At 39.1% G+C, this 72,089-nt stretch overlaps 1 protein-coding gene and 2 non-coding genes across 3 annotated transcripts; all 3 read left to right on the forward strand.

Annotated features, from left to right (window-relative positions):
• Positions 1-34,020: 34,020 nt before the first annotated feature.
• Positions 34,021-34,128, forward strand: LOC112780270 (small nucleolar RNA R71). Its single transcript, XR_003191118.1, has one exon. It is a non-coding gene; the product is annotated as a small nucleolar RNA R71 (small nucleolar RNA).
• Positions 34,129-39,478: 5,350 nt separating this feature from the next.
• On the forward strand, positions 39,479-42,543 carry LOC112778490 (receptor-like protein kinase ANXUR2). Its single transcript, XM_025822801.3, has one exon. It carries the CDS (start codon positions 39,857-39,859, stop codon positions 42,383-42,385), a length of 2,529 nt encoding a protein of 842 aa, XP_025678586.1. The 5' UTR covers positions 39,479-39,856; the 3' UTR covers positions 42,386-42,543.
• Positions 42,544-59,239: 16,696 nt separating this feature from the next.
• LOC112780282 (small nucleolar RNA R71) lies at positions 59,240-59,347 on the forward strand. Its single transcript, XR_003191129.1, has one exon. It is a non-coding gene; the product is annotated as a small nucleolar RNA R71 (small nucleolar RNA).
• The last annotated feature ends 12,742 nt before the right edge of the window (positions 59,348-72,089 follow it).

Below are 72,089 nucleotides of genomic sequence, written 5' to 3' on the forward strand. Positions count from 1 at the left end.
ATCCTCACCCTTACCTTAGCCCCATTACAACCTTGAAAAGACCTCATGATATTTGTATTGGTACATTAAATACTTGTTGATTGGTTTACTTTTACCTAAGTAGACAGAAACATCTTAGCATATAGCTGCATTCAAAGGTTGCATCTCATGAGTCTTACTTTCCCTTATTTAGTCTTTTGATCTCCTTGAGCTAAGCATGAGGACATGCTAATGTTTAAGTGTGAGGAGTTTGATAAACCACTATTTTATGGTTTATCTTGTGCTCATTTGAGTGGTTTTTATCAATCTTTTGCCCACTTATTCATATGATTTGCATGATTTTACAATCCCTTCCTAGTTCTATTCTATGGTTGAAAACTTGCTTCCTAGAGTCCTTAATTTGTATATTTTAAATCCCTCTCTACCATTCGATGCCGTAATCTGTGTGTTCAGTGTTTCAGGCATGATAGGGCAGGAATGGCTTAGAGGATGGAGAGGAAGCTTGCAAAAATGGAAGGAGCACAAGAAATAAAGGAGACAACTAGCGAGCATCGACGCGCACGCATGGCTCACGCGTGCGCGTGATCTGGAGATTTTCACAGTGACGCGAGCGCGTACCTGACGCGTACGCGTGGGTTGAAGTTCTGCAAGACGACGTGTGTGCATGCCTGACGCGTACGCGTGACACGCGAATATGACCAGCGACGCGTACGCATTACTGACGCGTACTGATAAACCACTATTTTATGGTTTATCTTGTGCTCAATTGAGTGGATTTCATCAACTCTTTACCCATTTATTCATAATATTTGCATGGTTTTATATTTCCTTCCTGATTTTGTGCTATGATTGAAAACATGCTTCTTTGATCTTATATTTACTTATTATTAATCCTCTCCTATTACCATTAGATGCCTTGATATGTGTGTTAAGTGTTTTCAGAGATTACACGGCAAGAATGGTTCAGAGGATGGAAAGGAAGCATGCAAAAGTGGAAGGAATACAATAAGTTGGAGAAATTGCTAAGCTGTCCAGCCTAACCTCTTCGCACTCAAACGGCTATAACTTTAGCTACAGAGGTCCAAATGACGCGGTTTCAATTGCATTGGAAAACTAATGTCTGGGGCTTCGATTTGATATATAATATGCCATAGTTGCCCTGACGCTAGGTGATGCGAACGCGTGATCCACGCGGACGCATCGCATCTGCTCCCTTATTAATGTTATTTGAGGTATTTCAATTCATGATTGCTTTCTTTAATTTATGTTATTGTTGCTTTACATCTGAAGGCATTTTTATTCCAGCAAATTTACTTTTTCTTCTTTTGGTCTTGGTTAAGAAAGCAGTAACTCAGGAGTTATCTTATCTCAACATAATTGATAACTGTTATCTTTGCTAATTGAACTGAGCTTCAATAATTCTAACCTTTTCTCAGGAAATAAATAGGATTCAAAGATCAAACTAATTAGTCCCTTGACTTTCCTTTACTTTAGTAAAGGTTGACTAAGTGGAATTAAGATTCAACTTTCATTGTTATCGATAAGAATAACTAAGTCTGGACTTCCAATTTCCCATACCTTGCCAAAAGTTTGCCTTGCAACTATTTATTTATTTTAATTGCCATTTAATTTACCTGCCATTAAGTTACTTATTCCTTATTCTTGAAACCCCAATTTACAATCTTCATAACCAATAATAAGAACATACTTCCCTGCAGTTCCTTGAGAAGACGACCCGAGGTTTAAATACTCGGTTATCAATTTTAAGGGGTTTGTTAATTGTGACAACCAAAACGTTTGTAAGAAAGGTTGATTGCTTGGTTTAGTAACTATACTTGCAACGAGTATTTACCATAACTTCTAAACCATCAATCTTCCGCTCTTTCACGTACGCATGACATGCGCAATCTGCAGAAATAACAGAAGATGCTTGGGGCTATTTTGGGCCGAGTTTTGACCCAATTTCAGGCCCAAAAACACAGACTAGAGCCAGGGAACAGCAGAGACTCAACACATATTCTCATTAGCATAGTTTTTAGTTTTTAGATTGAAATCTTAGAGAGAAATTACTCCTCCTCTAGGTTTCTACACATTCATAGTTTATTAGTTTTATGCTTTTGCTTTGGATATTGAGAGAGTCATCACCTCCGTTGAAGTTATTATTCTAGTTTGTTTTCTTATTCCCTTACTCTTCCATATCCTTAATCTTTACTCAGAGTTATAATTGGATTGTTTTTAGAATTTATTAATGCAAAGGATTACTTTTACTTTTAATTAATTCTCAGTTATTGTTTATCATGTCTTCCTTTTATTCCCTTTTTAATTCTATACAAGTAATTTTCATGTCAAACAGAGTAGATTCCCAACTTGACATGGGGGTTGATTAAAAGGAGACACTTGAGTTGGAATGCTCAAGCGATTAGTTAAATTGGAAGTTGTTGGCTAATTCTCTATTTACTAACGCTAGTCCTTCTCAAGGGAGAGGACTAGGATTTGCGAATAAGAGTTAGCTCAATCACTTGACTTTCCTTTATTTAGTAAGGGTTAACTAAGTGAAAATAACAACCTCTTTATACTACACTTCAGAGAATTCCAACAAGGATAGAACTTCCGATTAATCATACCCCCGGTCAAGGCTTCTTATTTAATTATATAAATCTCTTTTAATTTTCATTGCACTAATTCACAACTATTTATTTTCTGTCACTCAACTCTCAAAATTTCTCGGAAAACTCCTAATTAATAAGATAGCACCCTTTTGTCAACTCGTTGGGAGACGACCTGTGATTCATACTCCCAGTATTTTTATTCTAATTTTGTGACAACCTTTCTAAATTGATAAGTGGATTTTTTGCTGATTAAGGACTATACTCGCAACGTATTTCTTAAATTAATTCCTTAATTGGCTTATTTCCGCATCCATCAATCACCCCCCCAAAACCGTGATCATAGACTCTTTTAGGTCACCCTTTTTTGAAAAACCATGATCATAGACCCTTTTTGGTCATCCCCAAAAGCTGTAACCATAGACCTCTTTAGGTCACCCCCAAAATCGTGATCATAGACCATTTTAGACCATCCTTTTTTAAAAACCGTAACTATAGATACTTTATGGTCACTCTTTTTTTAATACCGTGATCATAGCTTTTTTGGTCACAGTAAAAAACCGTGACCTTAAACCCTCTATAGTTACGATTTTTTACCATGATTAAAAAATCATGGATATAGACCCAAAATGTTGTAGTGTTATCAGTTGCAACTATAGTTCTAAAAACCGAACTGGACCAGCAGGTTAAACTGGGTTAACTGGAAAACCGGTCATCTGGTCGGTTCGGTTGTACTATAAAACTGTTCAGCAAAAAACCGAGCTAAGAACTGGCCGAACTGGCTGTTAATTGATGAACCGTCGAAACCGGCCGAGTTTTTCAGGGTTATTGGTTTTTTATAATATATATATATATATATATATATATATATATATATATATATATATATATATATATAGATATATAAACCCAACCCAATAGATACCCAACCCACCCACCTCTACCCCCACCCCTACCCCCACCCTTCCCCCTTCTCTCCCTCCCTGACTCTGAGAAACCCTAAACCTAGCCACCATCACTCTTCCACCATCGCACTCTTCTCACCCCACCCCACCCCTCCCCTCCCCTTTCTCTCCGTCTCTGAGAAACCTGATGAGCGGATAATTTATATGCTTTTTGGCATTGTTTTTAGGTAGTTTTTAATATGTTTTAAGTCACTTTTTATTATATTTTTATTAGTTTTTAAATAAAAATCACATTTCTGGACTTTACTATGAGTTTGTATATTTTTCTTTGATTTCAGGTAATTTCTGGATGAAATTAAGGGACCTGAGCAAAAATCTAATTCAGAGGCTGAAAAAGGACTGCAGATGCTGTTGGATTCTGACCTCCCTGCACTCGAAATAGATTTTCTGGAGCAACAGAACCCCAATTGGCACGCTCTCAATTGTGTTGGAAAGTAGACATCCAGAGCTTTCCCGCAATATATAATAGTCCATACTTTTCTCAAAGATAAATGACGTAAAGTGGCATTTAACGCCAGTTCCATGTTCCATTCTGGCGTTAAATGCCAGAAACAGGTTACAAGTTGGAGTTAAACGCCCAAAACAGGTTACAACCTGGCGTTTAATTCCAAAAACAGCCTAGGCACGTGTAAAACTCAAGTCTCAGCCCCAGCACACACCAAGGGGGCCCCGGAAGTGGATTTCTGCACTATCTATCATAGTTTACTCATTTTCTATAAACCTAGGTTACTAGTTTAGTATTTAAACAACTTTTAGAGATTTATTTTGCATCTCATGAAATTTTACACATTTCATATTGTATTTCTGATGGCATGAGTCTCTAAACCCCATGGTTGGGGGTGAGGAGCTCTGCTGTGTCTCGATGAATTAATGCAATTACTTCTGTTTTCTATTCAATCACGCTTGTTTCTGTTCTAAGATACTCGCTTGTACTTAACCGTGATGAATGTAGTGATCCGTGACACTCATCACCATTCTCAACCTATGAACGCATGCCTGACAACCACTTCTGTTCTACCTTAGATTGAGTGTGTATCTCTTAGCCTCTTGGTTTATGATCAGAGTCTTCGTGGTATAGGCTAGGATTATTGGCGGCCATTCCTGAGATCCAAAAAGTCTAAACCTTGTCTGTGGTATTTCGAGTAGGATCTGGGATGGGATGACTGTGACAAGCTTCAAACTCAGGAGTGTTGGGCGTAGTGACAGACGCAAAAGGATCAATGGATCCTATTCCAACATGAGTGAGAACCGACAGATGATTAGCTGTGCGGTGACAGTGCATTTGGACCATTTTCACTGAGAGGACAGATGGTAGCCATTGACAACGGTGATCCACCAACATACAGCTTGCCATGGACGGAGCCTCACATGCATGAAGAAGAAGACAGTAGGAAAGCAGAGATTCAAAAGACAGAGGATCTTCAAATCCTCAATTTGTTCTCCATTACTGCACAATAAGTATTATTTATTTTATGTTATTTACTATTCATAAATATAATCACTCTTATCATTGATTTCCTAACTAAGAATTACAAAATAGCCATAGCTTGCTTCAAGCCGACAATCTCTGTGGGATCGACCCTTACTCACGTAAGGTATTACTTGGATGACCTAGTGCACTTGCTGGTTAGTGGTACGAGTTGTGAAAAGTGTGATTTACAACTCGTGCACCAAGTTTTTGGCGCCGTTGCCAGGGATTGTTCGAGTTTGAACAACTGACGGTTCATCTTATTGCTTAGATTAGGAAAATTTTGTCTTTTGGGTCAGAGTCTTTTCTGTTCTTTTCAAAAATTTTCCAAAAATTTATTATTTTTCTTTATTAATCTTTAGAGTTCTCTGTTTAATCCTTGCATTTGTTGAATGTGTCTATGTTCTTGTGAATAGTTGCTTCTTTGAGTCTTTCTTTCTAAAATCTTTTCAAAAATAATTTTTCTTTGATTAAATCTTGTGTCAAGTTTTAAGTTTGGTGTTTTCTTGTTAGTTTTTATTTTCGAAAATTTATTTTTGGTTTTATAAAAATTTTAAGTTTGGTGTTCTTTGTGTTTTTATTTTCTTAAAAATTTCCAAAAATTATTCTTGGTGTTCATCTTGATCTTCAAAGTGTTCTTGGTGTTCATCTTGACATTCAAAGTTTTCTTACTCGTTTTCTTTATTTTGATCTAAAAATTCTAAGTTTAGTGTCAGTTTATTATTTTTCTCTTTCCTCACTGAATTCAAAAATATCTTTTCCCTTTATTTTAATTGATTTTTCGAATTTTCCTTTTAAAAATTAAGATTTTATTTTAAAATTTTTATTTTATCTTATCTTAGTTTTAAAATTTCAAAATTCAAATCTTTTTAAAAAAAATCATATCTTTTTCAAAATCTCATCTTATCTTATTTCAAATTCCAATTTCAAACTTCAAATTAAATTCCAAAATTCAAAAAATTCAAATTTCAAAATTTAAATTTCAAAATTTAATTTTCAAACTTAAAATTTAAATCTTTTCAAAATTTAAATCTTTTTCAAATCTTTATCTTATATTGTTGACTTTTTCAAAATTCAAATTTTCAAATTTCAAAAATTCAAATTTAAAATTTAAATTTCAAAACTTCCTAACCACTTTCTCTCTCTTCATTTTTCGAAAATCCTTACCCTTTATTTTTCAAATCTTTTTAATTAATTAATTATTTTAGTTTTCAATTTCCTTTTAATTTTTGAGCTTATATTCGAATTTTCACTTATTTTATTTTATTTTATTTTCGGTTTCCAAAAAAAAATTTACAATCCATATCATCTCCATTTCTCCATCATGGACAAAAGTGGAAATGAACAGTCCAGAAGGACTCTAGGGTCATATGCTAACCCCATTACTGCTGCATACGGGGGTAGTATCTGTATACCTCCTATCAAAGTAAGCAGTTTTGAGCTAAATCCTCAGCTCATTGTCATGGTGCAGCAAAATTGCCAGTATTCCGGTCTTCCACAGGAAGAACCTACTGAGTTTTTGGCACAGTTCTTGCATATTGCTGACACAGTACGTGACAATGAGGTAGATCAGGATGTATACAGGCTGTTACTGTTTCCATTTGCTGTAAAAGATCAAGCCAAAATGTGGTTAAATAACCAACCCACAGCAAGCATAAGAACATGGAAACAGTTATCAGACAAATTCCTGAATCAATATTTCCCTCCAAAAAGGGTGACACAGTTAAGGCTGGACATCCAAGGCTTTAAACAAGAGGATGATGAATCCCTTTATAATGCCTGGGAGAGGTACAGAGGGATGCTAAGGAAATGCCCCTCTGAAATATTTTCAGAGTGGGTACAATTAGGCATCTTCTACTATGGGCTTACCGAAAAAGCTAAGACATCTCTAGACCACTCAGCTGGTGGATCTATACACATGAGAAAGACCATTGAAGAGGCTCAAGAGCTTATTGATATAGTTGCTAGAAATCAGCATCTGTACATAAGTAATGAGTCCTCCATGAAAGAAGAAGCCAAGGCAGTATCAACTGACTTTAGTCCTCAAGAACAAGTTGCTGAACTCAATCAGCAACTATCTTCCATAACAAGGCAAGTAGCAGAAGTTAAGGAAATGCTACAAGAAACCAAAAATGCTAACAAGGATATGGAATCACAATTGAATCAGACAAAATAGAAGTTATCAAAACAGATAACAGAGGAGTGCCAAGCAGTTCAATTAAGAAGTGGAAAAATATTAAATACCTCAACTCAAAGCAGCAAAAAGCCAAGAAAAGAACAGCTGACAGAGGATGAGCAACTTGCTACCCAAAATCCCTCTGAGGACAGTAAGAGCCCAGAGAGGAATAAGTCTGGCGTTCAAATGCCAGAAAAGGGTGAAAACTGGCGTTAAACGCCCAATCCATGTCCAGTTCTGGCGTTCAAACACCAGTGAGGGATCAGACACCTGCAAGTGCTGATAATAACTCCTTCAAGAAGGCTTCTTAACCTGCCTCTGTAGGAAATAAACCTGCAGCAACTAAGGTTAAAGAATATAAATCCAAAATACCTTATCCTCATAAACTCTGCCAAGTGAAATAGGATAAACAATTTGCCCACTTTGCAGACTATCTTAGGACTCTTGAAATAAAGATTCTGTTTGCAGAAGCACTTGAGCAAATACCCTCTTATGCTAAGTTCATGAAAGAGATCTTAAGACATAAGAAGGATTGGAGAGAAACAGAAAAAGTTTTTCTCACTGAAGAATGCAGTGCAGTCATCCTAACAAGCTTACCATAAAAGCTTAAGGATCCCGGAAGCTTTATGATACCATGTACATTAGAGGGTACTTGTACCAAGACAGCTTTATGTGACCTTAGGGCAAGTATCAATCTAATCCCTGTATCCACTATTAGAAAGCTTGGCTTGACTGAAGAAGTCAAACCAACCTGGATATGTCTTCAACTTGCTGATGGCTCCATTAAATATCCATCAGGCATAATTGAGGACATGATTGTCAAGGTCGGGCCATTTGCCTTTCCCACTGACTTTGTAGTGCTGGAGATGGAGGAGCACAAGAGTGCAACTCTCATTCTAGGAAGACCCTTCCTAGCAACTGGACGAACCCTCATTGATGTCCAAAAAGGGGAAGTGACCTTAAGAGTCAATGAGGATGAGTTTAGGATGAATGCTGTTGAGGCAATGAAGCATCCAGACACATCAAAATACTGCATGTGTGTTGATATTATTGACTCCCTAGTAGAGGAGATCAACATGGCTGAGAGTCTCAAATCAAAGCTAGAAGACATCTTTAAAGATGTTCAGCCTGATCTGGAGGAATCAGAGGAAATAAAAAAGCCTCTGAAAATTCCTCAGGAAGAAGAGAAACCTCCTAAACCCGAGCTCAAACCACTACCACAATCCCTGAAATATGCATTTTTGGGAGAAGGTGACACTTTTTCGGTGATCATAAGCTCTGCTTTAAATCCACAGGAAGAGAAAGTACTACTTCAAGTGCTAAGGACACACAAGGCAGCTCTTGGGTGGTCCATAAGTGATCTTAAGGGCATCAGTCCAGCAAGATGTATGCACAAGATCCTATTAGAGGACGATGCTAAGCCAGTGGTTCAACCACAGAGGCGGATAAATCCAGCCATGAAGGAGGTGGTGCAGAAAGAGGTCACCAAGTTACTAGAGGCTGGGATTATTTATCCTATTTCTGATAGCCCCTGGGTGAGCCCTGTCCAAGTTGTCCCCAAGAAGGGACGCATGACAGTGGTGAAAGAAATGAACTGGTTCCTACAAGAACAGTTACAGGGTGGCGTATGTGTATTGATTACAGAAGGCTCAATACAGCCACCAAGAAGGATCACTTTCCTTTACCATTCATAGACTAGATGCTAGAAAGACTAGCAGGTCATGAATACTACTGCTTTTTGGATGGCTATTCAGGTTACAACCAAATTGCAGTAGATCCTCAGGACCAAGAGAAAACAGCATTCATATGTCCTTCTGGAGTGTTTGCCTACAAAAGGATGCCTTTTGGTCTGTGCAATGCACCTGCAACCTTTCAGAGGTGCATGCTCTCTATCTTCTCTGATATGGTAGAGAAATTTCTGGAAGTCTTCATGGATGACTTTTCAGTCTTTAGAGACTCATTCAGCTCCTGCCTTAACCATTTAGCACTTGTTTTGAAAAGATGCCAAGAGACCAACCTAGTTTTAAACTGGGAAAAATGTCACTTTATGGTGACTGAAGGGATTGTCCTTGGCATAAAATTTCAAACAAGGGAATAGAGGTGGATCAAGCTAAAGTTGAAGTAATTGAAAAATTACCACCACCTGCCAATGTTAAGGCAATCAGAAGCTTTCTGGGGCATGCAGGATTCTATAGGAGGTTTATAAAGAATTTTTCAAAAATTGCAAAACCTTTGAGCAATCTGCTAGCTGCTGATACGCCATTTGTGTTTGACACAGAGTGTCTCTAGGCGTTTGAAACTCTGAAAGCTAAGTTGGTCACAGCACTAGTTATTTCTGCACCAGACTGGACATTACCATTTGAACTAATGTGTGATGCCAGTGACCATGCCATTGGTGCAGTATTAGGACAGAGGCATAACAAGCTTCTGCATGTCATTTATTATGCTAGCCGTGTTTTAAATGATGCCCAGAAAAATTACACAACCACAGAAAAATAGTTACTTGTAGTGGTTTATGCCATTGACAAGTTTAGATCATACTTAGTAGGATCAAAAGTGATTGTGTACACTGACCATGCTGCTCTTAAATATCTACTTACAAAGCAGGATTCAAAACCCAGGCTCATAAGATGGGTGTTGCTTCTGCAAGAGTTTGATATAGAAATAAGAGACGGAAAAGGGACAGAGAACCAAGTGGCAGATCATCTGTCCCGGATAGAACCAGTAGAAGGGGCGTCCTTTCCCTCTATTGAGATCTCTGAAACCTTTCCGGATGAGCAATTGTTTGCCATTCAAGAAACACCATGGTTTGCAGACATTGCAAACTATAAAGCTGCAAGATTCATACCCAAGGAGTACAGCAGGCAACAAAAGAAAAAATTAATTACTGATGCAAAGTACTACCTGTGGGATGAACCATATCTCTTTAAGAGATGTGCAGACGAAATAATCTGTAGGTGTGTGCCTAGAGAAGAAGCACAGAAGATCCTATGGCATTGTCATGGATCACAATATGGAGGACATTTCGGAGGTGAGCGAACAGCCACAAAAGTCCTCCAATGTGGCTTTTACTGGCCCACTCTCTATAAAGACTCCCGAGAGTTTGTGCGTAACTGTGATAGCTGCCAGAGAGCTGGTAATTTGCCTCATAGTTACGCCATGCCTCAACAAGGGATCTTAGAGATTGAGTTGTTTGACGTATTAGGTATTGACTTCATGGGGCCTTTCCCACCATCATACTCAAACACTTATATTCTGGTGGCAGTCGACTATGTATCCAAATGGGTAGAGGCCATTGCAACACCCACCAATAATACTAAGACAGTACTGAAGTTCCTCCAGAAATATATCTTCAACAGGTTTGGTGTCCCTAGAGCACTAATCAGTGATGGGGGCACTCACTTCTGCAATAAACAGCTTTACTCTACTATGGTCCGATATGGAATTAGCCACAAGGTGGCAACTCCATATCATCCACAGACAAATGGGCAAGCTGAAGTCTCTAATAGAGAACTAAAAAGAATCTTGGAACGGACTGTAAGTACCCGTAGAAAGGATTGGGCAAGAAGCTTGGATGACGCTCTGTGGGCATACAGAACAGCATTCAAGACTCCTATAGGGACCTCTCCATACCAGCTTGTGTATGGTAAGGCCTGTCATTTGCCCATGGAACTAGAGCATAAGGCCTACTGGGCAACCAGATTCCTAAACTTTGATGCCAAATTAGCTGGAGAAAAAGGATTGCTCCAGCTAAATGAGCTAGAGGAATTCAGACTCACTGCTTTTGAAAATGCCAAGCTTTACAAAGAGAAAGCAAAAAGGTGGCATGACAAAAACTGTCATCTAGAGTCTTTGAACCAAGACAGAAGGTTCTACTGTTTAACTCTAGGCTCAGATTATTTCTCGGGAAATTGAAATCCCGGTGGAGGGGACCATATGTGATTACAAGTGTGTCACCATATGGCTATGTGGAGCTTCAAGACATTGATTCTAATAAGAAGTTCATTGTTAATGGACAGAGAGTCAAGCATTATCATGAAGGCAATTTTGAGCAAGAATGCTCAAAGCTGAGACTAGATTAAAAGCTCAGCAAGGTCCAGCTAAAGAGAATAAAGAAGCGCTTATTGGGAGGCAACCCAATTTTTACTTATCTATGTTAATTTTCTGTTTTCCATTTTTATTTTATGTTTTCTTTAGGATGATGATCATGTGGAGTCACAGAAATCAAAGAAAAGTCAAAAACAGCATTAAAAATAGCTCACCCTAGAGGAAGAGCTTACTGGCGTTTAAACGCCAGTAAGAAGCATCAGACTGGCATTTAACGCCAGAAAGAAGCATCAAGCTGGCGTTAAACGCCAGAAACAAGCACCAAGTTGGCGTTTAACGCCAAGAAAGGGAGAAAAGCTGGCGTTTAACGCCAGAAACAAGCAGCAGTCTGGCGTTAAATGCCAGGATTGCACACTAAGGGCGTTTTTGCACGCCTCAATGGAGCAGGGATGATAAGTCCTTGACCCCTCAGGATCTGTGGACCCCACAGGATCCCCACCAACCTCAACTCATTCTCTCTTCTCCAGGATCCCCACCTAACTCACCATTCCAATTCAAACCATTCGCCTCCCAAACCCACCCATTCACACACCTCCATCTCCTCCACTTCTCATTCTACTCCCTTCTATCTTCTTTTGCTCGAGGACGAGCAAATTGGTGTTGAAAAAAAGCATTGCTTTTTGTTTTTCCATAACCATTTATGGCACCTAAGGCCGGAGAAACCCCTAGAAAGAGGAAAAGGAAGGTAGTTGCTTCCACCCCCAAGTCATGAGAGATGGAGAGGTTCATCTCAAGGGTCTATAGTTCAGTGGTAGAGCATTTGACTGCAGATCAAAGAGCCATGAGGGAGGAGCAACAAAGGCAAGGAAGAGACATAGAGGAGCTCAAGAGCACCATTGGTTCTTCAAGAGGAAGAAGACGCCACCCTCACTAAGGTGGACCCGTTCCTTAATCTCCTTGTCTATTTGTTTTTCTGTTTTTCGATTTATATGCTTTATGTTTTATCTATGTTTGTGTCTTTATTACATGATTATTAGTGTCTAGTGTCTATGTCTTAAAGATATGAATGTCCTATGAATCCATCACCTTTCTTAAATGAAAAATGTTTTCTGAAAAAGAAAAAGAAGTACATGAATTTACAATTTTAAAATAGTTTAATTATTTTGATGTGGTGGCAATACTTTTTATTTTCTGAATGAATGCTTGAACAGTGCATATTTTTGAATTTGTTGTTTATGAATGTTAAAATTGTTGGCTCTTGAAAGAATAATGGAAAAGGAGAAATGTTATTGATAATCTGAAAAATCATAAAAATGATTCTTGAAGCAAGAAAAAGCAGTGAATAGAAAGCTTAAATAAAAAGATTAAAAAAAAGAAAGAAAAAGAAAAAAGCAAGCAGAAAAAGCCAATATTCCTTTAAACCAAAAGGCAAGGGTAAAATAAAAAGGATCCAAGGCTTTGAGCATCAGTGGATAGGAGGGCCCACAGGAATAAAATCCTGGCCTAAGCGAGAAGGTGTCAAAAGAGAAGCTTGAGACTAAGCGGTTAAAGTCGTGGTCCAAAGCAAAAAGAGTGTGCTTAAGAGCTCTGGACACCGCTAACTGGGGACTTTATCAAAGCTAAGTCACAATCTGAAAAGGATCACCCAGTTATGTGCTTAAAAGCATTTATGTATCTGGTGGTAATACTGAAAAACAAAATGCTTAGGGTCACGGCCAAGACTCATAAAGTAACTGTGTTCAAGAATCAACATACTGAACTAGGAGAATCAATAACACTATCTAAATTCTGAGTTCCTATAGATGCCAATCATTCTGAACTTCCAAGGATAAAGTGAGATGCCAAAACTATTCAGAAGCAAAGAGCTAATAAGCCCGCTCATCTAATTAAGACTGATCTTCATAGATATTTTTAGAATTCATTGTATATTCTCTTATTTTTATCCTACTTTCCTTTTAGTTGCTTGGGAACAAGCAACAATTTAAGTTTGGTGTTGTGATGAGCGGATAATTTATACGCTTTTTAGCATTGTTTTTAGGTAGTTTTTAATGTTTTAAGTCGCTTTTTATTATATTTTTATTAGTTTTTAAATAAAAATCATATTTTTGGACTTTATTATGAGTTTGTGTGTTTTTCTGTGATTTCAGGTAATTTCTGGCTGAAATTGAGGGACCTGAGTGAAAATCTGATTCAGAGGCTGAAAAAGGACTACAGATGCTGTTGGATTCTGACCTCCCTGCACTCGAAATGGATTTTCTGGAGCTACAGAAGCCCAATTGGCGCGCTCTCAATTGCGTTGGAAAGTAGGGCTTTCCTGCAATATATAATAGTCCATACTTTGCTCAAAGATAAACGACGTAAATTGGAGTTTAACGCCAGTTCCATGTTCCATTTTGGCGTTAAACGCCAGAAACAGGTAACAAGTTGGAGTTAAACGCCCAAAACAGGTTACAACCTGGCGTTTAACTCCAGAAATATCCTAAGCACGTGTAAAGCTCAAGTCTCAGCCCCAGCACACACCAAGTGGGCCCCGGAAGTGGATTTCTGCACTATCTATCGTAGTTTACTCATTTTCTGTGAACCTAGGTTACTAGTTTAGTATTTAAACAACCTTTAGAGATTTATTTTGCACCTCATGACATTTTACATGTTTCATATTGTATTTCTGATGGCATGAGTCTCTAAACCCCATGGTTGGGGGTGAGGAGCTCTGCTGTGTATCGATGAATTAATGCAATTACTTCTGTTTTCTATTCAATCACGCTTGTTTCTGTTCTAAGATACTCACTTGTACTTAACCGTGATGAATGTGATGATCCGTGACACTCATCACCATTCTCAACCTATGAACGCATGCCTGACAACCACTTCCGTTCTACCTTAGATTGAGTGTGTATCTCTTAGCCTCTTGGTTCATGATCAGAGTCTTCGTGGTATAGGCTAGGATTATTGGTGGCCATTCCTGAGATATGGAAAGTCTAAACCTTGTCTGTGGTATTCCGAGTAGGATCTGGGATGGGATGACTATGACAAGCTTCAAACTCACGAGTGCTGGGCGTAGTGACAAACGCAAAAGGATCAATGGATCCTATTCCAACATGAGTGAGAACCGACAGATGATTAGCCGTGCGGTGACAGCGCATTTGGACCATTTTCACTGAGAGGACGGATGGTAGCCATTGACAACGGTGATCCACCAACATACAGCTTGCCATGGACGGAGCCTCGCGTGCGTGAAGAAGAAGACAGTAGGAAAGCAGAGATTCGAAAGACATAGCATCTCCAAATCCTTAATCTGTTCTCCATTACTGCACAACAAGTATTATTTATTTTATGCTATTTACTCTTCATAAATATAATCACTCTTATCATTGATTTCCTGACTAAGAATTACAAAATAGCCATAGCTTGCTTCAAGCCGACAATCTCCGTGGGATCGACCCTTACTCACGTAAGGTATTACTTGGACGACCCAGTGCACTTGCTGGTTAGTGGTACGAGTTGTGAAAGTGTGATTTAGAATTCGTGCACCAAAACCCTAAACCCAGCCACCATCACTAACCCACCGTCGCACTCTTCTCATCGTTCTTCTCCTCGTCGCCATCTGTCGGTCATCGTCTCTTCGGATCATTACTCTTCTTGTCGCCGTCGGCCAGTCGTCGTCTCTTCGGTGATCTCTCTCTGTCACTCTCTTCAAGGTCAACAACACCTATTATCGTCACCTCCCCTCGACGTCGAGTCTGAGTTGTTGGCATCGCCACCGCGAAGGACTGCTCCATCGTCATCGCTACTCGATTTGTTAGTGTCCGTCTCTCTCTTCGGGTTTTCTCTCTGTCTGAGGGTCGGAGCTCAACGTCCTTTCTCTCTGTCTCTCTCACGGCGATGTCTCTCTCTGCCCGGCTGCGGAGTTTAGCCACTTTGTCACCTTCCATCGGTTATTTTGTTAATTTTATTTATTTTGATTTATGAGTTGCTGGTTGCTGATTTTTCTGATTCAGTTGGGCAATGCTTCACTACATTGTTTGTTGTTTATGCTGAAATTTTTCTGATTCTGAGTTATGCTATGATTTTGATTTTTGTGATTCAGTTGTTGATGGTGTTATGGGCAGTGCTTTACTATATTGGTTATTGTTTATGCTGGAATTTTTTTTATTCTAAGTTATGCTATAATTTTGATTTTTCTTATTCAGTTGTTGATGGTGGTATAGGTAGTGCTTCACTGTATTGTTTATTATTGATGCTGAAATTTTTTATTCTGAGTTGTGCTATGATTTTTATTCTAAGTTAATTCTGCTGATTTGTCTGCTTTGTTAATTCTGGTTGCTAGATTTGAGTTATTGATGGTGTTTTGTTGATTATGAGTTGCTGGATTTAAGGAAAAATATTATTTATATTAGGATCTGACTGAGGTATTTAAATTTGTTAATACTTTATTGTATATATAATTAAATCGGTTAAACTCCCGGTTGAACTTCTGAACCATTAAATCACTTACTTCACCAATTTATTGACCGGTTTAGTTCTCACAACCTTGGTTGCAACTCCATAAGTTATGTTGTTTATGCATTAATTGGATTTAAATATAATAAGTATTGCAATTAATGTCTTAGTTGAATTGTTCGTGTTTGCTTAAATTTTGTATTTCATATCAATCTTTTCTATTTTTTAGCTCACAATACAAATCATACTTAAAAGGTTGAGGTTGCAGCCAGAGATTACTTTTCTAAAAACTGTGATAATCTTTTTTTAGTGTTTATGCTATATCGTGAGTTTGAAATTGGTTTTAAGAAGGGAAGACTTTTACAGGACGCATCTCTACGCCACTATATTCATTTTGGATTATTATTCGTTGATTGTCCTCATATAATATAATTATATACAGACTGATGTATGAAATAAGAATAGGATCAACACTGGAGAAATCATTCGGTTGGTCCTAATAGCAAATTATCTACTACTAAGGTTGCACGAGGATTTGGTAAACAAAATTTTGGAGGTTAGTTTGTCTATATGCTTTAATTTTTTTCGATGTGTGTTGTTCTATAATTTGCATTCTGAGGTTTAAAACTAATGTAATAGTAGTAACTTTAGTTTGTCTGAAATATTGAATTTTTGATGGTATTGTTATTTAGAACTTTTGTAGTTGTTATAATTCAAATACAATTTTTTAATATTATATTGTTCAATTCATAATTTATTTTTATTAGATTTGTTCTCTTGATAATTGAACTAATTTAAAATTAAAACTTAGTTGAATATAATATTTAAAATGATATTGGTATAAATAAAAAGAGATCGTATCATTTTTAAAAAAATCAATTAAATATTATCATATGTATAACTTATATATTAAATAAAATAATTAAAAATAATATAAAATTTAAATTAAATTAAAATTAAATATTAGAGTGACAAATCTTACATTGAGTCTCAAATCAATTTTTATAATTTATGATTTTACAAATATTTATGTGATATTTTGTGAGATCTAGAATAAAATTAAATTAAAACAAAGTATTAGAGATATTTTAATAATTTAAGTTCACTATGTTAATAAATCATGTTATTATTAAACCTGTTACAATGGGTAACCGGAGATTAGTGGGTTGGATTGGTTGGGTTGGCCCAATCGTCTGAAGAAGGAAGCCTTTGAGCAGGTTTATGACCCAGGGCCTCCGTCCGACTTGTGTGTGAGAGAATGGGGGGTGGTACCTGCAAGAACACTCCGATGCCTAAGTCAGCAAGGGAACGAAGCAGGTCTAGAGAGTATTGGGCTTAGTGATACCTGAGTAGTGTCAGTGTATTTATAGTAGTGAACTCATAACCACCGTTGGAGTAGTTCCACTTTTTAAGGGGGAATAACAGTCTCTTTATCTTAGGGAAGTTGGGATATGGCTCCTGGAAGTGGGTGGAGAGATTTTAGGGGCAGTTACTCATTTGAGTGAGTGCTTATCTGCCAGCTAACCTTCGTTCCCGACTTCTTTAGAGCAAGTCGTGGCAAGAACCGACTTCGCAGGACAAAGGTCGGCGTAGGGTGAGGCTCAATCCTTTGGATTGGGCCTTTCGTTTGGACCTGGGCCTTAGCGTTGGGCCAGGGTATGAACAGTGCCCCTACTCGAGCCCAATTTCTTTCAAGACTTGGGTTCGAGTATCCTACTCGGGGTCGTAGCCGACCTGTAGAGGTACCGACGTGATCATTTGGAACCGATGTGACTTTTCGTGACTTTTGAATTTTTACAGTCGCGTCTAATCAAACGTCGCGTCCATTAGAGGTTCGTGTATCTATACGTAGGGATTAATTACCTTGGTAACGGTGCAGCCATTAATGACCGCTTCTACTTTTACCATTATGCCCCTAACGTGTTTATAAATACTTTCCCTCTCTTTCGTTGTTTCGTTTCTGCAAACTTTCAAACTTCCTCTCCTTTGTTCGGAAGAAATTCTTACTTGAAGGAACTCATCTTTCTCTGCCCCTATCCTTTTTCCAGGCAAAGGTTAGTTTTTCTCTATTCTCTTTTCATAAAGTGCTTCTGTTTGCATGCTTTTATTTTAGAGAGAGGAGTTGGCTTGTAGGCTTCTGTTTGATTCCAGGCCCCTTAGAGACCCTGTTTTTTATTCTTTTCCTTTTTTCCTTTGTAGGTTTCACTAATCCTTTTTAGGAAAAAATGTCTTCCATAGAAATTCTTGCTCAGTGGGTGGATGTCACGGTTCTGGGGGAAGAACCTTTTGTTGATACCGATTTTATCATCAACCTTCGCACTCATCATAGGCTCTGTACCTCTGATGAGGATGAGCCAAAGTATAAACTGCTTGCCCTGGGTCTGGAAGACTGGGTTTGTTTTGGGAGGGCTTCTGAGGCAGCCCCTCATTTTTTTCTATATGTATGAGAGCATGATCACTCGCCTGGGCGTTTTCTCCCTTTTTCTGATTTTGAGATTGCTGTTTTACGTCATTGCCGTATTGCTCCTACCCAGCTTCACCCTAATTCCTGGGGTTTTCTGAAAATTTACCAGTTTGTCAGCCATGCTTTAGACTTTCTGACTTCTTTGAGGATTTTCTTTTTCCTTTTTCACATGATCAAGCCCTTTAGTGGGCAAAATAACAAGCAACAATGGGTGTCTTTCCGAGCTATACAAGGTCGGAGAGTCTTCACCCTTTTCGATGAATCCTTCCATGACTTCAAAAATTATTTTTTCAAAGTTCAAGCCGTAGAGGGTTGATGAGAGAACTTTTGCGTGGTCTAGAAATTTGCGGATAAATCCTCGTTGCAAGTATAGTTTCTAAACCTTCAAAAGTCCTTTCATACAAACGTTTTGGTTGTCACAAGTAACAAACCCCTTTGAAATTGATAACCGAGTATTCAAACCTCGGGTCGTCTTCTCAAGGAATTGCAGGGAGGTATGTTCTTATTATTGGTTATGAAGATTGTAAAATGGGGGTTTTGGAAGTTTGGGCAATGCGCACAGGTATATTTTCGAGCAATAAAAATAAATAAATAACTGTAAAATAAACTCTTGGCAAGGTATGAGAACCGGAAATCCTGTCCTTGTTATCCTTATCAGATGTGATGAGAATTGGATTTTAATCCCACTTAGTTAAGTCAAGTGGACTAATTAGCTTGATCCTCAAGTCCTAGTCAACTCCTGTGGAGAGACTAGTGTTAGAGCAATCCTAGCTAAAGCAAAATCTGCCAATTTCAACCACTCCTGAGTTTGACAACTCAAGTGTTACCAATTATTTAACCAAAGCCAAAAGGGAGAAAAATATCTAAATTAAATTAAAAGCATTAATATAAATAAAGCAAAGCAATCTTAAATCTGAAATACCTCAAACAATATTAAATAAAATATGCAGATCTTAACATGAAAAGTTCATAAGCCAATTGGGCAACATATCTAATACAAGCATTGAAGCATCTGAAAGTAAAAAGAGGAATATAAAGTAAAAGGAATATTAAACCTGGGATTGAGAGTCACTCCTAAAACTAAGAGAAATCCTAAATCCTAATCCTAAGAGAGAGGAGAGAACCTCTCTCTCTAAAAACTACATCTACTCCTAAAATTGTGAATTATGAGAGCCTCCTATGAATGGATGCATATCTCCACTTTATAGCCTCTAATCTGTGTTTTCTGGGCCACAAACTGGGTCAGAAACAGCCCAGAATTTGCTGGTTGCGAATTCAGATTCGCTGATTTTCGTCACTTGCGACGCAGCCGCATGGAGCACGCGATCGCGTTGCCTAGCGTCAGAGCAACTATGGCATATTATATATCAAATCGAAGTCCCGGACGTTAGCTTTCCAACGCAACTGGAACTGCGTCGTTTGAACCTTCGTAGCTAAAGTTATAGCCATTTGAGTGCAAAGTGGTCAGGCTGGACAGCTTAGCAATTTCTCCAACTTCTTGCATTCCTTCCACTTTTGCATGCTTTCTTCCCATCCTCCAAGCCATTGCTGTCCTGTAATCTCTGAAATCCCTCAACACATATATCAAGGCATCTAATGGTAATAAGAGAGGATTAATATTAGCAATTATAAGTCCAAAGAAGCATGTTTTCAATCAAAGCACATAATTAGGAAGGTAAATGTAAAATCATGCAAATAGTATGAATAAGCGGGTAAAGAGTAGATAAAAACCACTCAATTGAGCACAAGATAAACCATAAAATAGTGGTTTATCAAGGGTCACCACCCCTTTTTCCTGGATAAGAATATTTCTCCTCGCTTCCCTGTGTATTGGTTAGAGGCCTCCCCTGTGAGAAATATAGTTTGGAAGATTTGGATGAGGTGGAGGCGGCCGTTGTGGGGTTCCTCCGAGAAGTATGGGGGAGGGCCCCCTATCTGGATACCAAAAAATTTCTCCAGGGGTCGCCGACCTTTGTCCAGACACAACTAGGTAGCCTTTTCTTTATCCTTGTTTCCAACTTGTTTTTACTGGCTTTTTTTTTCTGATTTTAACTGCCTCATTTTTTTTTACAGAGATGGCGAAGAAGAATTCTAGGGAGTCTTACCAGTGAGTTTAGGAGGCCAAGGCGAGGTCCCGTGCCAGGGCGGCTGGTTCTTCCCTTCCTTCCCCTCCCCTCTCTTCTCGCAATTTGGGGACCCCTACCCAACCCATTCTGATTTCTTCCTCAGCCTCTTCTCTGCCGTCCCCTCCTCCCCGATCCTCCCCTGAGCCAGAAAAGAAGAAGCGCAAGACTTTAGAGTCTAGCTCTTCTTTTGAAGGTGATGCCAAGGTGGATGCACCTCAATTCGTTCGGAAGTACATCTATCCTCATACTCGTATAGGTATGGACGATGTTTCCGTTCGGAACCACCTTACTGTTCTGGCTCAGGAGAGTATCAGCGCGGCGGGGGTGTGCACAAAGTTCCTTGATATTTTTGAGAAGACTCCGCTTAGCTCTCTGGGTTCATCCTCGAGTGTTGAAGAGTTAGAGGGGAGGCTTCTCTTATATCAGGAGCAGGAGAGGGGGTTGAGGGAGGAGGTCGCCAAATTGAAGGAGGAGAGGGATGGCTTCTAGGAGAGGGAAAGTAAGTTGCAGGCCCAGTGCAACATGGCGGAGGGCCTGAGATTGAAGGTGCAGGAGAGTTATTCGAGCTTGTTTGAGGACCTCGTGGTGGTGAAAAAGGATTTATTGAAAGCTCGGAATGCCTATACCGAGTTGGAGGACTCCATTACTGATGGGCCGAGGAAGCATGGAGGATCTTTAAGGAACAGGTCAGAGTTCTCGCTCCCGACCTGGATCTCTCTCCCTTGGATCCGGACAAAGTCGTCATTGACGGGGCTATAGTCTCTCCTCCCTCTCCCCAATATGTAACTGAGTCAGATTTAAAGACTCGGGGGCAGAGGATAATGGAGTCTCCTCCCCGACCAAAGGATGCTCCGAGTTCCTCGAAGGCTCCCGGAACCTCCACTCCGTCTCCTATGAATACTTCTTTCCCTTGTCCTGATGGCGCTCCGACTACTCTTCTTGACTCTGGTGCTGCTCCGACTACTCCTCTCGGCTCTAGTGGTGATGTTCTTTGAAAAAAATTGATTGTGGCTATATGGGGACCTGGCCTGTGGGTCCACCCTTTTTTAAACTATTTATTTTCCTAGTTTTGTGGTGGTATTCTGCTGACATTTCCTCGGCCTTTTATGGCCATTAACAAAAAATACCCTTTTTTGGATAAAGGTTTAAATTAACAAAAGAATACCCTTTTTTGGATAAGGGTTTAAGCTACCTCTGTCTGTTGCATTTTAAATTAACATTTCCCCCCTTAGGCTTCGAGAAAAAAAAAACATTTTTTGATCTTTGCATTTTAAAAACCTTTTCCTTGGCTGACTGCCCCTTCTCTTAAGTTTTCCTTTGGGACAGCCTTTGCCTTAGTGCTTTTGATAGGTTTTCTGGTCTCTTTTTGGTATTCCTTATACCCAATTTTTTGGATTTATTGAGCCTTTATGACTTAGGTTATTTTTGCGCTGCATTTCGTTGTTTCTCGGTTTTCTGACTTGTAAGTCAGATACTTTCCGAATTTACCATGATCGACTTTTATAACCTCTTTACACCGACTTGTACCTCGTCGTTTTATCCTGACGACCATCTAGGTCGGATCATGGGATTTTCACACTTTGTCGAGCTTAAGTCGGCGCGTTTCGTAGAAAAAAAGGAAGAAGGAATTTATAAGAGGTATCGTAAAAGATCTTTATTTATTTGGGACGGTACTTGACTGCTACTAAGGGTTTTTGATAGTCTATTTTTCCATTAGTCTCTACTGTGATGCCTCGTTAAAAACCCTTCTTCAGAAAAAACCCTTTGATTTTTGGGAAAAAATCATGAAGTTGGGAAAAGAGTACACCAGGGAGTAGAGTTCGCTTTTAACTATAGTACCTTTTCATATTACAAGCATGCCACGACTTCAATAACTCGGTGCCGTTTAGGTCGGTCACCCTATAATAGCCTTTTCCTAAGACTTCCCTAATTTTGTATGGTCCCTTCCAATTAGCGGTGAGTTTTCCTTCCCCAGATTTGTTGACTCCAATGTCGTTCCTGATTAAGACCAAGTCGTCTGAGGTGAAACTCCTTCGAATGACTTTCTTGTTGTATCTGGCAGTCATTCTTTGCTTTAATGCCGCTTCTCTTATTTGGGCTTACTCTCGGACTTCGGGGAGCAATTTAAGTTCCTCTTTGTGCCCCTGTATGTTACCGACTTCATCATGGAATATCACCCTTGGACTTTGTTCTTCGATTTCTACTGGTATCATGGCTTCTACACCATAGACAAGTCGGAAGGGTGTTTCTCCTGTGGCAGATTGTGGCGTCGTCTGGTAAGCCCATAACACTTGTGGGAGCTCCTCCGCCCAAGCTCCCTTTGCATCCTGCAGCCTTTTCTTTAAACCTGCCAGTATGACTTTGTTAGCTGCCTCGGCTTGTCCGTTTGCTTGCGGATGTTCTATCAAGGTGAACTGGTGTTTGATTTTCATACTGGTTACCAGGATTTTGAAAGTAGAGTCGGTGAATTGGGTTCCATTATCTGTGGTGATGGAATGAGGTATCACATATCTTGTGATAATGTTTTTGTAGAAGAACCTCCAACTTTTCTGAGCCGTGATGGTGGCTAATGGCTCTGCTTCTATCCACTTTGTGAAGTAGTCTATTCCCACGATTAAGTATTTGACTTATCCTGGGGCCTGGGAAAAAGGTCCTAACAGATCCATCCCCCATTTTGCGAAGGGCCATGGAGAAGTTATACTGATTAGCTCCTCAGGAGGAGCCACGTGGAAATTTGTGTGCAGCTGGCATGGTTGGCACCTTTTCACGAATTCTGTGGCATCCTTCTGCAAGGTCGGCCAATAGAACCCAACTCGGATTATCTTTCTGGCAAGCGACCTGGCTCCGAGGTGATTTTCGCAGATCCCATCATGAACCTCCTCTAGTACTTCAGTCATTCTTGAGGTCGGTACGCACTTCAGCAATGGTGTTGATATTCCTCTTTTATAGAGGATATTTTTTACCAGAGTATAGTATTGTGCTTCCCTTCGGATTTTCTTGGCCTCTTTTTCCACTTTGGGGAGGATGTCGAACTTTAGGTATTCTACCAAGGGTTCATCCATCCGAGGTTTAGCCCGGTTATCTCAAGGACATCTTGTTTGTCCTCTGTTTTCCCCACAGAGGGTTCTTGGAGAGTTTCCTGGATCAAGCTTCTATTATTCCCTCCTGGTTTGGTGCTCGCTAACTTGGAGAGGGCGTCCGCTCTGCTATTGAGATCCCGAGTTATATGTTTGACCTCAGTCTCCGCAAAGCGCCCGAGGTATTCCAGAGTTTTTTCCAAGTACCTCTTCATGTTTGGGGCTTTGGCCTGATACTCTCCATTTATTTGGGAGGTCACCACTTGAGAGTCACTGAATATCAGCACTTTGGTTGCACCGACCTCTTCTGCCAGCTTTAGTCCTGCAATCAGGGCTTCGTATTCCGCCTGATTATTAGAAGCTGGGAATTCAAATTTGAGGGAAACCTCTATCTGTGTTCCCCTTTTATTAAATATTATTATGCCTGCCCCGCTTCCTGTCTTGTTTGAGGATCCATCTACGTATAGCTCCCACGTAGTTGGTCTTTCCTCTTGTTCTCTCGCGTACTCTGCTATGAAGTCGGTGAGGCATTGAGCTTTGATTGCTGTCCGAGTTTCATACTTCAGGTCGAACTCGGAGAGCTCTATTGCCCACTGAACCATTCTCCCTACAACATCCGTCTTTTGGAGGATTTGCTTCATGGGTTGGTTCGTTCGGACTCTTATTGTATGGGCTTGGAAGTAAGGTCGCAGCCTTCGAGAGGCTATTACTAAAGAGTAGGCAAACTTCTCGAGTTTGTGGTACCTCAGCTCAGGGCCTTGTAGAACCTTACTGGTGAAGTACACGGGATGTTGCCTGACCTCATCTTCTTGTATCAGCGCTGATGCCACAGCTTTGTCTGCTACAGACAAGTATAGAACGAGCTCTTCCCCAACTAGAGGTCGGGTTAGGACTGGAGGTTGGCTCAAGAACCTTTTGAACTCCTGGAATGCTTCTTCGCATTCTGGAGTCCATTCAAACTGACATCCCTTTCTCAATAGAGAGAATAGTGGAAGGGATCTTAGTGCTAATCCTGCCAGGAACCTGGAGAGGGCTGCAAGTCGGCCATTCAATTGTTGAACCTCTCTTAAGCAAGTCGACCTTTTCATTTTCAGGATAGCTTTGCACTTGTCGGGATTTGCTTCGATCCCCCTTTGCGTCAGCATAAACCCTAGGAATTTTTCAGCCTCAACTGCGAAGGCACACTTTGCGGGATTTAGCCTCATCCCATGTAACCTTATGGTGTCGAAGACTTGCGAGAGGTCTGTCAAGAGGTCGGCTTCTTCCCTGGTTTTTTCTAGCATGTCGTTTATGTAGACTTCCATTAAGTTCCCAAGGTAGGGAGCGAACACCTTGTTCATTAGCCTTTGGTACGTGGCCCCTGCGTTTTTTAATCCAAAAGGCATGACCACGTAGCAGTAGTTGGCTCTAGGCGTGATGAATGATGTTTTCTCTTGATCCGGCTTGTACATCAGGATTTGGTTGTATTCCGAGTAGGCATCCATGAACGACAAGTATTGATATCCCGAGCTAGAGTCCACTAAAGCATCAATGCTTGGGAGTGGATAAGGGTCTTTGGGACACGCCTTATTCAGGTCGGTATAGTCGACGCACATCCTCCACTTGTCGTTTTGCTTTTTGACTAGCACTACGTTTGCTAGCCATGTTGGATACTCAACTTCTCTGATGAAGCCAGCTTCCCGGAGTGCTTGTACCTGCTCCTCCACCGCTTGAGCTCGTTCTGGGCCGAGCTTACGCCTTCGCTGTTGTACAGGTCGTGACCCCGGATATACTGAGAGCCTGTGGGACATGAGCTCGGGATTTATCCCTGGCATGTCGGAAGCTTTCCAGGAAAAGAGGTCAGAATTGTCTCTTAAGAGCTTGGTCAACCTTTGCTTTAAAACTTCCTTTAGGTTGGCCCCTATGTTGGTGTTTTTCTCTTCCTCTTTGCCGACCTGTATTTCCTCAGTTTTTTCTCCTGGCTGTGGTTGCAGCTCTTCTTTGGCTCTCGCACCACCGAGCTCTATGGTGTGGAATTCTTTGCTTTTTCCCCTCAGGTTCAGGCTTTCATTGTAACATTTTCTTGCCAATTTCTAATCTCCCCGTACTGTTGCTATCCCCGCAGGTGTTGGGAATTTCATGCAAAGATGAGGGGTAGACACCACCGCTCCGAGTCGATTTAGGGTAGCTCTGCCGATTAGGGCATTATATGCTGACCCCACGTCGATGACTATAAAGTCTATGCTCAGAGTTTTGGATTTTTCTCCCTTTCCGAAGGTAGTGTGGAGGGGTAGAAATCCTAGTAGTTTTATCGGCGTGTCGCTTAGTCCGTACAAGGTATCAGGGTAGGCTCTTAACTCCCTTTTATCCAACCCAAGTTTGTCGAACGCGGGCTTGAAAAGGATGTCTGCTGAACTCCCTTGATCTACTAGGGTTCTGTGGAGGTGGGCATTCGCCAGGATCATGGTGATCACCACTGGATCATCATGCCCAGGGATTACTCCCTGCTCATCCTCCTTTGTAAACGAGATAGTCGGGAGATTGGGGGCTTCCCTCCCGACCTGGTAAACTCACTTAAGGTGTCTCTTGCGAGAGGACTTGGTGAGTCCCCCTCCCGCGAATCCGCCTAAGATCATATGTATATGTCTCTCAGGAGTTTGTAGTGGTGGGTCTCTTCTGTCCTAGTCATCTCGCTTTCTTTTCCCATGACTTTTCGACCTTTCCATGAGATATCTATCAAGTCGGCCTTCTCTGGCCAACTTTTCTATCACATTTTTTAGGTCGTAACAGTCGTTTGTTGAGTGGCCATATATCTTGTGGTACTCGCAGTAGTCATCGCGGCTCCCTCCCTTTTTGTTTTTGATGGGTCTGGGAGGCGGCAGTCTTTCAGTGTTGCAGATTTCTCTGTATACATCCACTACGGAAACTTTTAGAGGAGTATAGGAGTGATATCTTCTCGGCCTATCGGGACCGACCTCCTCTTTTTTCTTGGGCTCCCTCTCCCTCTCTTTTATTGAGGGAGGGTGCCCAGGTCGTCAACTCGGCTCTCTTAATCTGGCATTCTCTTCCATATTGATGTACTTTTCAACTCTCTCTTGTACATCGCTTAAGGAGGTGGGTGCCTTTTTGATATGGACTGCAAAAAGGGGCCTTCTCTAAGCCCATTTTCTAGCCCCATAATGACTGCCTCAGTGGGCAGGTCTTGAATCTCCAAGCATGCTTTGTTGAACCTTTACATATAGTCCTGTAGAGGTTCTCCGACCTCCTGCTTTATTCCCAGGAGGCTCGGTGCATGCTTTACTTTATCCTTCTGGATGGAGAACCTCATCAAAAACTTTCTCGAGAGGTCCTCAAAGCTGGTGACCAACCTTGGAGGGAGGCTATCGAACCACTTCATCGCCGCTTTCGATAGGGTGGTCAGGAAAGCTTTGCAGCGCGTTGCATTAGAAGCATCAGCCAGATACATCCGACTTTTGAAATTGCTTAAATGATGCTTCGGATCCGTTGTTCCATCATAGAGGTTCATATCAGGACTTTTGAAGTTTCTTGGAAATTTTGCCCTCATTATGTCCCCACTAAATGGGTCCTCCCCTCCTAGGGGCGACTCTTCTCAATCGCCTCGGGAGTTCCGACCTCTGAGGGAGGATTCTAGTTTTAAGTGTTTTTCCTCTAACTCTTTTTGTCGTGCCATCTCCTCCATTAGATTCCTCTTTGCCTCCCTTTGTCTTTCCAGCTCCTGTTCCAGCTGTTCCAAGCGACCTTGGTGGCCATGGACTAGTCCCATTAGTTCGGTCGCGTAGGGTGGTCCATCCTTTCCCGATTCGCGCCCCTCCAAGGAGTTCATCTTTGGATTTTTTAACCCGGAGGTGCCTTCCCTATATTGGTCGTTGGTTCCCTGGTGATGGGTTAGATCTGCGTCATTGTTTCCGGTATCTAGATTCTCTTGTTCGGAATCTGACGCTACATGACCATCTTTAGGTGACATAAACGCCATTACTGGCTGATCTCTCGGGTCCCCGGCAACGGCGCCAATGTTACGATGGGTAACCGGAGATTACTGGGTTGGATTGGTTGGTGGTGCACGAAATTGTGATCTCAGGCAATGGCGCCAAAAACTCTGTACTCACGTCTTAATAAATCATTTTTCATTCACAACTTTGATACAACTAACCAGCAAGTGCACTGGGTCATCCAAGTAATAAACCTTACGTGAGTAAGGGTCGATCCCACGGAGATTGTTGGTATGAAGCAAGCTATGGTCATCTTGTAGATCTCAGTCAGGCGGATATCAAAAGGTTATGGAGTTTTCGAATAATGATAATAAATAACCAGAAAGTAAAGATAGAAATACTTATGTAATTCATTGGTGAGAATTTCAGATAAGCGTATAGAGATGCTTTCATTCCTCTGAACCTCTGCTTTCCTGCTGTCTTCATCCAATCAGTCTTACTCCTTTCCATGGCTGGCTGTATGTAAGGACATCACCATTGTCAATGGCTACTTTTCATCCTCTCTGTGAAAATGGTCCGATGCGCTGTCACTGCATGGCTAATCATCTGGAGGCATCACCGTGGTTAATGGCTGCACCCTATCCTCTTGTGAAAATGGTCCAAATGCTCTGTCACAGCATGGTTAATCATCTGAGGTTCTCGATCATACTGGAATATGATTCACCCTCCTTTTGCGTCTGTCACTACGCCCAGCACTCGCGAGTTTGAAGTTCGTCACAGTCATTCAATCCCTGAATCCTACTCGGAATACCACAGACAAGGTTTAGACTTTCTGGATTCTCATGAATGCCGCCATCAATCTAGCTTATACCACAAAAATTCTGATTAAGAGATCCAAGAGATACTCATTCAATCTAAGGTAGAACGGAAGTGGTTATCAGGCACGCGTTCGTAGGGGAATGACGATGATTGTCACGTTCATCACATTCATATTGAAGTGCGAATGAATATCTTAGAAGCGGAATAAGTTGAATTGAATAGAAAACAGTAGTACTTTACATTAATTCATGAGGAACAGCAGAGCTCCACACCTTAATCTATGGAGTGTAGAAACTCTACCGTTGAAAATACATAAGTGAAAGGTCCAGACATGGCCGAATGCCCAGCCCCCAAAACGTGATCACAGGATCAAAAATACAATCCAGGATGATCTAATACAATAGTAAAAAGTTCTATTTATAATAAACTAGCTATTAGGGTTTACAGAAATAAGTAATTAATGCATAAATCCACTTCCGGGGCCCACTTGGTGTGTGCTTTGGCTGAGCTTGAATGTTACACGTGCAGAGGCTCTTTCTGGAGTTGAACGCCAGGTTGTAACGTGTTTCTGGCGTTCAACTCTGGTTTGTGACATGTTTCTGGCGTTTAACTCCAGACAGCAGCGTAGAACTGGCGTTCAACGCCCTTTTACGTCGTCTAAACTCGGCCAAAGTATGGACTATTATATATTTCTGGAAAGCCCTGGATGTCTACGTTCCAACGCAATTGGAAGCGCGCCATTTTGAGTTCTGTAGCTCCAGAAAATCCACTTTGAGTGTAGGGAGGTCAGAATCCAACAGCATCAGCAGTCCTTCTTCAACCTCTGAATCTGATTTTTGCTCAAGTCCCTCAATTTCAGCCAGAAAATACCTGAAATCACAGAAAAACACACAAACTCATAGTAAAGTCCAGAAATGTGAGATTAACATAAAAACTAATGAAAACATCCCTAAAAGTAACTAGATCCTACTAAAAATATACTAAAAACAATGCCAAAAAGCGTATAAATTATCCGCTCATCACAACACCAAACTTAAATTGTTGCTTGTCCCCAAGCAACTAAAAATCAAATAGGATAAAAAGAAGAGAATATACTATAAATTCCAAACTATCAATGAAACATAGCTCCAATCAGATGAGCGGTACTTGTAGCTTTTTGCCTCTTGAATAGTTTTGGCATCTCACTTTATCCATTGAAGTTTAGAATGATTGGCATCTATAGGAACTTAGAGTTCAGATAGTGTCATTGATTCTCCTAGTTCAGTATGTTGATTCTTGAACACAGCTACTTTATGAGTCTTGGCCGTGGCCCTAAGCACTTTGTTTTCCAGTATTACCACCGGATACATAAATGCCACAGACACATAATTGGGTGAACCTTTTCAGATTGTGACTCAGCTTTGCTAAAGTCCCCAATTAGAGGTGTCCTGGGTTCTTAAGCACACTCTGTTTTTGCTTTGGACCTTGACTTTAACCCCTCAGTCTGAAGTTTTCACTTGACACCTTCACGCCACAAGCACATGGTTAGGGACAGCTTAGTTTAGCTGCTTAGGCCGGGATTTTATTCCTTTAGGCCCTCCTATCCACTGATGCTCAAAGCCTTGGGATCCTTTTTATTACCCTTGCCTTTTGGTTTTAAGGGTTACTGGCTTTTTGCTCTTGCATCTTGGTTTTAAGAGCTTTTGGCTTTTTCTGCTTGCTTTTTCTCTCCTTTTTTTTCGCCATTTTTTTTTCTGCAAGCTTTGTTTTTTTTTTTTTGTGCTTCTTTTTCTTGCTTCAAGAATCAATTTTATGATTTTTCAGATTATCAAATAACATGTCTCCTTGTCATCATTCATTCAAGAGCCAACATATTTAACATTCATAAACAAAAACTTCAAAAGACATATGCATTGTTCAAGCATTCATTCAGAAAACAAAAAGTATTGTCACCACATCAATATAATTAAACTAAGTTCAAGGATAAATTTGAAACTCATGTACTTCTTGTTCTTTTGAATTAAAATAATTTTCATTTAAGAGAGGCGATGGATTCATAGGACATTCATAACTTTAAGACAAAGTTACTAAATACTAATGATCATGTAATAAGACACAAACTTAGATAAGCACTTAACATAGAAAACGAAAAACAGAGAATGTAAGAACAAGGAATGAGTCCACCTTAGTGATAGTGGCGTTTCCTTCTTGAGGAACCAATGATGTCCTTGAGCTCTTCTATGTCTCTTCCTTGTCTTTGTTGCTCCTTCCTCATTGCTTTTTGATCTTCTCTAATTTCATGAAGGATGATGGAGTGCTCTTGATGTTCCACCCTTAATTGTCCCATGTTGGAACTTAATTCTCCTAGGGAGGTGTTGATTTGCTCCCAATAGTTTTGTGGAGGAAAATGCATTTGAGGCATCTCCGGGATCTCATGGTGCTGAGCTTCATGCGTCTCTTGAGCTCCATGAATGGGCTCTCTTGTTTGCTCCATCCTTTTCTTAGTGATGGGCTTCTCTTCCTCAATGGGAATGTCTCCTTCTATGTCAATCCCAGCCGAATTGCATAGATGGCAAATGAGGTGAGAAAAAGCTAACCTTGCCATAGTGGAGGACTTGTCAGCCACCTTGTAGAGTTCTTGAGGTATAATCTCATGAACCTCCACCTCTTCTCCAATCATGATGCTATGGATTATGATGGCCCGGTCTATAGTAACTTCAGACCGGTTGCTAGTAGGAATGATTGAGCATTGAATGAATTCCAACCATCATCTAGCTACAGGCTTAAGGTCCAGTCTTCTCAGTTGGACCGGTTTGCCTTTTGAGTCAGCCTTCCATTGAGCTCCTTCCACACATATGTCCATGAGGACTTGGTCCAACCTTTGATCAAAGTTGACTCTCCTTGTGTAGGGGCGTGCGTTCTCTTCCATCATTGGCAAGTTGAACGCCAACCTTACATTTTCCGGACTAAAATCTAATTAATTCCCCCGAACCATGGTGAGATAATTCTTTGGGTTCGGGTTCTTACTTTGATCATGGTTCCTTGTGATCCATGCATTAGCATAGAACTCTTGAACCATTAGAATTCCGACTTGTTGGATGGGGTTTGTTAGAACTTCCCAACCTCTTCTATGGATCTCATGTCGGATTTCTGGATACTCATTTCTCTTGAGTTTGAAAGAGACCTCGGGGATCACCTTTTTCTTGGCCACAACATCATAGAAGGGGTCTTGATGAGCTTTGGAGATGAATCTTTCCATCTCCCATGACTCGGAGGTGGAAGCTTTTGTCTTCCCTTTCCCTTTTCTAGAGGATTCTCCGGTCTTGGGTGCCATCAATGGTAATGGAAAAACAAAAAGCTTATGCTTTTACCACACCAAACTTAGAATATTGCTCGCCCTTGAGCAAGAAAAGAAAGAATAGATGAAGAAGAAGAAGAAAATATGGAGGAGAGGAGGGAGAGGTGTATTCGGCCAAGAAGGGGAAGAGAGGGTTGTGTTGTGTGAAAATGAAGAAGAATGGAGGGCTTTATATAGGGAAGGGAGGGGGGTTAAGGTTCGGCCATATGGGTGTGTTTGGGTGGGAAATTGATTTTGAATTTTGAAGGTAGGTGGAGTTTATGAGGTAGGTTTATGGGGAAGAGTGGATGGATGTTGAGAAGAGGGAAGAGAGTGAGTGGTGGTAGGTGGGGATCCTGTGGGATCCACAGATGCTGAGTTGATCCTGTGGGGTCCACAGATCCTGAGGTGTCAAGAAATTGCATCCCTGCACCCATTAGGCATGTAAAATGCCTTTGCATGTGATTCTGGCGTATAAACGCCGAATTGATGCTTGTTCTGGGCGTTCAACGCCTAGATGCAGCATATTTCTGGCGTTGAACGCCAGCCAGATGCTTGTTTCTGGTGTTCAGCGCCAGCTCTTCTTCACTGTGCATTTCTGGCGTCTGAACGCCAGGATGCTGCTTCTTTCTGGCGTTCAACGCCAGAAACATGCTCTGTTCTGGCGTTGAACGCCAGACAGATGCTCCTTACTGGCGTTTAAATGCCAGTGAGATCTTCCTCCAGGGTGTGATTTTTCTTCTGTTGTTTTTTATTCCGTTTTCAATTTTTATATTTATTTTGTGACTCCACATGATCATGAACCTAATAAAACATGAAAAACAATGAAAATAAAAATTAGATAAATAAAATTTGGTTGCCTCCCAACAAGCGCTTCTTTAATGTCAATAGCTTGACAGTGGGCTCTCATGGAACCTCACAGATGTTCAGAGCATTGTTGAGACTCCCCAACACCATACTTAGAGTTTGGATATGGGAGTTCAACACCAAACTTAGAGTTTGGTTGTGGCCTCCCAACACCAAACTTAGAGTTTGACTGTGGAGGCTCTAGTTGACTCTGTTTTGAGAGAGGCTTACTGTGCCTCTTTTCCATGTTTACAGAAGGATGACCTTGAGTTTTAAACACAAGGGAGTCCTCATTCAATTGAATGACTAGTTCGCCTCTGTCAACATCAATCACAGCTCTTGCTGTGGCTAGGAAGGGTCTTCTAAGGATGATGAATTCATCCTCATTCTTCCCAGTATCTAGGACTATGAAATCAGTAGGGATGTAAAGGCCTTCAACCTTTACTAACACGTCCTCTACTTGTCCATAAGCCTATTTTCTTGAATTGTCTGCCATCTCTAATGAGATTTTAGCAGCTTGCACCCCAAAGATTCCCAGTTTCTCTATTACAGAGAGGGACATGAAGTTTATCCCTGAACCAAGGTCACACAGAGCCTTTTCAAAGATCATGGTGCCTATGGTACAAGGTATTCAGAACTTTCCAGGATCCTGTTTCTTTTGAGGCAATGTCAGTTGATCCAGATCACTCAGTTCATTGGTGAACAAGGGAGGTTCATCTTCCCAAGTCTCAATACCAAATAATTTGGCATTCAGCTTCATGATTGCACCAAGGTACTTGGTAACTTGCTCCTTAGTAACATCCTCATTCTCTTCAGAAGAGGAATACTCATCAGAGCTCATGAATGGCATAAGGAGGTTTAATGGAATCTCTATGGTCTCTAGTTGAGCCTCAGATTCCTTTGGTTCCTCAAAGGGAAACTCCTTATTGATCACTGGACGTCCCAGGAGGTCTTCCTCCTTGGGATTCACGTCCTCCTCCTCTTTTGTGGTTTCGGCCATGATGGTCATTTCAATGGCCTTGCACTCTCCTTCTGGATTTTCTTCTGTATTACTTGGGAGAGTACTAGGAGGGATTTCAGTGACTCTTTTACTCAGCTGGCCCACTTGTGCCTCCAAATTTCTAATGGAGGACCTTGTTTCATTCATGAAACTTACAGTGGCCTTAGATAGATCAGAGACTAAATTTGCTAAATTAGAGGTATTTTGTTCAGAGTTCTCTGTCTGTTGCTGAGTGGATGATGGAAAAGGTTTACTATTGTTAAACCTATTTCTTCCACCATTATTAAAGCCTTGTTGAGGCTTTTGTTGATCCTTCCATGAGAGATTTGGGTGATTTCTCCATGAGGGATTATAGGTATTTCCATATGGTTCACCCATGTAATTCACCTCTGCTATTGCAAGGTTCTCAGGATCATAAGCTTCTTCTTCAGAAGATGCCTCTTGAGTACTGTTGGATGCAGCTTGCATTCCATTCAGACTCTGAGAAATCATATTGACTTGCTGAGTTAATATTTTATTCTGAGCCAATATGGCATTCAGAGTATCAATTTTAAGAACTCCCTTCTTCTGAGGCATCCCATTACTCACAGGATTCCTCTCAGAAGTGTACATGAACTGGTTATTAGCAAGCATGTCAATGAGTTCTTGAGCTTCTGCAGGCATTTTCTTTAGGTGAATAGATCCACCTGCAGAAGTATCCAATGACATCTTAGCTAATTCAGACAGACCATCATAGAATATATCCAGGATGGTCCATTCTGAAAGCATGTCAGAAGGACACTTTTTAGTCAGCTGCTTGTATCTCTCCCAAGCTTCATAGAGGGATTCACCTTCTTTCTGTCTGAAGGTTTGAATATCCACTCTAAGCTTACTAAGCTTTTGAGGAGGAAAGAACTTGGCTAAGAAAGCCGTGACCAGCTTATCCCAAGAGTTCAGGCTATCTTTGGGCTGAGAGTCCAACCACACTCTAGCTTTGTCTCTTACAGCAAATGGGAAAAGCATGAGCCTGTAGACTTCAGGGTCTACTCCATTAGTCTTAATAGTATCACAGATCTGCAAAAATTCAGTTAAGAACTGAAAAGGATCTTCAAATGGAAGTCCATGAAACTTGCAGTTCTGCTGCATCAGAGAAACTAATTGAGGTTTCAGCTCAAAGTTGTTTGCTCCATTGGTAGGGATGGAGATGCTTCTTCCATGTAAATTGGAATTAGGTGCAGTAAAGTCACCAAGCATCCTCCTTGCATTATTATTATTTTCGGCTGCCATCTCCTCTTCCTGTTCGAAAATTTCTGAAAGGTGCTTGCTGGATTGTTGTAATTTAGCTTCTCTTAGTTTCCTCTTTAGAGTCCTTTCAGGTTCTAGATCTGCTTCAACAAGAATGTTCTTGTCCTTGCTCCTGCTCATATGAAAAAGGAGGGAACAGAAAAATAATAATAGGGATCCTTTTTACCACAGTATAGAGGTCCCTATGTGAGTAGAAGAAAAGAAGAAGAAAAGAATGTAATGTAAGGAAAGAAACACAAGGGTGACGAGAGCAGAGATGTGAGGTGAAGAGAAGTGTTAGTAGATGAATAAATAAATAGAAGGAGATGAGAGAGAAGGATTTTTGAAAATTATTTTTGAAAAGAGGTTAGTGATTTTCGAAAATTAGGAGAAGAAATAAATTAAAATTAAAATTTGAAACAATTAGTTAATTAAAAAGAATTTTTTTTAAAAAAAGAGGGAGATATTTTTGAAAATTAGAGAGAGAGTGTTAGTTAGGTAGTTTTGAAAAAGACAAGAAACAAACAAAAAGTTAGTTAGTTAGTTGAAACAAATTTGAAAATCAATTTTGAAAAGATAAGAAGATAAGAAGTTAGAAAAGATATTTTAAAATCAAATTTTTGAAAAAGATATGATTTTGAAAAATATAAGATAAAAAGATATTTTTGAAAAGATATGATTGAAATTAGTTTTGAAAAAGATTTGATTTTTAAAATCACAATTAATGACTTGATTCACAAGAAATCACAAGATATGATTCTAGAACTTAAAGTTTGAATCTTTCTTAACAAGTAAGTAACAAACTTGAAATTTTTGAATCAAAACATTAATTGTTGATGATATTTTCGAAAATTATGAGATAGAATGAAGAAAAATATTTTTGAAAAATATTTTAAAAATTTTCGAAAATAAATAAGAAAAGTGAAAAAGATGTGATTTTTGAAAAAGATTTTGAAAAAGATAAGATTTTTAAATTGAAAATTTGATTTGACTCATAAGAAACAACTAAGTTTTAAAAAGTTTTGAAAAAGTCAACTCAAATTTTTGAAATTTATGAGTGAAAAAGGGAAAGATATTTTTTTTATTTTTGAATTTTTAATGATGAAAGAGAAAAACATGAAAATGATGCAATGCATGAAAATTTTGGATCAAAACAATGAATGCATGCAAGAATGCAATGAATGTCAAGATGAACACCAAGAACACTTTGAAGATCATGATGAACATCAAGAACACATTTTTGAAAAATTTTCAAGAAAAGAAAACATGCAAGACACCAAACTTAAAATTTGACTCAAGACTCAAATAAGAAACACAAAATATTTTTGGTTTTTTTTTTATGATTTTATGATTTTTTTGTATTTTCTTTAAAATTTTTTTTTCGAAAAACATATGGAAAAAGAAAATAAGAAATCCAAAATCTTTAAGAAGAATTCTAGGAATCTTTCAATATTAGCCTAAAGCTCCAATCCAAGGGTTAGACATGGCTTAATAGCCAGTCAAGCTTCAGCAGTACAAGCAATTCTCTAACATGTGGAGGCCTCAGTCCAAAAGAATTTAGACATGGCTCTAGAGCTAGCCAGACTTCAACATGCTTCATGAAATACTAGAATTCATTCTTAAAATATTTTAGAATAATTTTCAAAAACATATGAGAAATTTTTGAAAGATTTTTTTTTTAAAAAAAAAAATTTTGAAAACTTTTTCGAAAATAAAAGAAGAAAATTACCCAATCTGAGCAACATGATGAACCGTCAGTTGTCCAAACTCGAACAATCCCCGGCAACGGTGCCAAAAACTTAGTGCACAAAATTGTGATCTCAGGCAACGGCGCCAAAAACTCTGTACGCACGTCTTAATAAATCGTTTTTCATTCACAACTTCGATACAACTAACCAGCAAGTGCACTGGGTCGTCCAAGTAATAAACCTTACGTGAGTAAGGGTCGATCCCACGGAGATTGTTGGTATGAAGCAAGCTATGGTCATCTTGTAGATCTCAGTCAGGCGGATATCAAAAGGTTATGGAGTTTTCGAATAATGATAATAAATAACCAGAAAGTAAAGATAGAAATACTTATGTAATTCATTGGTGAGAATTTCAGATAAGTGTATAGAGATGCTTTCATTCCTCTGAACCTCTGCTTTCCTGCTATCTTCATCTAATCAGTCTTACTCCTTTCCATGGCTGGCTGTATGTAAGGACATCACCATTGTCAATGGCTACTTTTCATCCTCTCTGTGAAAATGGTCCGATGCGCTGTCACTGCATGGCTAATCATCTGGAGGCATCACCGTGGTCAATGGCTGCACCCTATCCTCTTGTGAAAATGGTCCAAATGCTCTGTCACAGCACGGCTAATCATCTGAGGTTCTCGATCATACTGGAATAGGATTCACCCTCCTTTTGCGTCTGTCACTACGCCCAGCACTCGCGAGTTTGAAGTTTGTCACAGTCATTCAATCCCTGAATCCTACTCGAAATACCACAGACAAGGTTTAGACTTTCCAGATTCTCATGAATGCCGCCATCAATCTAGCTTATACCACGAAGATTCTGATTAAGAGATCCAAGAGATACTCATTCAATCTAAGGTAGAACGGAAGTGATTATCAGGAACGCGTTCGTAGGGGAATGATGATGATTGTCACGTTCATCATATTCATATTGAAGTGCGAATGAATATCTTAGAAGCGGAATAAGTTGAATTGAATAGAAAACAGTAGTACTTTACATTAATTCATGAGGAACAGCAGAGCTCCACACCTTAATCTATGGAGTGTAGAAACTCTACCGTTGAATATACATAAGTGAAAGGTCCAGGCATGGCCGAATGGCCAGCCCCCAAAACGTGATCACAGGATCAAAAATACAATCCAGGATGATCTAATACAATAGTAAAAAGTTCTATTTATAATAAACTAGCTACTAGGGTTTACAGAAGTAAGTAATTAATGCATAAATTCACTTTCGGGGCCCACTTGGTGTGTGCTTGGGCTGAGCTTGAATGTTACACGTGCAGAGGCTCTTTCTGGAGTTGAACACCAGGTTGTAACGTGTTTCTGGCGTTCAACTCTGGTTTGTGACGTGTTTCTGGCGTTTAACTCCAGACAGCAGCGTAGAACTGGCGTTCAACACCCTTTTACATCGTCTAAACTCGGCCAAAGTATGAACTATTATATATTTCTGGAAAGCCCTGGATGTCTACGTTCCAACGCAATTCGAAGCGCGCCATTTTGAGTCTTGTAGCTCCAGAAAATCCACTTTGAGTGCAGGGAGGTCAGAATCCAACAGCATCAGCAGTCCTTCTTCAACCTCTGAATCTGATTTTTGCTCAAGTCCCTCAATTTCAGCCAGAAAATACCTGAAATCACAGAAAAACACACAAACTCATAGTAAAGTACAGAAATGTGAATTTAACATAAAAACTAATGAAAACATCCCTAAAAGTAACTAGATCCTACTAAAAACATACTAAAAACAATGCCAAAAAGCGTATAAATTATCCGCTCATCAGTTGGGTTGGCCCAATCGTCTGAAGAAGGAAGCCTTTGAGCAGGTTTGTGACCCAGGGCCTCCGTCTGACTTGTGTGTGAGAGAATGGGGGTGGTACCTGCAAGAACACTCCGATGCCTAAGTCAGCAAGGGAACGAAGCAAGTCTAGAGAGTATTGGGCTTAGTGATACCTGAGGAGTGTCAGTGTATTTATAGTGGTGAACCCATAACCACCGTTGGAGTAGTTCCACCTTTTAAGGGGAAATAACCGTCCCTTTATCTTAGGGAAGTTGGGATATGGCTCCTGGAAGTGGGTGGAGAGATTTTAGGGGCAGTTACTCATTTGAGTGAGTGCTTATCTGCCAGCTAACCTTCGTTCCCGACTTCTTTAGAGCAAGTCGTCGCAAGAACCGACTTCGCAGGACAAAGGTCAACGTAGGGTGAGGCTCAATCCTTTGGATTAGGCCTTTCGTTTGGACTTGGGTCTTAACGTTGGGTTAGGGTATGAACAAAACTTAAAAGTATTATGTTTGGACAAGATTAAAATAGTCTCAGTGATTATCTTTATTATTTCAAATAATATTTATATTTATTAAAATTTAGGATGTTCCTATTAGTATTGTGAAAATTGTTCCCTTTTACTATTTGTATTATTAAGATTTCGATTATCGTCATTAGGTTTGAGTTGATTAACAACTAATTTAATCGAAATTTTGTATATGATTATTCTACTTTCACAAGTCTAACAAAAATAAAATTTCTACAATGTCTATATATTTATGATATTGTAATAATTATGTAGTGAAAATAAAAAATAGAATTATCTTAAACAAGCAAGTTTATGTTTGTTTGGTTTTTTTTTTTTTTTTTTTTTTTTGCTTTCTTTTAATTATTATTTGGATTAATTGTATTGTTCATATAATTATCGATTGATATCGTGTAAAGAAAAAATATCAACATTACACATATAATTTCTCTGTATAAACGTGCATTTGAATTTAACATTATTGGATGTAAACATTAAAAATTTTTTTCAGATTATCTGTTGAAAATAAGTAAATAATACATGATGCATGGGCCTTCGACTAGTATGGATATGGATAGAGGGAAAATCGTTGCTCATGGTATGGCAAAAGTGGGTGGAACTATATGCTGCTTAGTTTTAGATGTTAGTAGTTTTTTAAGCAATTAAACGTATATGCCTAAAATTTTGTTATAACGTAATTAAATCTTCTTTAAAACTAATTATAGTATTTGATGCAATGTTAAATTTAGCTGATGCCAAGCCGTTCCAAATTCAAAGCATTATTTGCAACTCCTTCAATTACGACTCTTACTCTCCATCATCGATTCCCAACCGTCTCCAATTTTCTCAGCCATGAAACAATAACGCCATGAAACAAGAGGGGGAAAAAAGGTGACAAAACAAAAACAAAAAACAACAGCAAAACAATAACACTAACAAAATCAAAGCAATAAAAACACAGATACACACACACAGAGTTGGAATTGAAAGAACATACAGAACAAGCAAACATTGAAACACAAAAGAAGAAAACCCCCAAAAGAAAAACACACTATCCACCATTGTCCTCTTGCCTGGTTTGGCCTCTCCAACCCAGGTAGCTAGATCTATAGTTTTCTAAGCCTCTATGTATGAGTGACTTAATTAGGTAGCACCTTGATAAACACTTAAACTACTCCCACTTCATTTTTTTCCTTGGCGTACAGGACAAAAAAAAAAATAACCCAAATACCGTCATGCCACGTTAGTTTTCCACAATTCCTGTACGCCTCTCTCTCTCTCTCTCTCTCTTCGATCATATCTCTCTCTTCGATCATGAATAATATCCCCAGAACCAATAAGCTATTCCCATTCTTGTGCCTTGTTTGTATAACGGTATTGTTGAATGCAATTCGTGGTTCATCAAAACCAAACAAGGCAGAGTCACTGATCTTGGGATGCGGCTTGGAAGAAGGCGGTGGCAAAGATGCAGACGGAAGACAATGGGAACCAGACAACAAGTACGTATCAGGGGACAAATCGGTCATTTCAAAAGCTTCCTTCCAAGACCCTTCGCTTCTCTCCGTGGTTCCTTACATGACAGCAAGAATCTTCCCATCAGAAGCCACCTACAAATTCTCCGTTCAACCGGACAAGCGTTACTGGCTCAGGCTCCATTTCTACCCCGCTCTTTACTCTAATTTCGACCCTTCCAATTCATATTTCTCCGTAACCGCCAACGGCGTTGTTCTTTTAACAAATTTCAGTGCATCAATCACGTGTCAGGCTCTCAGTCAGGCCTACATTGACAGAGAGTATTCATTGGCACCTCTCAATTCCGACTCCCTCACTCTCACCTTCAAGCCATCGGAGAATCACAACGGCGCTTTCGCCTTCGTCAACGGCATTCAACTAATCCAGATGCCCGACTTGTTTGATACAGCTGCAATGGTAGGCTTTGCTGAACAATCAGTCGATTTAAAAGCTATGCATTCTCAGACCATGTTTAGATTAAACGTCGGCGGGCAATTCATATCGGCAACGCAAGATTCCGGTCTAAGCCGGATGTGGTACGACGACACACCATATCTCTTCGGAGCGGCAACCGGCGTCACGACCCAAGCTGCCAAAGATGTCATGATCAATTACCAATCCATGCCGCAATACGTAGCTCCTCCTAGTGTTTACTCTACGTCAAGATCCATGGGGGAGGATAAGGATGTCAACCTTCACTACAATCTCACATGGGTTTTTAGCGTGGATCCTAATTCCATGTACCTTATTAGGTTGCATTTTTGTGATTACTACTATTCCAAAGTGAATGAGCTCGTCTTCCAGATCTTTCTCAACAACCAAACGGTTACAAATGTATTTGATGTGATTGCGGTGTCAGGTGGAAAAGGGGTTCCAACGTATAAAGACTTCGTGGTGTATACCCAAGGAAATGAAGGCTTTAGCAATAACCTTTGGCTTGCACTTCACCCTTCGGTTGAGCAAAAACCTTCGTATTACGATGCATTGCTTAACGGGGTTGAGATTTTCAAGGTCAATGACACAGACTTGTCCGGTCCTAATCCTCTGCCTTCCGCAATGCTGGAAGAGCACGAGGAAAAGGAAAGGAGCTTTGCAGAAGACGACGACGGCATTTCCGCTGCCATTAAAAAGCACATCGTCATAGGTGGAGCTGCAGGGGGTGCTGGTTTCGCCGTGGTCGCTGCAATTCTTATAGTTGCTCATAGGAACAAAAAGAAGGCTCCAGCTTCTTACTCCAACACTTCAAGTTGGTTGCCCGTTTATGCGAACACGCACACCAATGGGACCAAATCCACGGTGTCAGGGAAGAGTAACGGCGGTGGTAGCAACCACTTGTCAGCCATGACTCAGGGACTCTGCCGGTACTTCTCGTTACAAGAGATGAAGCAGGCAACGAAAAATTTCGACGAGTCGAATGTTATTGGCGTTGGAGGGTTTGGCAAAGTTTACAAGGGCGTCATCGACAATGGCTTCAAAGTAGCAATCAAGAGATCAAACCCGCAATCAGAACAAGGAGTGAATGAATTTCAAACAGAGATAGAAATGCTTTCCAAGTTAAGGCACAAGCATTTGGTTTCGTTGATCGGATTCTGTGAAGAAGGTGATGAGATGTGCCTTGTTTATGACTACATGGCTCTTGGCACCTTAAGGGAACATCTTTACAAGGGAAACAAACCATTGGAGACTCTAACATGGAAGCAAAGGTTGGAAATATGCATTGGAGCCGCAAGAGGGCTTCATTACCTTCACACTGGGGCCAAATACACAATCATCCATAGAGATGTAAAAACAACTAACATCCTTCTTGATGAGAATTGGGTTGCCAAGGTCTCGGATTTCGGTTTGTCAAAAACCGGTCCAAACATGAATCAAGGCCATGTTACCACCGTGGTGAAGGGTAGTTTTGGATATTTGGATCCAGAATACTTTAGGAGGCAACAGTTGACTGAAAAGTCTGACGTGTACTCGTTCGGGGTGGTTCTGTTCGAGGTGTTGTGTGCTCGGCCCGCATTGAATCCAAACCTTCCAAAAGATCAAGTTAGCCTTTCGGATTGGGCTCTTCAGTGCAAGAGAAAAGGAACATTGGAGAACATCATTGATCCTTGTCTGAAAGGGAAGATCAACCCGGAGAGCTTGAACAAGTTCGCCGATACTGCCGAGAAGTGTTTGTCCGATTGTGGACTCGATCGTCCCTCCATGAATGACTTGTTGTGGAACCTTGAATTTGCTCTCAACTTGCAAGAGAATCCTGATGCTTCACATGATGAAATTCATCAGTTTGAAGAAGTGAACTTGAATGACAATAATGACATGGCGGCACATGCTACGTAAACTTGAGCCTTAGAAATGACTAGTTTAATATTCTTGGTGGCAAATGTATTTTTCAATCCGCAAGCCAAACACTAATTCGTCTTAAATTAGTTTTTTTTAAAAGTTTGTCATATAGAAAAAAGACGAAGTTTGCATTGTAACTTTTTATTTCCTTCTAATTTCTATTAATCACTTCTAATATTAATATTAAAAGTAAAAAATGTAACAATTGTATATTATATTGTATATACCATTTCTCTTTCACACATGTCTCGAGAGAAAAATATAAAAAAAAATAAAATAAAAGATAGCTTCTGTTGAAGATAGAAAGTACCTGTTTGGAGTTCATGATATAAATACTTGCAATTTGCGTTACTTTGTAAGGGGTTTTTTTTAGTACTTTATTTTTAAAGAGGTGATTGCTGTTCATGATATAAATACTTGCAATTTGCGTTACTTTGTAAGGGTTTTTTTTTTTAGTACTTTATTTTTAAAAAGGTGATTGCTTCCATACAATTACTAATTTATACATACTCATACGAAATAAAAGATGAATAAATAAAAATTTATCACATGAGCTATATTTATCTACATCAACATTTTTTTATTTATATTTTAAAAATTATTATATTATTATATATACAAAAATACTCTGATTAATAATTATAAAAAGACAAAATATATCTTTTCAATTATTTTGTTAAATAACTAAATATTTTTTTATTTCTATCACAGAAATTTTCTGTTTTCAATAACAACTAAAATAAAATTCAAATCATCAAATCATTTCAAAAAAAAAAAAAAACAATTAACTTTAAAAATAATTCTAATTTTAAAAAAAATATGTTATTTGTGTTTGTTCTTGTTTTTTACCCTAACTCACTGTTCTTGTTCTTTACTCTATCCTACCTAAAAAAATCAATTCTCTCAGTCATTTTCTCCCTCTCCTTTCTCGCTGGTTGCTTCCCCAACTTGTCTCCGCTGCATGCTCTCCTGCTTCTCGCCGTCCTGTTATCGCCCGTGCCCTGCCTTGTCCCGCCTTCGCCGCCGTCTTTCGTGCCATCGCGCTGTCGCTACCCTGCCTCGCGCTATTGGGCTGTTGATGCCTTGCCTCATGTCGTCTAAGGTATGTTAGCATTTTTGTTATCGATTCACAAGGTATATTGGTCTGTAAACACAAAACCTAAATTTTCAGTTTGTGAAAATCAATGGATACAAGAGAGACAGAGAGATAAACCTTTCACCCAAGAGTGTGGGTACACTTTATCCCAGGAAATACGACGGGCACTATTTCCCATGAGTGTGGCGGGCACTATATCCCGAGAGTGTGGCGGACACTATATTCTAAGAGTGTAAAGGTATGCCAGAGAGACGATATCCGGGTTAGCTGCCGGATGTGTCGGGTTTCGACGATATAACCGACACGTGAGCTCACGGCCAGTAGCATAAACATACATCATATGCATATGTGTGCTTTGTTTGACTGTGCATTAATTGGGCTTGCCTTTGTGATTATTATGCTCACTTGCTAAATTTGCTATATGCTGTAACTATATTCTACTTGTGTTTGCTTTGTCTGCATTGCTTGCCTGTGCTCTGGAGTTTTGGAGGGACGAAGGAAGGTGAGAAGCTAAAAGAATCAAGTTAAATCAAGTTAGAATTTTAAGACCCTTAGCTGACCTACCTTATTTATGGTTGAAAAGTATAGCTTTAAGGTTTAAATCTGAGAGTCGGAGTTCTAGGATTGCCTTCGGCTTTCCCCATACCTTATATGTTAGTTATGTGGGCACTTTAAAAATGTTGAGAACCTTAGGTTCTCACCCCATACATATTTTGTGATTTTCAGATGTAGGACGTTAGACACCTCGCTAAGGCATACTGGGAGCTTCTAAAAGCGAAGGAATTTTATGTTTTAGGCCTCTATTTTAGTTTATGATGTATATATAGATACTCTTATATCTCCACTGTATATGTATGTTAAGTTTATCCCTCTTAGAGGTTGATTTGGAGAAACAGGTTCTATAAACTGTATTTTGGGTCATTTTGGGATTCTCATGTATATATGTATATATATATATATATATAGATGTATGTATGCTCTGGCCGGTTTTAACTTCGCAAGCCAGGTCAAAAGCTTTGTTATCTGTATCTTTAGAATTCTTTTCTATGTATATATGTACATGGCACCTTGCTCTTATCTCATCTGGTTTACGTTTATCACTTACGCGAGTGATGCGCATTTCTGTTTAACGCTTTTGTTTATCTTTTCTTCAAAAGGCTCTTAGATAAAACCAATTTTCACCTATATTATATTTATGTATTTTTTTTAGAGGTCGTAATACCTCACCATCTCTGATTTACGTCCTAGGCTTAAAGCTTTGTGTGGTATGGTGTTACATTATGGTATTAGAGTAGTTCATTCTTGTAAGGCCTGAGGGACGGACTGACTATGCTTCTGGGCATACTCTGGGTGTCTGTATGGTGCATGCGAAATTGTTACTCAGGTTGTAAAATTTATTGTTCGTTCTCTCCCTGGTAATGGCTCCAAAAACGTATGCACAGTACCATGGTCCAAGCATAACTTCACAACTTCGCACAACTAACCAGCAAGTGCACTGGGTCGTCCAAGTAATAAAACCTTACGTGAGTAAGGGTCGATCCCACGGAGATTGTTGGTATGAAGCAAGCTATGGTCATCTTGTAAATCTCAGTCAGGCGGATATCAAATGGTTATGGAGTTTTTGAATAATAATAATAAATAAACAGAAAATAAAGATAAAAATACTTATGTAAATCATTGGTGAGAATTTCAGATAAGCGTATAGAGATGCTTTCGTTCCTTTGAATCTCTGCTTTCCCGCTGTCTTCATCCAATCAGTCTTACTCCTTTCCATGGCAAGCTTTCTGTAAAGGCATCACCGTTGTCAATGGCTACATCCCATCCTCTTTGTGAAAATGGTCCAAATGCTCTGTCACGGCATGGCTAATCATCTGGAGGTTCTCGATCATACTGGAATAGGATTTACTATCCTTTTGCGTCTGTCACTACGCCCAGCACTCGCGAGTTTGAAGTTCGTCACAGCCATCCCTTCCCAGATCCTACTCGGAATACCACAGACAAGGTTTAGACTTTCTGGATCTTAGGAATGGCCATCCCACGGGTTCTAACTTATACCACGAAGACACTAATAACTCGGACTCGGTCCCCTGTATCAGATATCCAAGAGATATTCATTCTAGCTTGTTTGCATGTAGAACGGAAGTGTTTGTCAGGCACGCGTTCATAAGTGAGAATGATGATGAGCGTCACATAATCATCACATTCATCATGTTCTTGGGTGCGAATGGATATCTTAGAAGCGGAATAAGTTGAATTGAATAGAGAAACAGTAGTACTTTGCATTAAATCATGAGGAACAGCAGAGCTCCACACCTTAATCTATGGAGTGCAGAAACTCTACCGTTGAAAATACATAAGTGATGAAGGTTCAGGCATGGCCGAATGGCCAGCCCCCATGAAAGTCTAAGATAGCATAAAACTGATCAAAGATGCCTAATACAATAGTAAAAAGTCCTATTTATACTAAACTAGTTACTAGGGTTTACAGAAGTAAGTAATTGATGCATAAATCCACTTCCGGGGCCCACTTGGTGTGTGCTTGGGCTGAGCTTTAATGTTACACGTGCAGAGGCTCTTTCTGGAGTTGAACGCTAGGTTGTAACATGTTTCTGGCGTTCAACTCTGGTTCGTGACGTGTTTCTGGCGTTTAACTCCAGACTGCAGCGTAGAACTGGCGTTCAACGCCCTTTTTTGTCATCTAAACTCGGCCAAAGTATGGACTATTATATATTGCTGAAAAGCCCTGGATGTCTACTTTCCAACGCAATTAAAAGCGCGCCATTTTGAGTTCTGTAGCTCCAGAAAATCCACTTTGAGTGCAGGGAGGTCAGAATCCAACAGCATCAGCAGTCCTTCTTCAACCTCTGAATCTGATTTTTGCTCAAGTCCCTCAATTTCAGCCAGAAAATACCTGAAATCACAGAAAAACACATAAACTCATAGTAAAGTCCAGAAATGTGAATTTAACATAAAAACTAATGAAAACATCTCTAAAAGTAACTAGATCATACTAAAAACATACTAAAAACAATGCCAAAAAGCGTATAAATTATCCGCTCATCACAACACCAAACTTAAATTGTTGCTTGTCCCCAAGCAACTGAAAATCAAATAGGATAAAAAGAAGAGAATATACTATAAATTCCAAACTATCAATGAAACATAGCTCCAATCAGATGAGCGGGACTTGTAGCTTTTTGCCTCTTGAATAGTTTTGGCATCTCACTTTATCCATTGAGGTTCAGAATGATTGGCATCTATAGGAACTCAGAGTTTAGATAGTGTTATTGATTCTCCTAGTTCAGTATGTTGATTCTTGAATACAGCTACTTTATGAGTCTTGGCCGTGGCCCTAAGCACTTTATTTTCCAGTATTACCACCGAATACATAAATGCCACAGACACATAACTGGGTGAACCTTTTCAGATTGTGACTCAGCTTTGCTAAAGTCCCCAATTAGAGGTGTCCAGAGTTCTTAAGCACACTCTTCTTTTGCTTTGGACCTTGACTTTAACCGCTCAGTCTCAAGTTTTCACTTGACACCTTCACGCCACAAGCACATGGTTAGGGACAGCTTGGTTTAGCCACTTAGGCCAGGATTTTATTCCTTTAGGCCCTCCTATCCACTGATGCTCAAAGCCTTGGGATCCTTTTTATTTACCCTTGCCTTTTGGTTTTAAGGGTTATTGGCTTTTTTCTCTTGCCTTTTGGTTTTAAGAGCTTTTGGCTTTTTCTGCTTACTTTTTCTCTTTTTCTTTCTATTTTTTTTCGCCATTTTTCTTCTTTTTTTTTTCTGCAAGCTTTGTATTCACTGCTTTCTCTTGCTTCAAGAATCATTTTTATGATTTTTCAGATTATCAAATAACATGTCTCCTTGTCATCATTCTTTCAAGAGCCAACATATTTAACATTCTTAAACAACAACTTCAAAAGACATATGCACTGTTCAAGCATTCATTCAGAAAACAAGAAGCATTGTCACCACATCAAAATAATTAAACTAAGTTCAAGGATAAATTCGAAACTTATGTACTTCTTGTTCTTTTGAATTAAAACATTTTTCATTTAAGAGAAGTGATGGATTCATAGGACATTCATAACTTTAAGACAAAGTTACTAAACACTAATGATCATGTAATAAGACACAAACATGGATAAGCACTTAACATAAAGAAAACGAAAAACAGAGAATTTAAGAACAAGGAATGAATGCACCTTAGTGATGGTGGCGTTTCCTTCTTGAGGAACCAATGATGTCCTTGAGCTCTTCTATGTCTCTTCCTTGTCTTTGTTGCTCCTCCCTCATTGCTTTTTGATCTTCTCTAATTTCATGAAGGATGATGGAGTGCTCTTGATGTTCCACCCTTAATTGTCTCATGTTGGAACTTAATTCTCCTAGGGAGGTGTTGATTTGCTCCCAAAAATTCTGTAGAGGAAAGTGCATCCCTTGAGATATCTCAAGGATTTCTTGATGATGAGCTTCCTCATGTGTTTCTTGAGCTCCATGAGTGGGCTCTCTTGTTTTCTCCATCTTTTTCTTAGTGATGGGCTTCTCTTCCTCAATGGGAATGTCTCCTTCTATGTCAATCCCAGCCGAATTGCATAGATGGCAAATGAGGTGAGGAAAAGCTAACCTTGCTATAGTGGAGGACTTGTCAGCCGCCTTGTAGAGTTCTTGAGGTATAATCTCATGAACTTCCACCTCTTCTCCAATCATGATACTATAGATCATGATGGCCCGGTCTATAGTAACTTCAGACCGGTTGCTAGTGGGAATGATTGAGCGTTGAATGAACTCCAACCATCCTCTAGCTACAGGCTTAAGGTCCAATCTTCTAAGTTGAACCGGTTTGCCTTTTGAGTCAATCTTCCATTGAGCTCCTTCCACACATATGTCCATGAGGACTTGGTTCAACCTTTGATCAAAGTTGACTCTCCTTGTGTAGGGGCGTGCGTTCTCTTCCATCATTAGCAAGTCAAACGCCAACCTCACATTTTCTGGACTAAAATCTAAGTATTTCCCCCGAACCATGGTGAGATAATTCTTTGGGTTCGGGTTCTTACTTTGATCATGGTTCTTAGTGATCCATGCATTGGCATAGAACTCTTGAACCATTAGGATGCCGACTTGTTGGATGGGGTTTGTTAGAACTTCCCAACCTCTTCTTTGGATTTCATGTCGGATCTCCGGATACTCATTTCTCTTGAGCTTGAAAGGGACCTCGGGGATCACCTTCTTCTTGGACACAACATCATAGAAGTGGTTTTGATGAGCTTTGGAGATGAATCTTTCCATCTCCCATGACTCGGAGGTGGAAGCTTTTGTCTTCCCTTTCCCTTTTCTAGAGGATTCTCCGGTCTTGGGTGCCATCAATGGTAATGGAAAAACAAAAAGCTTATGCTTTTACCACACCAAACTTAGAATATTGCTCGCCCTCGAGCAAGAGAAGAAAGAATAGATGAAGAAGAAGAAGAAAATATGGAGGAGAGGAGGGAGAGGTGTATTCGGCCAAGAAGGATAAGAGAGGGTTGTGTTGTGTGAAAATGAAGAAGAGTGGAGGGCTTTATATAGGGAGGGGAGGGGGGTTAGTTTCGGCCATATAGGGTGGGTTTGGGTGGGAAATTGATTTTGAATTTTGAAGGTAGGTGGAGTTTATGAGGTAGGTTTATGGGGAAGAGTGGATGGATGTGAGTGGTGAAGTGGTGATAGGGAAGAGAGATTGAGGTGATTGGTGAAGAGTTTTGGGGAAGAGTGTTTATTGGGAAGAGAGGATGAACATTGAGAAGAAGGAAGAGAATGAGTGGTGGTAGGTGGGGATCCTGTGGGGTTCACAGATTTTGAGTTGATCCTGTGGGGTCCACAGATCCTGAGGTGTCAAGGATTTACATCTCTGCACCAATTAGGCATGTAAAATGCCTTTGCATGCAATTCTGGCATTTAAATGCCGAATTGATGCTTGTTCTGGGCGTTCAGCGCCCAGATGCAGCATATTTCTGGTGTTGAACGCCAGCTAGATGCTTGTTTCTGGCGTTCAGCGCCAGCTCTTCCTCAGTGTGCATTTCTGGCGTCTGAACGCCAGGATGCTGCTTGTTTCTGGCGTTCAACGCCAGATCCATGCTTTGTTCTGGTGTTGAACGCCAGCCAAATGCTCCTTACTGGCGTTTAAATGCCAGTAAGTCCTTCCTCCAGGGTGTGATTTTTCTGCTACTGTTTTTTATTTTTCTTGAATTTTTTCAGTTGTTTTTGTGACTCCACATGATCATGAACCTATGAAGACATATAACTAATAAAAAATATAATTAAATAAAAATTGGGTTGCCTCCCAACAAGCGCTTCTTTAATGGCAATAGCTTGATAGTGGGCTCTCATGGAGCCTCACAGATGTTCAGAGCATTGTTGAGACTCCCCAACACTAAACTTAGAGTTTGACTGTGGGGGCTCCGGTTGACTCTATTTTGAGAGAAGCTTACTGTGCCTCTTTTTCATGTTTACAGAAGGATGTCCTTGAGTTTTAAACTCAAGGGAGTCCTCATTCAATTGAAGGACTAATTCACCTCTATCAACATCAATCACAGCTCTTGTTGTGGCTAGGAAGGGTCTTCCAAGGATGATGGATTCATCCTCATCCTTCCCAGTATCTAGGATTATAAAATCAGCAGGGATGTAAAGGCTTCAACCTTTACTAACATGTCCTCTACTTGTCCATAAGCCTGTTTTCTGGAATAGTCTGCCATCTCTAATGAGATTTTAGCAGCTTGTACCTCAAAGAGTCCCAATTTCTCCATTACAGAGAGTGGCATAAGGTTTATTCCTGACTCCAGGTCACATAGAGCCTTCTCAAAGGTCATGGTGCCTATGGTACAAGGTATTAGGAACATTCCAGGATCCTGTTTCTTCTGAGGCAATCTCAGTTGATCCAATGCATTTAGTTCATTGGTGAACAGGGGAGGTTCATCTCCCCAAGTCTCATTACCAAATAAATTGGCATTCGGCTTCATGATTGCACCAAGGAACTTGGCAACAGGCTCTTCAGTAACATCTTCATTCTTTTCAGAAGAGCAGTACTCTTCAGAGCTCATGAATGGCATAAGGAGGTTCAATGGAATCTCTATAGTCTCTAGATGAGCCTCAGATTCCTTTGGTTCCTCAAAGGGAAACTCCTTATTGATCACTGGACGTCCCAGGAGGTCTTCCTCCTTGGGATTCACGTCCTCCCCTTCCTCTTTGGATTCGGCCATGATGGTTATATCAATGGCCTTGCACTCTCCTTTTGAATTTTCTTCTGTATTGCTTGGGAGAGCACTAGGAGGGATTTTAGTGATTTTCTTACTCAGCTGTCCCACTTGTGCTTCCAAATTTCTAATGGAGGACCTTGTTTCATTCATGAAACTCACAGTGGCCTTAGATAGATCAGAGACTAAGTTTGCTAAATTAGAGGTATTTTGTTCAGAGTTCTCTGTCTGTTGCTGAGTGGATGACGGAAAAGGCTTGCTATTGCTAAACATGTTTCTTCCACCATTGTTAAAGCCTTGTTGAGGCTTTTGTTGATCCTTCCATGAGAGATTTGGGTGATTTCTCCATGAGGGATTATAGGTGTTTCCATAGGATTCACCCATGTAATTCACCTCTGCAATTGCAGGATTCTCAAGATCATAAGCTTCTTCTTCAGAAGATGCCTCTTGAGTACTGTTGGATGCAGCTTGCATTCCATTCAGACTCTGAGAAATCATATTGACTTGCTGATGCCAAGGCATCTTAAGCTAGTTTCACTAGCATTTTTTATGTTATTTTTAGTTGTTTTATGCATTTTCTTGAGCCTTAAGTAATCATTTGGGCCAAATAGTCATGCTTGTCTTAAATCATTCAAACATGAAGATTTTGATGCAAATTCCATGAGTTTTTAGTTATATTCCTTGAAAGCTATGAATGGAAGAATTCTCATGAATTTTTGCAAGACTTTGATGCAATTGTTTGGATGATTTCAGGGAAGAAGAGGCTAAGCAAGGAAGCAACAAAATCAATAAAGGAAGCTTGAATATCACATGTGGAGTTTAAGTTCCAGTTTAAGCCTAAACTGGAGCTTAAACGCCAAAATCATGAAGGATAAGAAATGCTGGGATTGAAGTTTAACCTCCAGTTTGACCTCAAACTGGAGGTTAAACGCCAGAATGAAAAGCCTCACTAAAGAAGCATTCCACGTTTAACCTCCAGTTTGACCTCAAACTGGAGGTTAAACGCCAGAATGATAATGCCACCCAAGGAGGAGTTCCACGTTTAACCTCCAGTTTGACCTCAAACTGGAGGTTAAACGCCAGAACCAGGAAGAGTACCAGGGAGCCATTCCACGTTTAACCTCCAGTTTGACCTCAAACTGAAGGTTAAACGTGTTCGACACCTCCAGGGCTACCATTCTAAGCATTCCACGTTTAACCTCCAGTTTGACCTCAAACTGGAGGTTAAACGTGTTCGACCTCCAGGGCTGCCCTTCCTTTATCCACGTTTAAGCTTCAGTTTAACCTTAAACTGAAGCTTAAACGTGTTATATGGAACAGCTTGACCATGCCTTCTTCAAACATAAATAACTTGAGCTACAAAACTCCAAATGAGGTGATTCAAAATGCATTGGAAAGAAGACATCTAGAGCTTTCCAAGCATATATGGCATGCATGGTGGATACTAAAAATTGAGGGAGAAAACAGCCCCGTAATGTGCATAGAAGAGCATAGTACCAACATGCAATCAGGCCAGCTGACCTCTTCACCTTCCATGGAGTATAACTCGAGTTGTAGAGATCCAATTGAGGTGCTTCCAGTTGCGTTAGAAAGCTGACATCCATAGCTTTCCAACGAGGTATAATAGTCTATATTTGGCATCAAATTGGCAAGGTTGACAAGAGAACAAAGTGACGACTCAAGAAAGGGGGTGCAACATTTGAGTGTATTTTAATGGATCATTATCCTTTTTGGATCAATTATGTCACTCAGCCCTTCAAGCAAGCAAGGCCCATCAACAACACCAAATCAAGGCCACAAGAATCATCTAGAATAGTTTATTTTCATTTGATTGTAATTTGCTTTGAATTTCATTTTCATTTTGGAATTTAGGGAGCCTATTTAAAGGCCTTAGTTTTTGCATTTGAAGGGGGGGATATCAGGGGAATCCAGCCCCTGATGGGGACCTTGACTTTCACTTTTAGCTAGTTTTCCTTTTCTTTGTAATTGAATTCAGAGCTATGACTCACTAAACCCCCTTTCATTGGGTTAGGGAGCTCTATTGTAATTCAATGAATCAATAATAGTTTATCTTCTTCTTCAATCTTTTCTCTTGAATTTTGTTAGAAAGCTTCTCGATCTAATTCCATTGAGTAGTTGTCTTGGGAAAGAAACTACTCATACTTGGAATCCTTCGGAGCCTTGGGAAAGGAATGGAGGATTCATGCTAGAGAAGCTTTCTCACAGTGGATTGGATTGGGGTTTGGATGGATATTGTGACATGTAATCCTACCAAATTGTGGTTCATGAAATTGTGTGGTATAATCAGTGATCAAGCATCATCTCTTCTTATGAACATTTAAACCAAGGGATTGGGAATTTGTTTGTTTTTAGAGAGCATTGGTGAGCCAAGGAATTGGGATCCAATCATATAAGATTGCCAAGCAAAATTCAATGAATGCATTGGTTGAGGAAGAGATATACATGTTTTGATTCGGAGATTTCAATATCTCCTAAACCCAATGAATTCCCCATTTCTGATTTCCACTTTCTCTTTACATTCTGCAATTCAATTCTTGCAATCATCCCCACTCCCTTTTAATTTCAGCAATTTACATTCTGCTCTTTAATTCATGCAATTTAAGATTCAGCCATTTAATTTTCTTGTCATTTACTTTTCCCGCCAATTTTACATTCCGCAAATCTCATCTCAAATCTTGATTCCGCTCAACTAGAACACACTTCTAATCCGAATTGTTCACTCAACCAATCCTTGTGGGATTCGACCTCACTCTATTGTGAGTTTTTACTTGACGACGATAACCGGTGCACTTGCCGGAAGGAATTTTGCCGATCGTGCAATTTCCTAAATCGTAGCATAACACGTTTATGCGCATCAAGTTTATGGCGCCGTTGCCGGGGATTGGTTTTCGATTGACAATTCTCCAATTGGAAGTTAACTAGATTGAGCAATTTTTCTTTTCTTTTGTTAATAGTTTTTGTTTTAGTTTATTACTGCTAATTTCTGCAAATTTTAATTTGTTTTCTTTGCTCATTCACTTGTTAGCATACTAACCACCAGCTGTTTGTGATATTGCCTCACTATGGGATTTCCACTATCTTTGGATGAGTATTGTTTGAGACTGGGCACATTGCAAAAAAGAAAGGAGTATCCATCATCTTTTGGTCAATCAAAATCCATGAGAAACTCTCCACCACCACAGAATGATTCATGTTATTATGCTCATGGTGGGTGGGAGTATCAGGAACAGGAAACGGGGTACTTCCCAGAGCCACAAAATGGTCCATGTTTGGGTGATTTTGATCACTACTCAAGTTGTGGCTGGGAAGATCAAAACCAAAGAGATTTCACTTATTCACACCCCATTCATCAAGAGCCATCACCTCTGAATTATCCAACCTCACCTCCTAGCTCTACATATCCAAATTCTTCATCACTTGAGCATTTCTCAGCACAAAATTCCTTCTCAAATTCATACAATTCATTTCACTATCCACAAGACTCATCCCACTTCACACAAGAGTCATACCACTACCAACACTCCAACCAAAGACTCTATCAGCCCACACAAAACACATACTCCCAGCCACCATATCACAGCCAAGATAATCAACCTCATCAACCCAATCCGAACCAACAATTTCAAGATCAATTAAACAGGATGGAAGGAATGATTGCAACTATGGCCAGAGATGTGGCCGATTTGAAAGGCTTTAAGGAAGAAGTGATATCCAACTTACAAAATCAAGGTGCTGCCATTCAAAAGCTAGAAGCACAAATTGGATATCTATCAAAGCAAATCCCTACCCACAATTCTTCTAGTGATACCATGGCAAACCCAAGGGAGGAATCAGAAGAACAAGAAAGGGAGAAAGTCAATCAAGGGAGATCACACTCCAATGACACAGAGAGTTGCAAAGAGGAAGGGTTCATTGAACCACAAATTCAGGAAGCTTTTGATGAACAGGATACTCCAACTGTCCAACAACAACCAAGTTCTGAGACCAAGGATGTGAAGGCAGTAGAAACAAGCACCAAAATGAGGATTGTGACCGAGAAACAAAGGACCATATCCATGAAGAAGAGAAGGTCGAAGAACAATCCAACTCCTGAGCCAACAAGCAAGTTCACTCAAGCCAATCACAAGGGAAAGCTTGCTGGAAAGAAGCATTCACAACAAGGGGCACTAACTAGCTCCTTTATCCACTTGAAGTCATTCCTCTTAACAAACTGGAGGAAGAGGAAGAAAGTCAGGAACATCATGTCAAGCTAATGACAATAAACAAGCGCTTGTTGGGAGGCAACCCAACCAAAGGTAGTTTTTCTTTTCTAGTTACTTCAATAAAAGAGTTAAGTAGATTTATCTGTATTGCAAGGAGCTAAGTTTGGTGTTGCACACCAAAACAATTCAAGGGTGAATGTGAGATTCTAAGTTTGGTGTTCCACCAAAAACTTCATTAAAAGCACATTTCTACCTCAGCATGACTAGTCACTAGCTCCAACCAATCAGGGAAACTACTTAACCAATAGTTTAATTTCTAGTTCATAGTTTCTTTTTCTAGTTCATAGTTATTTTCTTAATAAAAGCACATGAGGTTTTCTGCATATGATCCAAATTGCTGCATATGGCAAGGAACTAAGTTTGGTGTTCACACACCAATCTAAGTTCAGAGGCCTACAAACATACATGCATGCTAACCAATTCTCAAAGTGCTTGGGGAACAAGCAACTTCTAATAGCTTTGCAGGAAGACAATCAATCTCATGGAAGGAATATACATCATCATCAAAGAGAACACCAAGGCTAGGAAGGATGATGAACAACAAAGAAGATGCTACAAGGTTGTATTGTCACTTAATTGCTTGTACTTTGAATTGCTGATATTGGAAGTTTGCATGCACCCCTGCTTTAAGTTTGAGTCATTGCCGTTTTTGTTTGTCTGTTTGTTTAATTTCCAAATAAGTGATAGTCTAAGTGTCTGGATAAACTTCACTTGCTTAAATGTATGCTTGCCATGCTTGTTCTGTTTCCAAAAATAAAAGAAATGTTTGAACAAAAGTAACTCAATTCCATTTGGTAAGAAATCAAATAAGATTAAGTGGTGGTATGCATGTTTGATTGAATAGTCAGCTCACTAAGAAATAAAGTTAGAATTGTCACTTTTAGTGGAAATTAGGATGCTGTCTATGGATCTTGATGAATAAATGTCTTTGGCCATGAAAAAGAAAGAAAAAGAAGAAGAAAAAGCCACTGAAAAAGGGCAACCAAAAAGCAAAAAAATTGAGAAAATAAGCTAGGCACCAATGGTTTGAACTTCTGAGACAAATGCCTGTGGTGTTTATGTATTAAGGATATGCTTGGATGAATAGGTTCTGAGGAGTGTTTCAACACTTGGTAACTTGGGTTAACTAACCCGGGATTACCAACCAAAAGTCCATTATCAAGAGCAACCTAAATACAAAACATTTAGTCACACAAAGAGGTGCTGGGCACCAATGTCTCAAGAAGAAATGTGAACTAAAATGCCTGTAGTGGATATGTGTAGTGCACTGATAAGAAAAAGAAAATGCCAAAGGCTTGTGCAACACATGACACTGAGCAACAAGGAGCAAATAAGCTCAAAGAAAAAGAAAAACAAAGAAAAGAAACTTGCCAAGGATATGTGAATAACAAGAGGCCATAGCAGTGTTTTAGTGGAAACATAAAAAGTGACATTCTTACCTAAGAAACAATAAAGTGATGCTGCAACAACTTTCTGCATGAACACCCCATTAATCAATGTCAATTACTTACTGATATGGCTAATGAATTTACTTTCTGTTTCATTCTTTCTTCTCAATAATTCAGAACTTGCTTAGGGACAAGCAAGTATTAAGTTTGGTGTTGTGATGCCAAGGCATCTTAAGCTAGTTTCACTAGCATTTTTTATGTTATTTTTAGTTGTTTTATGCATTTTCTTGAGCCTTAAGTAATCATTTGGGCCAAATAGTCATGCTTGTCTTAAATCATTCAAACATGAAGATTTTGATGCAAATTCCATGAGTTTTTAGTTATATTCCTTGAAAGCTATGAATGGAAGAATTCTCATGAATTTTTGCAAGACTTTGATGCAATTGTTTGGATGATTTCAGGGAAGAAGAGGCTAAGCAAGGAAGCAACAAAATCAATAAAGGAAGCTTGAATATCACATGTGGAGTTTAAGTTCCAGTTTAAGCCTAAACTGGAGCTTAAACGCCAAAATCATGAAGGATAAGAAATGCTGGGATTGAAGTTTAACCTCCAGTTTGACCTCAAACTGGAGGTTAAACGCCAGAATGAAAAGCCTCACTAAAGAAGCATTCCACGTTTAACCTCCAGTTTGACCTCAAACTGGAGGTTAAACGCCAGAATGATAATGCCACCCAGGGAGGAGTTCCACGTTTAACCTCCAGTTTGACCTCAAACTGGAGGTTAAACGCCAGAACCAGGAAGAGTACCAGGGAGCCATTCCACGTTTAACCTCCAGTTTGACCTCAAACTGAAGGTTAAACGTGTTCGACACCTCCAGGGCTACCATTCTAAGCATTCCACGTTTAACCTCCAGTTTGACCTCAAACTGGAGGTTAAACGTGTTCGACCTCCAGGGCTGCCCTTCCTTTATCCACGTTTAAGCTTCAGTTTAACCTTAAACTGAAGCTTAAACGTGTTATATGGAACAGCTTGACCATGCCTTCTTCAAACATAAATAACTTGAGCTACAAAACTCCAAATGAGGTGATTCAAAATGCATTGGAAAGAAGACATCTAGAGCTTTCCAAGCATATATGGCATGCATGGTGGATACTAAAAATTGAGGGAGAAAACAGCCCCGTAATGTGCATAGAAGAGCATAGTACCAACATGCAATCAGGCCAGCTGACCTCTTCACCTTCCATGGAGTATAACTCGAGTTGTAGAGATCCAATTGAGGTGCTTCCAGTTGCGTTAGAAAGCTGACATCCATAGCTTTCCAACGAGGTATAATAGTCTATATTTGGCATCAAATTGGCAAGGTTGACAAGAGAACAAAGTGACGACTCAAGAAAGGGGGTGCAACATTTGAGTGTATTTTAATGGATCATTATCCTTTTTGGATCAATTATGTCACTCAGCCCTTCAAGCAAGCAAGGCCCATCAACAACACCAAATCAAGGCCACAAGAATCATCTAGAATAGTTTATTTTCATTTGATTGTAATTTGCTTTGAATTTCATTTTCATTTTGGAATTTAGGGAGCCTATTTAAAGGCCTTAGTTTTTGCATTTGAAGGGGGGGATATCAGGGGAATCCAGCCCCTGATGGGGACCTTGACTTTCACTTTTAGCTAGTTTTCCTTTTCTTTGTAATTGAATTCAGAGCTATGACTCACTAAACCCCCTTTCATTGGGTTAGGGAGCTCTATTGTAATTCAATGAATCAATAATAGTTTATCTTCTTCTTCAATCTTTTCTCTTGAATTTTGTTAGAAAGCTTCTCGATCTAATTCCATTGAGTAGTTGTCTTGGGAAAGAAACTACTCATACTTGGAATCCTTCGGAGCCTTGGGAAAGGAATGGAGGATTCATGCTAGAGAAGCTTTCTCACAGTGGATTGGATTGGGGTTTGGATGGATATTGTGACATGTAATCCTACCAAATTGTGGTTCATGAAATTGTGTGGTATAATCAGTGATCAAGCATCATCTCTTCTTATGAACATTTAAACCAAGGGATTGGGAATTTGTTTGTTTTTAGAGAGCATTGGTGAGCCAAGGAATTGGGATCCAATCATATAAGATTGCCAAGCAAAATTCAATGAATGCATTGGTTGAGGAAGAGATATACATGTTTTGATTCGGAGATTTCAATATCTCCTAAACCCAATGAATTCCCCATTTCTGATTTCCACTTTCTCTTTACATTCTGCAATTCAATTCTTGCAATCATCCCCACTCCCTTTTAATTTCAGCAATTTACATTCTGCTCTTTAATTCATGCAATTTAAGATTCAGCCATTTAATTTTCTTGTCATTTACTTTTCCCGCCAATTTTACATTCCGCAAATCTCATCTCAAATCTTGATTCCGCTCAACTAGAACACACTTCTAATCCGAATTGTTCACTCAACCAATCCTTGTGGGATTCGACCTCACTCTATTGTGAGTTTTTACTTGACGACGATAACCGGTGCACTTGCCGGAAGGAATTTTGCCGATCGTGCAATTTCCTAAATCGTAGCATAACACGTTTATGCGCATCACTTGCTGAGTCAATATTTTATTCTGAGCCAATATGGCATTCAGAGTATCAATTTTAAGAACTCCCTTCTTCTGAGGCGTCCCATTACTCACAGGGTTCCTCTCAGAAATGTACATGAACTGGTTATTAGCAACCATGTCAATGAGTTCTTGAGCTTTTGCAGGCGTTTTCTTTAGGTGAATGGATCCACCTGTAGAAGTATCCAATGACATCTTAGCTAATTCAACAGACCATCATAGAATATATCCAGGATGGTCCATTCTGAAAGCATGTCAGAAGGACACTTTTTGGTCAGTTGCTTGTATCTCTCCCAAGCTTCATAGAAGGATTCACCTTCTTTCTGTCTGAAGGTTTGAACATCCACTCTAAGCTTGCTCAGCTTTTGAGGAGGAAAGAACTTGGCTAAGAAAGCCGTGACCAGCTTATCCCAAGAGTTCAGGCTATCCTTAGGTTGAGAGTCCAACCATATTCTAGCTCTGTCTCTCACAGCAAAAGGGAAAAGCATGAGCCTGTAGACTTCAGGATCTACTCCATTAGTCTTAGCAGTATCACAGATCTGCACGAATTCAGTTAAGAACTGAAAAGGATCTTCAGATGGAAGTCCATGAAACTTGCAGTTTTGTTGTATTAGAGAAACTAATTGAGGTTGCAGCTCAAAATTGTTTGCTCCAATGGCAGGAATTGAGATGCTTCTTCCATGTAAATTGGAATTAGGTGCAGTGAAGTCACCAAGCATTCTCCTTGCATTATTATTATTTTCGGCTGCCATCTCCTCTTCCTGTTCGAAAATTTCTATAAGGTTATCTCTGGATTGTTGTATTTTAGCTTCTATTAGTTTCTTCTTCAGAGTCCTTTCAAGTTCAGGGTCTGCTTCAACAAGAATGTTCTTGTCCTTGCTCCTGCTCATATGAAAAAGAGGGAACAGAAAAATAATAATAATAGGGATCCTTTTTACCCAGGTATATAGGTTCCCCTGTGTGAGTAGAAGAAGAAAAGAATGTAATGTAAAGAAGGAAAGAAGAGAAAATTTGAACACAGATGGAAGAGGGGGTTCGAATTTGGGTTAGATGAAGTGTTAGTAGATGAATAAATAAATAGAAGGAGATGAGAGAGAAGGAGGATTTTCGAAAATTATTTTTGAAAAATGGTTAGTGATTTTCGAAAATTAAAAGAAGAAATAAATTAAAATTGAATTTTGAAACAATTAGAGAGAGAGAGTTAGTTAGGTAGTTTTGAAAAAGATAAAAAACAAACAAAAAGTCAATTAGTTAGTTGAAAAAGATTTGAAAATTAATTTTGAAAAGATAAGAAGATAAGAAGTTAGAAAAGATATTTGAAAATCAAATTTTTGAAAAAGATAAGATTTTTTTAAAAAAATATGATAGGAAGATATGATTAGAATTAGTTTTTAAAAAGATTTGACTTTTAAAATCATAATTAATAACTTGACTCACAAGAAATCACAAGATATGATTCTAGAATTTAAAGTTTGAATCTTTCTTAACAAGTAAGTAACAAACTCGAAATTTTTGAATCAAAACATTAATTGATGATGTGATTTTCGAAAATATGATATAAAATTAAGAAAAAGATTTTTGAAAAATATTTTTAAAATTTTAGAAAATAAATAAAAAAATGAAAAAGATTTGATTTTTGAAAAAGATTTTGAAAAAGATAAGATTTTTAAATTAAAAATTTGATTTGACTCATAAGAAACAACTAAATTTTAAAAAATTTTGAAAAAGTCAATTCAAATTTTCGAAATTTATGAGTGAAAAAGGGAAAGATATTTTTTTGAATTTTTGAATTTTTAATGATGAGAGAGAAAACATGAAAAATGATGCAATGCATGAAAATTTTGGATCTAAACATGTGATGCATACAAGAACACTATGAATGTCAAGATGAACACCAAGAACACTTTGAAGATCATGATGAACATCAAGAACCTATTTTTGAAAAATTTTTTATGCAAAGAAAACATGCAAGACACCAAACTTAGAAATTTTTCATGTATAGACACTATGAATGCAAGAATGCATATGAAAAACAAGAAAAGACACAAAACAAGAAAATATGAAGATCAAACAAGAAGACTGGCCAGGAACAACTTGAAGATCATGAAGAACATTATGAATGCATGAATGCATGAATTTTCGAAAAATGCAGAGAATTTTTAGAAAAACTGCAATTGACACCAAACTTGAAATTGACTCAAGACTCAAACAAGAAACACAAAATATTTTTGATTTTTATGATTTTATGATTTTTTTGGATTTTTCGAAAATTAATGTGAAAAAGAAAAATAAGGATTCCAAAATTTTTAATGTGAATTCCAGGAATCTTGCACTCTTAGTCTAAAGCTCCAATCTGAGGGTTAGACATGGCTTTAATAGCCAGTCAAGCTTTAGCATGTAAATCAGGTGGATCAGGAACAGCAGCAGGTGGATTAGCAACAACTAGCTTGTTCTTGATAATGTTGGGTTGGAAGCCCCAGTCCAAATGAATTTAGACATGGCTTTACAGCCAGTCAGGCTTCAACATGCTTCATGAAACACTAGAATTCATTCTTAAAAAATTTTAGAATAATTTTCGAAAACAGATGAGAAATTTTTGAAAGATTTTTGAAATTTTTTTTTTGAAAATAAAACAAAAAGAAAATTACCTAATCTGAGCAACAAGATGAACCGTCAGTTGTCCAAACTCAAACAATCCCCGGCAACGGCGCCAAAAACTTGGTGCATGCGAAATTGTTACTCAGGTTGTAAAATTTGTTGTTCGTTCTCTCCCTGGTAATGGCTCCAAAAACGTGTGCACAGTACCATGGTCCAAGCATAACTTCACAACTTCGCACAACTAACCAGCAAGTGCACTGGGTCGTCCAAGTAATAAAACCTTACGTGAGTAAGGGTCGATCCCACGGAGATTGTTGGTATGAAGCAAGCTATGGTCATCTTGTAAATCTCAGTCAGGCGGATATCAAATGGTTATGGATTTTTCGAATAATAATAATAAATAAATAGAAATTAAAGATAAAAATACTTATGTAAATCATTGGTGAGAATTTCAGATAAGCGTATAGAGATGCTTTTGTTCCTCTGAATCTCTGCTTTTCCGCTGTTTTCATCCAATCAGTCTTACTCCTTTCCATGGCAGGCTTTCTGTAAGGGCATCACCGTTGTCAATGGCTACATCCCATCCTCTCTTTGAAAATGGTCCAAATGCTCTGTCACGTCATGGCTAATCATCTGGAGGTTCTCGATCATACTGGAATAGGATTTACTATCCTTTTGTGTCTGTCACTACGCCCAGCACTCGCGAGTTTGAAGTTCATCACAGCCATCCCTTCCCAGATCCTACTCGGAATACCACAGACAATGTTTAGACTTTCCGGATCTCAGGAATGGCCATCCATGGGTTCTAACTTATACCACGAAGACACTAATAACTCGGACTCAGTCCCCTGTATTAGATATCCAAGAGATATTCATTCTAGCTTGTTTGCATGTAGAACGGAAGTGTTTGTCAGACACGCGTTCATAAGTGAGAATGATGATGAGCGTCACATAATCAATACATTCATCATGTTCTTGGGTGCGAATGGATATCTTAGAAGTGGAATAAGTTGAATTGAGTAGAGAAACAGTAGTACTTTGCATTAAATCATGAGGAACAGCAGAGCTCCACACCTTAATCTATGGAGTGCAGAAACTCTACCGTTGAAAATACATAAGTGATGAAGGTTCAGGCATGGCCGAATGGCCAGCCCCCATGAAAGTCTAAGATAGCATAAAACTGATCAAAGATGCCTAATACAATAGTAAAAAGTCCTATTTATACTAAACTAGTTACTAGGGTTTACAGAAGTAAGTAATTGATGCATAAATCCACTTCCGGGGCCCACTTGGTGTGTGCTTGGGCTGAGCTTGAATGTTACACGTGCAGAGGCTCTTTCTGGAGTTGAACGCTAGGTTGTAACGTGTTTCTGGCGTTCAACTCTGGTTCGTGATGTGTTTCTGGCGTTTAACTCCAGACTGCAGCATAGAACTGGCGTTCAACGCCCTTTTGCGTCATCTAAACTCGGCCAAAGTATGGACTATTATATATTGCTGGAAAGCCCTAGATGTCTACTTTCCAACGCAATTGAAAGCGCGCCATTTTGAGTTCTGTAGCTCTAGAAAATCCACTTTGAGTGCAGGGAGATCAGAATCCAACAGCATCAACAGTCCTTCTTCAACCTCTGAATCTGATTTTTGCTCAAGTCCCTCAATTTCAGCCAGAAAATACCTGAAATCACAGAAAAACACATAAACTCATAGTAAAGTCCAGAAATGTGAATTTAACATAAAAACTAATGGAAACATCCCTAAAAGTAACTAGATCCTACTAAAAACATACTAAAAACAATGCCAAAAAGCGTATAAATTATCCGCTCATCACTGTACATACTAAATTTGGATATCTAACTGATATATGTGGCATAAATGTTCATAATGATTACTTTTGGAGATTCGAAGCACTAGAATTTTATATATTAAGACTGATCATCTTAATATCAATTGTTTGGTGTGGACAAGACCAAATGGCGTCTCGTGAACACGAGTGAGATAATACGGTTGATTCTCTAGCTGCTGCTGTGCAAGCTTCTGCTGAAGGGATGGAGCGAACAAACTAGAAATGGTGATAGAGGCGATAATGGACCACGTACTGAAGAAAACCAAGGGATCAAAACTTGTGCAGCTAGAGTAAAAGTCAATGACGTTAGTTAGAAAGGTAAATGGATACAAGAAGATGTTTGGTGGAAGCGAGTGAATGATTAAGTTCTTAGTGGTTTATAATCAGAGTGACGCTGCGAAAGCGCCGTGATTTTGGTGACTTTAGAACTGTAGGGATGTGAGGAAGAAGCCTTGGGATATGAGAATGATTTGAGGATTGGCATAGGATCGAGGAATGGAAAGTGTGAATGTGTGGTTTAGGTTATAATGGGTTGACTCAGATGAAGAGATTGAGAAATTTTTTAGTTTTCAAGATGGCGGGAAGGATTTGAGATTTAATTTGATTTAGATGGCATTCCTAAAGGATAAGGAAAATTATAGTCATTGAGAAAGAGTTAGACAAAACTAAGAATGAAACAGACGGGTTTAGCTTAGTCTTGAATTGGTAATATAGTATTACATTGATATCGGAGAATGGCAAAATGAATGGTAAGAGGTTGGTTGAATATGAGGGAGCGTATATGAAGATTTGAGAGCGAATTTTCGAGGACGTAAATTTCTATTAGGGAGTAGGATGTAAAACTCATGAAATTAGTAAATAATTAGCTAATAAATTAATTATTAACCCAAGAAATTAGAAAATGGAATTTTATAGTTTAATGAGGTGGAGCTAATTAAAATAAGAATTTTGACACTAATTTTAAATATTTCGGCCCAAAATTGGACCGAACGGACCGAACCGGGCAAATTGGGCATGTATTGGGCCCAAGGCCCAACCCAACTTAATGAAACAAAAGAGCTTCAGCTCTCTCTTCCCCCTTTCATTATGAAACATGCTAAAAGCTTTTAGGGGAGGAGCAAGCAAGGGTTCAAACCCTTGGTACCAAATTCAATCTCAAATAACTTTTGATCCGGAGCTCTGACTGATGAGCCGTTAGTGGCCACACATTCGTCTCGGAATTCTCTACGAAATGTAACACCCTCACGATTAGAATGTCACACTTCCGGCTGTACCACTCTGATTAGCTAGGATATTACAACAACACTAATCATATTTAATACTAAAATAGGAGCCTACTTAAAACTTAAAACGTGTGATCTTTCAATACAAACTTTTTAGTTTGAAAAACATAAATACGTACATACAGACCAGATACAATACTTAAAAAATTATATATATACATAACAATAACTTATAAACATACATATCACAAATTCCTATCCCTCTTACAAAATTGGTAAAGATAAGAGCGAGGGAAAATATAACATCTAAAACAATACCAAAAATATCGTAAAACTAAACTAGAGATAAAGTCTTCATAACTTCTTCGTCCATGTTCTGAAAACGAAAAACCTGTATGGGAGTGAGAACATCATCCTCGCTGGTTCTCACTATAGGGTTACAGAATTGTTATAATAAGATACGTAAATAAAACTATTTTTAAAGTACACTGATCATTGCTCGTCTTATGTGTCCTTTCAAAAACCAAAGGTTCACATTCAAAAATCTAAAAATCATTTTTAAAGAGAACTTGGTTAATTCCTCAAAATCCAAAACCTTTTTCCTTTCTTATAAAATCTTAAAAGTTTTCCTAGATAGCATGAATGACCAACTTGTTCCAAGCATAGATTCATTAAGTCTTTGCTGAACCAGTTTGATTTTTCATACCTTACTAGACCATAAACATAAACAAAGTTACCTAAGCTATATAAACGATCATCCTGTTCCAAGCATATGTTTATTAAGTCTATGCAATCAGATATTTTATACAGAACTAGACCTCAAACATATACCAACCACGACCTCAGGCCCATCACATAATCAAACACGGCCCCCGGCCCAATTAACTCGGTCAACATCCCAATCACCATAATTCAAACAATTTCAGTCACAAACACAAGTAGAAAGGTTCAAACACAGTCAAAGCAGTTACATCAAGTATAGCAATTAGCAGTTAAACATAATTATTCACATAGGCAAACCAATTGCAATATGCACACCCAAACAATGTCACATAGATTCATATAATGAATGTCTGTCCTACTGGCTGTGATATCACATTGTCAGTTCAATTTCCAACTGATGAGCGGATATTTTATACGCTTTTTGGCATCATTTTCATATAGTTTTTAGCATGTTTTGTTTAATTTTTATTAAGTTTTCATAGGTTTTAGTGAAAAATTCATATTTTTGGATTCTACCTTGAGTTTGTGTGTTTTTATCCAATTTCAGGTATATTCTTTCTGAAATTGAGGAGCTGGAGCAAAAGTCTGATTCAGAGACAAAGAAAGCACTGCAGATGCTGTCTAGATCTGACCTCCTTGCACTCGAAAGAGCTTTTCTGGAGCTATATAAGTCCAAATGGAGCGTTCTCAATGGCTATGGAAAGCTAACATCCAGAGATTTCCAGCAATTTATAATAGTCCATGCTTTGCTTCAGAATTGAAGGCCAAAAACAGGCATCCAACGCCAGCCTCCTGCCATATTCTGGCATCCAGTGTCCAAAAGAGAAGAGACCAGCATCCAACACCCATAAAGGACCCCCTAACCAGCGTTCAATGCCCTAGAGGCCTCCTAGCACGTGGATCTCATCAAAGCTCAGATCAAACACTCACCAAGTGGGCTCCAGAACTAAATTTTAGCACTAAAAGACTGTTTTACCCTTCTTAATGTAATCCTTAGTCATTAGTTTAGTATTTAAAGACTTTTACACCCCTCATTAAGAGACGACGCACACTTTACACCTTTATCATTGTATTTTGTATCAGTATGAGTTTCTAAACCTCCTAAGTTGAGGAGAGGAGTGCTGCTGAGTTTTATGAATTAATAAAAGTATTACTGTTTCTCTTCAATCCGTGTTTGATTCAATTATAAGATGTATCTTCGTTCTTCAAATCGATGAATGGGATGACCCGTGACAATCATCTTCATTCTTTATTCTAATACTACGTGCCTGATAACCACTCGTGTTCTTCTTGGGTTCGTGTGAATACGTAACTGGAAAGTATTGAACCACTAGCTTTATTATACATCTTTTAGACAGCTAATCCACGACTTCGTTGGGGACTTCTCGAGACACCAGTTCAGCCAAAGGTGCAGCATTCTCTGATCCGAAAGATTCGACCTTGTCTGTGGCATTTTGAGTAGGATCATTAAGGAGAATGGACTGCAGGAGCTTCACCCTCAATCAGAATGGATCCACACTAACCCTGGGGATCAGATCTGGAGGAGCATTGACGACCACGACCGTACAGCGTTGATCACTTACAGCCTGCCATAGAAGAAATCATTCACAGTTGAAGAAGACAGTAAGACCAGAGTTAGTTCAGAAGGATAAAGCATCTCCAAACCTTAACCATCTTCTTATCATTATAAACATATCAACCTAGTTAAGATCTCTTTATTCCTTTTATGATTTTAACCAAATCCAACAACTCTTCTATCCGCCTGACTAAGATCTACAGATAACCATAGCTTGCTTCAAACCACAATACTCATGGGATCGACCCTAACTTGCTCACGTATTACTTGAATGACCTAATGTACTTGCTGGTTCAGTTGTATGAAGTGTGGGGATTCGTGCACCAAGTTTTTGGCGCCGTTGCTGGGGATTGTTCGAGTTTGGACAATTGACGGATTATCTTGTTGCTTAGATTGGGTAAATTTCCTTTTCTTTACAGGTTTAGTTTTATTTTATTTGAGTCCTTTTGTTTTGTTTTCAAAAATTTTTCAAAACCTTTTTTGTTTTTGGCTATGTATTTTCTTTTGATTTTTTTACTTTGAGTCTTACCTATTTCTTGTATTCTTTTTCAAAAATTTTTCAAAACCTTTTCTTTTCTTTAGTAATCTTTATCTTTTGTTTGAGTCTTGTATCAATCTTTAAGTTTGGTGTCCCTTGGTCACTTTGGTTTTCATCTCTTTTAACATGTTCTTGGTTTTTCTTTCTTCATATTCGAATTATTCTTGGTTGTTTTCCTTGTTTGATTTCAAAAATTTTAAGTTTGGTGTCTCTTTGTATTTTCTTGCTTATTTTCGAAAAATTTGAATCTTTGATCCTAAAAATTTTAAGTTTGGTGTGTTTTAGAGTTTTTATTTTAAAATTTTTGAAAATAGTGTCCTTGGTCTTCAAAAGTTTTAAGTTTAGTGTCCTTTGTGTGTTCTTTATTTTCTTTAAAATTTTTGAATTGTTCTTGAATGTTCTTTCTTGGTATTCAAGTTGTTCTTATTTCTTTTCTTGTTTTGATCTAAAAAGTTTTAAGTTTGGTGTCTTTTGGTTGTTTTTCTCTTTCTTCATTAATTCAAGAAATCAAGAAAATATCTTTTCTATCTTTATTTAAAATTTATTTTTGAAAATTTCAAGAAAAATTTCAAATTTTAATTTCAAAATCATTATCATATCTTATATTAATTTCAAAAATCAAATTTCAAATCTTATCTTTTTATATCTTATCATATCCTTCTTTTATTTTGATTCTTTCTTATCTAAAATTCAAAACTTTTTCAAATCTTTATCTTATCTTTTGTTATCTTTCATTAAGTTTCAAATTATTATCTTATCTTATCTTAAATTTGAATTTCAAAATCAAATCCTTTCAAAAATCAAATCTTTTTCAAATCTTTATCTTATCTTGTTTTAAATTTCAAATTTTAAAACTCAAATTTTCAAAATCTTTATCTTATCTTAAATCAATTTCAAAATCAAACCTTTTTCAAAATTCAAATTTCAATTTCTTATCTTATCTTAATTCAATTCAATTTTCAAAAATTCAAATTTCAAATTTCAAAATTCAAAATTTTCAAATTTCAAATTTCAAAATTTTCAGATTTCAAATTTTAAAATCGAATTTTTTTTCAAATCTTATCTTATCTTGTTCTTTCAAATCGTAATCTTTCTTTCACTTTTTTTAAATTCAAATTTCAAATTTCAAAGATTTAATTTTCAAAATTCAATCTTCATTTTTCAAAATCAAATATTTTACTTTATTTTTAAATTTTATTGATTAGTTATTTACTTATCTTATCTTATTCTCTTTTCTACTCTTCTTTCTCTTTCCTCTTTTTCAAAACCTCCTAACTAATTTCTCTTTCTTCTTTTTCGAAAATTCTTACCTCTTTCTCCCTCTTCTATTTTCAAAAATTATCTACTTCTTTCTCTCTCTTCTTTTCGAAAATCCCCTCTTTGATTTTAAATCTTGTTAGTTAATTGGTTGTCATATCTTTTCTTGATCTTTCCTTTTCTTGTTTTTTTCGAAATTTCTTAATTATTTCTTTTATTTTCGAATTAGTTTTTCATTTTTATTTTATTTATTTAATTTCAAAAAAAATTCCATCTCTCTCCCTCTTCCTCCACCACCATTCTTCTTGTCTTCTCAAGACATCTTACTGGAAGTGCTCTATACTCTGATATAGAGACACACACCTTCCCACTTTCTTGTTTCTTGACTGAGTGTACAGGAATAGGAAGAGTTCACCATGAACCTGAATGGGGATGAACAGTTCAGAAGAACTTTGGGGTCTTATACAGCCCCCACTCCTAACTTCTATGGAAGCAGCATTAGCATACCTCCTATTAGAGTAGCTAACTTTAAGCTCAACCCACAGTTAATCATTCTAGGGCAACAAAACTGCCAATTTCATGGACTTCCACAAGAAGATCCCATGGAATTCCTTGCAAAATTCTTGCAATTAGCTGACATAGTATACATTGAGGGAGTAGACCAGGATGCCTACAGATTGATGCTTCTTCCCTTTGCTGTTAAAGACCAGGCAAAGAGGTGGTTAGATAACCTACCCAAGTCTAGCTTGAAAACATGGAATAAGCTGGTGGACAAGTTTTTTAATCAATACTTTCCTCCGTGGAAGCTGACCCAGTTGAGACTGGACATCCAAGGCTTCAAACAAGGAGATAATGAATCCCTTTATGATGCTTGGGTGAGATACAAGATGATGCTAAGGAAATGCCCTACTGAAAATGTTTTTAGAATGGGTAAAGTTAGACATCTTCTATTACTGACTCACAGATATGGCTAAGATGTCCTTAGACCATTCTGCTGGTAGTTCAATCCACATGAGAAAGACAATTGAGGAAGCTCACGAGCTCATTGAGACAGTTACCAGCAATCAGCATCTATACTCAGCTGTTGAGACTTCAATGAAAGGAGAGGTTAAGACAGTATTCCCTGAGTCAGACCCTCTTGAGTAAAGTGAGTCATTAACCCAACAACTGCACTCCCTTGTACAACAAATGTTGAAATTGCAAGAGATGTTGTAAGAAGCCCGAGCCTCTAACAAGAATATAGAGGCACAGTTGAGTCAAGTTAGACAGCACTTGTCTGAACAGATAAGAGAAGAGTGCCAAGCTCTTCAATTAGGGAGTACCCTGAACACCCAGTCTCAGAACAGTAGAAGGCAGGAAAAGGAAGAAATGGCAGCTGATGAACAAGTTGTAGCCCAAGGTACCATCAAGGGTGTTAAACACCCAGAAAGGGATGGCAGCCAGGGCGTCCAACGCCTAGAAAGGGGCAGCTCAGGCATTGAATGCCAGCCCAAGGGAGACCAGACACATGTAAGTGCTGGGAACGTCTCTCCTAAGCAGGTTGGTGACCCTTCTTTAGGCACTATGGACACTCACGCTGCATCACTCATGGCCCTTGAGTACAAGGCCATGTTACTATACCCTCAAAGACTCTAGAAGCAGAAAAGGATAGGCAATTTACCAAATTCTTAGAAGCTTTTAAGAAGCTGGAGATCAAAATTTCATTTGCAGAGGCTCTTGAACGAATGCCTTCATATGCTAAGTTCATGAAGGAAATACTGAACAACAAGAGGGATTGGAGGAAAGTAGAGACAGTAGCTCTTACTATGGAGTGCAATGCAGTCATTCAGAGGAACCTTACTCAGAAACTGCAGAGACACCCTAACACTCTTCTCAGAGACACAAAAGTAAATCCAAGAGAAGAGTGTCTGGCCCTCATTAGTACCAAGAAAGCTGAGCCTCAGATGGTACACACTGTTGAGGAACTAAATGAAGAAAGGACTCAAGAAGAGGCTGGGAGCACATTATTGCACGCCCCTCTTATAGGAAGAAAGTCTGAAGTACCACACCCTCAGATGCCCCAAAAGGAGATCAAGGATGAGCAATGCTCACAATCCTTGGAAGGCTCTGAAATGATGCAAATCAATATTCCTTTTGTTGAGGTTGTGGAACAATGGTCTCTATCTACTGGAAGAAACCTCTCTGATGCTGAGAAAGGCGAATTAGTGATGATGTTATAGAAGGATTACATAGTTATCAAGGTCCTTCAAACTCCACTACCCCCCTGACAAAGGAGGTACTGCCATGTAGAGTACAATACTAGAGCCTCCTCCCCTGGTGAAAACTCATACAGTTTTCCTAGACATCAAACTTAAGTTTGGTGTTGGGCAGTCATCACCCACCAAGGAGGAAGGTCCCAAGAGAAAAATGCATAGGGGATGGAGAAACAATACAAGCCCTACCCTAACAAGCAAGGAGAATAAAGCTCATCACACTAAAAGAAAGCTTATTAGGAGGAATTCAAATCTGAAGGCACTAATCTCCTCCTCTTCTTCCATGGAGTCATTTCTATTAACCAACTAGAAGACGAGGAAGAAAGTCATCAATCGAGTGTCAAGATAATGACATTAAAGAAGCGATTGTTGGGATACAACCTAACCATGATAGTCAGAACAAAAAATAGAAATGTTCAGCATTGAAAACAAAACACTCTGGATGGAGTGTCTTGCTAGCATTGAACACCAGCTAGGGAGCCAGGCTGGGCATTCAACACCCAAGGAAGCAGAAGACCTAGCATTGAATGCCAGGAAGGAGTCCCTCCTGGGCGTTCAATGCCACAACTAGGAGAAAAGCTGGCGTTGAACGCCAGCCATGGTGTAGTAGTTGGGCGTTCAATGCCCATATGGAGGGCAGGGAATTCAATTGCCCTAGACTCTCAAGACCAGTAGGTCCCACAGAATCTCCACCTACACCACCTTCTTCTACTCTATTCTTCCCCATTGCTCATATTTGCTCAAGGACGAGCAAAACTCTTAAATTTGGTGTTACAAAAGCTTTGCGTTTTGACTTCTACCACTCCTAAGTATGATACCAAAGACTGGTGAAACCTCAAGGAAGAGGAAGGGAAAGGCACTTGCCTTCACTTCCCTCACCTCATTTGTCACCTATGCAATTCAGCTGGAATTATCATAGAAGAGGACAAGCCTATCACTAAAAGAAGGATGGAGCATGTTAGAGAGTCGACACATGGACCACAGCAAGAGCATGTAGAGCCGCCTCAATAGAAATCCCTGAGATGCCTCAAGGGATGTATTTTCCTCCCCAAATTTTTTTGGGATCAACTGAATACCTCTTTGGGAGAGTG

This window comes from Arachis hypogaea, chromosome 19, assembly GCF_003086295.3.
Source record: "Arachis hypogaea cultivar Tifrunner chromosome 19, arahy.Tifrunner.gnm2.J5K5, whole genome shotgun sequence".
Classification (NCBI taxonomy): domain Eukaryota; kingdom Viridiplantae; phylum Streptophyta; class Magnoliopsida; order Fabales; family Fabaceae; genus Arachis; species Arachis hypogaea.

Bases quoted from the DNA above. Each gene is read 5' to 3' on its own strand.
- LOC112778490 (XM_025822801.3), top strand. From the start codon at position 39,857: ATGAATAATATCCCCAGAACCAATAAGCTATTCCCATTCTTGTGCCTT.